This window comes from Mercenaria mercenaria, unplaced genomic scaffold, assembly GCF_021730395.1.
Source record: "Mercenaria mercenaria strain notata unplaced genomic scaffold, MADL_Memer_1 contig_933, whole genome shotgun sequence".
In the NCBI taxonomy this organism is placed as follows: domain Eukaryota; kingdom Metazoa; phylum Mollusca; class Bivalvia; order Venerida; family Veneridae; genus Mercenaria; species Mercenaria mercenaria.
Window position 1 is genome coordinate 1 of NW_026463850.1, and position 58469 is coordinate 58469.

Genomic DNA, 58469 nt, shown 5'->3' on the forward strand with positions numbered 1-58469 from the left:
TGTATAGAAACTGGTGACATTTTAGCTCCATATTGTTTGTTCTATTTTCTGTCATCAAGTGAAGAAATGTCAAAATTCATAAGCAGTTTTGTTATACTACAGACTATTATGAAATTATAAATTAAGATGTGACATGCATAATGGTTTCTGATTTTCATTTCAGTCCAGTTCTGTCACCAACAAGTTTCCATGGTATTTCCACGGATTTCCACAGTTATTTGCCATGGCAAGCCGTCCGAATACTCCACGGATTGCCATGGAATTTCGCTGGTTTCCGTGGTCATCTGTGGTGTACCACGGAAAGCCGTGGATTTCCATGGAAAGCCATGGATTTCCACAGAACCCTGTGGCATTCCATTGAAATCCATGGAACTCCACGGATTTTTTATATTTTTTTTTCATAAAAAGATTATGTAAATTGGCAGTCCGAATACTCCATGGAATATTTTCCATGGATTTCCATAGAATTCCATGGCAAATCTAGAGACGGGCAACTTAATAATCATGCACTTTAAATTTGTTGTAAACTCTCAGGGAAGCATTTTTTTCACCACAATCTTAATCATTTTGTTTTTTTGTTTACAATCGCAGGATGGTTTTCTTATCTTCTCTATATGCACGACAAGGCGCATTTCCATAATGATTATCCAGGTTTGTAAAGGTTAAAATCTGTCACACATCAGCCAGGCGGTGCGAATATACAGCTTGTAAATCACTGTGTTTGACATGAGTGACTCAACTGTATATTTGTTTAAAGATAATTGAATGGGTGAACAAATCAGCTGTTGGATTAATATATGCGATAATTAATTGGTAGCTTGCAAAATAAAGCGCCTCTTTTGGCACGACCTATTCTCAGAAGTGCATGGACGTGTGATCAATTGAAAATGAAATTTTATGTTATTAAGTGTAATAAAGTTCATGTTAATTGCTTAGAACTGTGAAAAACGTCATTCTCCATATTCAAAGTAGCAAGTACTCCTTTCTGCTTAACCAAGGTTGCATGAGCTATCCAATGCAGTGCTTTTTTCTGGTCAATTTGGGGCCGAAATTGGGCCCCAATCCCAATGGTAAATAGTATGATTGTTTTTCCCCAATTTCTAAGCTAAAATTCCCAAAGTTAAATTCTTCTTACTTTTTTCAACTTTTTCAAACAAGACTGTACCTTGAAACCTTGAAGCACAAGACAAAATGCTTAAAATGCATAACGAAAAATTTTATGACCATTTTTTGTTTTAAATATGACATTTAAATAGAAAATATGACTATTATCAATTCCCAATTTAGGCGTTTTATGACACATTTTTCCCCAACTGTAAAGGCCCCGGCCCCATTCCCAAATAAGTGGGGAAAAAACACTGCAATGTGATGTGTTGTGTATATATATAATGTATAGTTTAAAATAGATATTAAATATTAAAAATATGTGCATAATATATACAATATATATATATATATTTCTATCTGCAATGTTGGCTACAATTCTGGGCTAAAGGTAATAAGATTTGGCTAAAACCCCGGCTACAAGAAAATTTATCCCAGTATCCCAGCGCCATCGCTGGTGTAGTGAGTCATAGAAGGAGGTGACATCAACAAAAACCCTCAAAACTGAAAACCTAAACCCATCTTCTACTCTGGTAGGGTTTTTGTTTGTTTGTTTTGGGTTTAACGCTTGTTTTCAACAGTATTTCAGTCATGTACGGCGGGCAGTTAACCTAACCAGTGTTCCTGGATTCTGTACCAGTACAAACCTGTTCTCTGCAAGTAACTGCAAACTTCCCCACATAAATTATCAGAGGTGGAGGACGAATGATTTCGGACACAATGTCTTTTATCAAATTCTGGTCTTGGTTTAGAGTGTACGCGAAATGGTTGCTGACTTATCAGTGTTCCTCAGTCCATCCTAGATTGTAAGGATAGTTCCTCTTCTAGTTTTCTCTAATTTGTTAACAAGAAGTCGCGAAATAGCACTTTTTAAACTTTAAACATGGTCAGTGATGTTAGAAATCAACTTACTGATGTTTTAAAAGCATAACCTCCTTATTTGCATTCTTCTTTGACACAAAAATAATTTCCAAAAAGTCCCACTTAATAAAAACAAGACGGCCATGATGGCCCTATTTATCGCTCACCAGAGTTGATCTGGCCTACTGACCAGACCTAGTTTTTGACCCCACATGACAAAGAGTCGAACTTGACCTAAAGATCATCAAGATTTTGTTACAACTGTGGCCTCTAGAGTGTTCACAAGCTTTTCCTTTGATTTGACCAGGTGACCTAGTTTTTTACCCCACATGACACAGATTCGAACTTGACCTATAGAGTATCAAAAATAAAAACATTCTGACTATTTCTCATGAGGTTCAAACTCAAATTGTGGTCTCTAGAGTGTTGAAAAGATCTTCCTTTGATCTGGCCTAAGGTGACCTAGTTTTTGACCCCACATGACCCAGATTCAAATTTTACCTAGAAAAGTTGAAGACAAACATTCTGACCCAGTTTCATAAAGATTGCGTCACAACTGTGGCCTCTAAAGTGTTCACAAGCTTTTCCTTTGATTTGACCAGGTGACCTAGACTTTGACCCCACATGACCCAGATTCAAGCTTGACGTAGAAATCAAAGACAAACTTTCTGACTAAGTTTCATAAATATTGGGTCACAACTGGAGCCTCTAGAGTGTTCACAAGCTTTTCCTTTGATTTGACCGGGTGACCTAGTTTTTGACCCAACATGACCCAGTTTCAAAATTGACCTTGAGATCATCAAGACAAACATTCTGACCAAGTTTCATAAAAATTGGGTTACAAATGTGTGTGTGTGTGTGTTTGTGTTCGGGTTTAACGTCTTTTTCAACAATTTTTCAGTCATAAAGACGGTGTCTACTTGTAGCAGTGAGCACAATGCCCAACTTTATAGTGCTGCCTCACTGGAATATCACGCCGTAGACACGTGGCATGATACCCCACCCAGTCTTATTATACTGACATCGGGCTGACCAGTCCTAGCACTATCCTCTTAATGCTGAGCACCAAGCGAAGAAGCTACTAGTACCATGATTTACGTCTTTGGTATGACGCGGCCGGGGATCGAACCCACAATCTCCCGCACTCGAAGCGGACCCTCTACCACTAGGCTACCGAGGCGGTTTGGGTTAGAAATGTGGTCTCTAGAGTGTTCACAAGCTTTTCCATTGATCTGACATACTGACCTAGTTTTTGACCCAACATCACCCAGATTCAAACTTGACCTAGAGATCATCAAGACTAACATTCTGATTAAGTTTCACAAAGATAGGGTCACAATTTTTAGTCTCTAGAGTGTTCACAAGCTTTTCCATTGATCTAACCTACTGACCTAGTTTTTGACCCCATCTGACCCAGATTCCAACTTGACCTAGAGATCTTCAAGAATAACATTCTGACCAAGTTTCATAAAGACTGGGTTACAAATGTGGTCTCTAGAGTGTTCACAAGCTTTTCCTTTGACCTGACCTACTGACCCAGGTTTTGACCCCACATGACCCAGTTTCAAACTTGACCTAAAAATCATCAAGACTAACATTCAGACCAAGTTTCATAAAGTTTGGTTCACAAACGTGGTCTCTAGCGTGTTCACAAGCTTTTCCTTTGATCTGTCCTACTGACCTAGTTTTTGACCCCGCATATCCCAGTTTCAAACTTGACCTAGAGATCATCAAGACTAACATTCTGGTCAAGTTTCATAAAGATTGTTTCACAAATGTGGCCTCTAGCATGTTCACAAGGCAAATGTTGACGGACGACGCACGCTGGACAATGACAGGTCACAATAAACTTTGTGCTCTGGTGAGCTAAAAACCGACCTTCCTAACCTAATTGTTTTGAACATGTCACCGGATACAAACAATTATTTTTTTAGGCCTTAGCTTCTCTTAGTTCCCAGAGTAGTTGGTAAGGTACATATATTTGTAAATATTCAGTTAAAAATTTGTAAAATATGCAATTCTTACAATTGTAATGGGTACCAGATAGCATATGTATTAAAATTGTTCTTGCTTGTTCATTTGTTTTGGGTTTTGTGCCATTTTTCAACAGTATTTCAGTGTTCCTGGATTCATTAACAGTACAAATCTGTTCTTCACAAGTAACTGCCAACATTCCCACATGAATCAGAGGTGGAGGCTGAATGGTTTCAGAGATGATAATGTGCTGTCAAATTGCAACAGAGAACATACGCCTTACACTGGGATCAAACTCACGAACCCACGATTTATAGGCCTGCGATCTTCCTATTGAGCTTAAAGTGGGATGGCTTATGATGCAGTTTTTTATTTGATGGTGTGTATTGGCACATAAAACTTCAGAATCGAATAGATAGTGGTCTGCATGCAAGTCGCATATCTATAATATACTGATTATTGTGTTCTGCTAGGTAGTTTTGCTTCTTTCATAATATAGAACATGTCATTTTTTTCAAAATGTTTGAAATACACATTTCAAGAGAAATCTAGTTCATCAGATAATGGTTCATTTCTTATCAAAATACTCAATAATGATTGACAGACATTGAAAAGTAGAGTTTCATTGCTGCTTAGAGCATTTGCTGCTTGTACTACTTACATGTTTTACATCACCTTCTGGCTTATTCTGCCTATTGTTGCCAGATTCTGTCTGAATGTCCTTTGTATTCTGTTCATGGGGATAACTCCCTGGCTGTCTTTGTGTTTCAGTTTTGCTGGAATTGGCATACTGCTCTACCCTCTCTTTAACAGAAGTTCCCTGAAAAAAAAATCATAGCAATAAAATACCTCTAAGTGATACCTTGAACTTTTTGACAAATTCCAAGAATTGGTATACCATGGCGAACAGGATATTAAAAGTTTTACTTTTGATGACACATTCTCTGCCTGCAATAAGCATTTAAATGCAATGGAATTGTAGTCTTTTTGAAAGATACTTAATCCTAAATTAATAATGGAAACCACTTTTCTATGCTACTTAAAATGAGACAAAATAATTGGTCTTGATTGAAAGCTTTCTGTTTACCAAGTTTGGTCTACTTACCTCATTCCTAACTGAAGTACCACTTTTCTTTTTTTAGTAACAATGTTCTAGATTTTGATCTAAGCAACCTAACATCTAAAGCCATGGTCTCCATGCAAGCTTCCTATATTCCAAGTTTGGACACAGTAACCCTATCCCTTAGTGAAGTTTATTGAGCAAAAACATTTTCTTTATTTTCAGTAGCAGCATCCTTGACCATGGCCCCTGTGACCAAAACACATACCATCTATACAACCGTTTCCAAGAAAGTTTGGTCACAATATCATATAGTAAAAATGGATCTTAAATAACATTAAATTTGCAAAGAAACCCCCAATGTGCCCATGACCTTTGAGGTCAAAGCATCGATTCAATTTATCTGAATAACATCTAGTTACACTTATATAATAAGTGAAAGCTATTAGGGAGCATGTGGGGAATAATGTTTTGCTTGCAAAGATGACTCAGGAAACAAGAGGACCATGATGGTCCTGAATCACTCACCTGTCCCCACATGAACTGAGTATGACGTCGTTTTTTCTATTATTTGACATAGTGACCTAGTTTTTGAGCTCAGTTGACCTAGTTCTGAATTTGATCTAGATATAATCAAGATAAAAATTCTGACCAATTTTCATGAAGATCCATTGAAAAATATGGCCTCTAGAGAGGTCACAAGGTTTTGCTATTATTTTACATAATTACCTAGTTTTTAAAGGCATGTGACCCAGTTTTGTACATGACCTAGATATCATCAAGGTGAACATTTTCGCCAATTTTCATGAAGATCTCATGAAAAACATGGCCTCCAGAGAGGTCACAAAGTTTTTCTATTTTTAGACCTACTGACCTATTTTTTGACCGCATGTGACCCAGTTTCGAACTTGATCTAGATATCATCAAGGTGAACATTCTCACCAATTTTCATGAAGATCCATTGAAAAATATGGCCTCTAGAGAGGTCAAAAGGTTTTTCTATGTTTAGACCTAGTGACCTAGTTTTTGACAGCAGTTGACCTGGTTTCAAACTTGACCTAGATATCATCAAGATGAACATTCAGACCAACTTTCATACAGATCCCATGAAAAATATGGCCTATAGAGTGGTCACAAGGTTTTTCTATTATTTGACCTACTGACCTAGTTTTTGATCGCATGTGACCCAGTTTCAAATTTGTTCTAGATATTATCAAGATGAACAATCTGACCAATTTTCATGCAGATCCATTGAAAAAAATGACCTCTAGAGAGGTCACAAGGTTTTTCTATTGTTTGACCTACTGACCTAGTTTTGGACCGGACATGACCCAGTTTCGAACCTGACCTAGATATCATCAAGATGAACATTCTGACCAATTTTCATGCAGATCACATGAAAAATATGACCTCTAGAGAGGTCACAAGGATTTTCTATTATTTGACCTACTGACCTAGTTTTTGACCGCAGTTGACCTAGTTTCGAACTTAACATAGATATCATCAAGATAAACATTCTCATCAATTTTCATGCAGATCCCATGAAAAATACGGCCTCTAGAGAGGTCACAACGTTTTTCTATTATTTGACATACTGACCTAGTTTTGAACCGGACGTGACCCAGTTTCGAACCTGACCTAGATATCATCAAGATGAACATTCTGACCAATTTTCATGCAGATCACATGAAAAATATGACCTCTAGAGAGGTCACAAGGATTTTCTATTATTTGACCGCAGTTGACCAAGTTTCGAACTTGACATAGATATCATCAAGATAAACATTCTCATCAATTTTCATAAAGATCCCATAAAAAATACGGCCTCTACAGAGGTCACAAGGTTTTTCTATTATTTGACATACTGACCTAGTTTAGGACCGAACGTGACCCAGTTTCGAACTTGATCTAGATATCATCAAGATGAACATTCTGACCAATTTTCATGCTGATCCCATGAAAGATATGACCACTAGAGAGGTCACAAGGATTTTCTATTATTTGACCTACTGACCTAGTTTTTGACCGCAGTTGACCCAGTTTCGAACTTGACCTAGATATCTTCAAGGTGAACATTCTCACCAATTTTCATGAAGATCCATTGAAAAATATGGCCTCTAGAGCGGTCACAAGGTTTTTCTATTTTTAGACCTACTGACCTAGTTTTTGACCGCACGTAACCCAGTTTCGAACTTGACCTAGATATCATCAAGGTGACCATTCTGACCAACTTTCATAAAGATCCCATGAAAAATGTGACCTCTAGAGTGGTCACAAGCAAAAGTTTACGCACGGACGGACGCACGCACGGACGACGGACGCTGCGCGATCACAAAAGCTCACCTTGTCACTATGTGACAGGTGAGCTAAAAACTGGACAAATGCAAAATTTCCATGGAAAGTAGGTAAAGTAAATGGAAAGTAAGTATAGAAACGCTACGTATTACATAATTTGTCTAGAGTACTTGCAAACATTTCCATGGATAGCTGTGGAAATCACTCTAGGCATCCTTCAAAATGTTAATTTGGAATGTTCATGCATATAATACAGAAAACATTTTAAACAACTTTCTGGTTGTTTACCACTGGAAAATATATGTATAGGTTATAGATCATTTATTGACTTTCTAATTTGCAATTAAGTTTGCTGAAACGGAGCGCAAATTAGAAGGTCAACCAGTGTATCTGCAACCGACTTATAGTTAAAACGCCCCTTTTCATCAATCAGTGACATTTCCGTCTCCAGTAAACTAAACCACAAAGGATACCCTTCTTTGAAATTACCTTAAATCAGTAGTAAGATATATATTCTTTTAATTTGCAGAGTTGTACATAGTGACTTTTTACAATATCTTATTAAAACTCTGTTTCTTTTTTTATTTTGTAAAGGTGACTTTCAGAAAAAAAGTTTAAAATATGAATTTGAATTTCCCTGGGAGGTGTGGCCGACATTGCTTGTACACAAAATCATTAAAATAGTATAGTAAGTGCACACTGGTTTATTTTTAAACCAGTAGAAGTAATTGAACTCCAGTTTACATTTTGAAGGAAAAATTTTATCAACAATAAGTGCACTTTCTGGTTAATGCTGCATTAAAATCTTGGAGATATTACAAAGAGTGGAATGCCCAGAAAGGTATAACTTGAACTATGAAAGTACAGCTTGCATTAAAAAGAAGAACAAATAAATTTGATGAATTGGTATACCCCGCCGGAAGGGTTTGTGGTGAGGAATGGCAAAACAATATATCCGGTGTAACAGCCCAGTTTTTCCCCCAGTCAGTTCTTTCCCCGGGGAAAAACTGACTAGTCAATTCTTTCCCCCGGGGAAAAAAACTGACTAGTCAGTTTTTCTCCCCCCCCCCCCCCCCCCCCCCCCTTGGAATAAGTTTTCTGATAGGGAAAGAAACTGACTAGTTAGTCAGATTTTTCCCCAGGGAAAAAAACTGACTAGTCAGTTCTTTCCCCCTAGTCAAGTTTTCCCTTCAAGTACTGGATTCTTTCGGTATTGTTATTTGGGATACAAGTGTCTATTCATTTTCCATTTAAATTTCAGATGAAACAGGTATTGGTTTTCATTTGAATAAACCTGTATGTTTCTTTTTTTGTAACTTTAATTTTTTTTTTTTTTTTTGTCAAATCAAATTTTTTAACTTCTGTTTGATTGCCATTACTATTTAATATCTGTCAGGTGTGGGGAAGGACTTGACTGGTCAGTTCTTTCCCCCTTGCAAAAAGTTAAGGATGTTACTAAGAAGCAAATAATTTCATTAGTCAAAATCCTTTTAACAGAAAATGAATGCTTTTTTGGGGGGTGGGGCTGGGGGTGAATGGCAGCGGGGGTGTCTGGGTGAGGGTACAGAACTTCACATGTTGATGGAAAATTAAAAATGAAAAAAAAAATGGGGGGGGGGGGGGGGGGGGGGGGGGGGGGGGGGGAATGCATGATCAGGGTGGTGGGCATGACTGAGTGGAGAGTGAGGTGGGGGAATGGTACAAATTTGCATGTTTATAAATAGATCAAAAAGATTTAAAATGACCAAGACAACACATTCTTGACTAGTTTCGACCTTTATGTCTTCGTCAGAAATAACAACGTACAATACAAACGACGTCACGTCCGTTTGGACGCGAACGTCAACGTGACAAAAAGCGCAAATATAGAATATGTTTGTATTAATGTACATATAGATACGGATCATAATGATACGGCGGGTATTTATCGAAAACATATTTCTTCAATATGAAGTAGAGAAAAAAAAATAAAACCCAACATATCTACATGACAAATTTTGAAGTATACATGTGAAGCATAAGCGAGAATTAACGATAGATCTACTTATAATTATATAAATAGTAAATAAACATTAATTTAAAAGCTAACCACACATATTATAATTACAGAAACAACCAAAAAATTAAAAATGTTGATAAATAGTCATGGAAGGCTTGAAAACAAATAATAAAAAGGAATGATTTTTTTTTGGGGGGGGGGGGGCGGGTAGAGGGGGTGTGACCAGGTGTGGGTACACAACTTCACATGTTTATAATAAATGTTCATGGAAAAGAATGAATAAAGTTTAATAAAATTCTACCAATTGGTTGGTTTATGTACAAATCTGTGGATTTTTAAACAACTAAAGGGCAATATCTCTAAGGGAAATTGACTCTAAAAAAACTTGACGGGCATCATCGCAGTATGCTGGTTCATGTTTATTTCAAGTTTCATGAAATTCTACCTGCTAGTCACTGAGAAATGGCTGCGGACGGACATTTTTAGGCATATTTCATTAAAGCAAGGGCAATAACTCTAAGGGAAACTGACCAATCAAAACAAAAAACCTGACGGGCATCATCGCAGTATGTTGGTTCAGGTTTACTTCAAGTTTCATGAAATTCTACCTGATAGTTACTGAGAAATGGCTGGGGACAGACATTTTTGGGCATTTTTCATTAATGTTGGTTCATGTTTATTTCAAGTTTCATGAAATTCTGCCTACTAGTTACACTACTGGATGCACATACAATTAAACATGGCTTAAAACCCTGTAAAATACCCATTAAAATAGGAAAAACCGTTAATTAACCCCATTAATTCTTGCATCACTTTATTTAATAGGTTTCACAATATTAATGGGTTACATGTTAAAATACCATTAAAACACCCATTTTTGACCATGAATCATGCCATAAAATATTTAGTTTGGTAGCTAAAAAAGTTAATGGCTTTGAAAAAATAGTGAAATTCTGTATATTTTGAATTTAACAGGATTATTAATGGCCCTTAAATTTGATTTAATGCCCATTAAATGTTCAGGTTCTGTACGATTCATTTAAGAGTAAACTTAATGACCCTTAACAGCAATTTGATGCCCATTAAATCCACCATTCTGTAAAATGTGATTCGTATATTTTCATTTTTTGGTTTTTGACTTGCACTCCCATTGAATGCTTATAATTCCAGTCCCATATTGTTCTAAAATAGACTTTAATCACAATAAATACATGCTACGCACACATCGTCTATAATATATCATGATGTTATATTTAGTTGCATTAAAGTTATTTCCCCTTGATGCAGTTACGCCATTTTTTTCAAATGTTTGCCAAATTGTGATCCTACAAAAAAATCGGATTTATTTCAATGAAAGTCGGATGAAAACATATTACTTTATTTGATAACATCAGTCTACATTATTTTGGTAAGAGTAAATACGTATTGATGCATGCCACTTTGTCTGTTTTTTGTTTTTCCTGTCCAAATAATCAGCATTTGTATAAGAAAATGGGTGGGGTAAGGAATTTACATTATAAAATGTGTTCAAACCAATTTAGATTTTCAATTTTTTCAATCCTTGAGTAGAAACAAAGGTTTATAGAGAAGTGAACAGTACACATGATTGTGAAGATTTACAGTCTGAGTTACATTAATTTGGGGCATGGGCAGATCAATCGCTTTTTCGCTTCAATGAATCAAAGAGTGTGGTACGCTTGATTGGGGAGGGGGAAACTACTTGTGATGCAATCCCTCAAACATTTGCTCTTAGCTGTTTAAGTGCATGCAGCTGAGCACAAAGTACTAAAGTAGAGCTAAATTGTGATTGCCCATTGTGTGCTGACATTGTCATCAACAGTGGCTTTTAAAATACACCTGATGCCTAATCTCTGTACCAATTAAAACTAACTACCCACATGGTCACTTGATCTATTAAACCAGTACCTGTAAACCCTTCTCAGTACAACACAATACAATATAATATCCATTTATTTTCTCATTTTATATGAACACATGACAGAATACAATATGACAAATGTTTGTACGAGGCTGTTACATGTGTTTACATTACAAAATAATGAGAGAAAAAAGAAGAAACAAATATTCTTTTAGCATTTTACAAAACAGTACATATGTATAGATACTATCACATGTGTAGTAATACGTAGTTTAAATCAATACGGCAAATATCAATATGAAGTTGATTATCTTAAGATGTTTAATTCTGATGGCAAATTTTCATGGCCCTTAATTTGATATACCATTTAAATATTACGAACCCATTAAAATTGAATATGACATATTTAATGAGACCATTAATCACTTTTTTAATAATTAACAGCCATTAACAGAGTATTAAAAAAATTAATGGCCCCATTAGTTCTTACTAATTAATGTGGAATTAAGGGGTATTTTTTTAATGGCACATTAATTTCATGCCAATTAAAAATTTTCATGGAGTTTTAAGGAGCCTGTTAACTTATTTTAATGGTTTACTTTAAGCAGCTTTTTCATGGCCATCAAAGTCATTTTAACAAGGTATATTTTACCAGGGTTTTAATATACTCATTTCATGGCTTTTTAATGTATGGCATTAAAACTATGGTCATGAAAATCCCATTAAATAGAAAGAACTAATGGGTGAATTTTAATGGTGGCCTGTTAAAACTCTGTTAAAAACGTTTGAAAAAATTAAGGCCAATTTCATGACCCTTTTAATGGCATGTGCATCCAGTAGTGTTACTGAGAAATGGCTGCTGAAGGAGGCATGGACTGACAACGCCATTTCAATACCCCCCTCCCGATTTTATCGGCGGGGGATAAAAAAGACAATTTGATATTTATATACATGATCCGGTCATTATATAGAACACACTAATTTTTGTATGCAGTCCCTGTTTTGGCAACTGCTCTGCCTCCTTGAATGTGGGAAATCTATAGTAGGCGGAACAATGAATACTCATTTTGAACTACTTCATGATTAAGTGCCTGGATCAATTTCTTCATTTATGAAATAATATGGAAATAAGTTGATTACTTTTTTGAAAATCTCTTGCTTGTCATAAAATCGATGTTTGAACCATGAGTACAGCAACAAACCACTTCACTTTTTGATGGATAAGGAAGCAATTATTCCCAAACTGGAAATACCATGTGATAAAATTCACAAGATCAGACCAGCTGATCCTAAAGAGACTAATTTTCAAATGTATTGTGATGTTTATTAGTCTAGTATCTGGGGAAATTTGTGTGCAAAAAAGGACCCTCGTAATTTCACCAAAAATGTTTAGAGGAATGGCTGAAGTGTTAGAATCTACCAGGTGATTGGCTGAAATCATAGTACGTTTTTCAGAATCCAAGATGGCCGCCAAAATTTAGAATTTCGCTTTAGACCCATTATTTGCTGTGGTTGTTAGTATTTTTTATTTTATGTATGTTAATTTTATTTGAATCAATGCAAGAAAGGTGAGATTTATTTTTCATAGTAAAAAAGTAATACAAAAATGCGTTTTTATAAGATGAAATGCTAATTTTATCCTTAAAATGGCCCAAAATGTTAGGGCAGGGGTCCTATTTTAAATTTGTTTTTAGCTCCATTGTACCCAGGTGCTCTTATTTTTGTATTAAAATTATTGTACACATTTGGGAAAGACAATTACACCATTTATGAAATAAAAAATTGAATTATTTTTATTTTACTAGCCAAAGAAGTGGGTGGGGTATCTAACTATGCATTTTAGCCAAAATTTAGAATTTCGCTTTAGACACATTTATATTCACTGCGGTTGTTAGTATTTTTTATTTCATAAAATTTATATACGTTTTTTATATTTGAATCAACACAAGAAATGTAAGTTTCATTTTTTATAATGAAAAATTAATAAAAATGCATTTTTGTAAGATTGCGAATTTAACCCTAAAATGCCCCAAAATGTTGTGAGACCGGTCCTATTTAAAGTTTATTATAATTTAGAACCATGGTACCCAGGTGCTCTTATTTTTGTATTACAATAATTGTACACATTTAGGAAAAACAATTACACCATTTGTACAATGAAAAAAAAAAACTTTCATTTTACGAGCCAAAAAGGTGGGTGGGGTAAAGGTGGGTGGGGTATATAACTATGCATTTTAGAATATCGTATTTTATTATACAGAATACCTATGCAAGTCTCTTTAGTGTGCCCAATCAGATTAAACATTTCATTTTTGAGATACCGGTAGTTCATGCGAGTTTGATTTATCAAAATTAAGTACACTGATAGATTAGAGTGTTTTTAAAGTTACTACCCTTTGTTCAAAATTACGCCATCAGATGAATGCAGACGCTATGACCTCCAAACACTTTTGAGGCCTGTAAGTTATACTTCTCAAATTTATGAAATATTGTGTGTCCAACTGCTCCCACACTATTAGCCTGATTTACTCAAAACGTTCACAGATCAACAAGCTTGATGTGTAGTTGATCATAAAGGAAGGAAATTTTTCTGTGACTAGTTTTACCGCAGTTATGGCCCTTTGATAGTTTTGCTATGTGGAATATAGAGAAAAATCTTGTTTGACTAAATCCTCCCACACTATTTGCTTGATTTGCTTCAAACTTTCACAGATAAACATCCTTGATGTGTAGATGACCATGAGGGAAGGAATATATTCTGTGACTATTTTTACTGCAGTTGTGGCCTTATGATAGTATTTGCTATTTGGAATAATATAGAGAAAAATCGTGTGTGTCAAATTCCCGCTATACTATTAGCTTGATTTGCTCTAAACTTTCACCGATGATCAAGCTTGATGTACAGATGACCATAAAGGGAGTTTTTCTTTCTGTGACTATCTTTACCGCAGTTATGGCCCTTTGATAGTTTTTTTCTATATTGTGGATGACACAGTATGTGGAGGCATCTGTGTCCTATGGACACATTGTGTGACAATTTCTAGTTTACAAATGAAACGTTTGATGGAAGTGTTAGATAAGAGGTGAAGTTATATAATTTCTGTGTAAACCACTATTAAGGTTATTATATTAGTAGCTTTATCTTAGATGCTATATGCTTGAGGAGACTTTGCCAGGTCCGATCACAGGTGGTGAGCGAGCGCCGAGTATAATCCGGCCTGGCAAAATCCATGATAGCCAAATGCAGCATCCCAAATCAAGCTACTGTTATAATGACCGTTTTATTATATACCTTGACCATTTTGTTTGTTCTTTCGAAATATTGAACAAAATCTCCAAGTTTAATTGACGTTAAAATAGATATTCAAAGGAAAATAAATGTTAGAATTAAATGCATATTAAAAATACGCCTAATTACTTCATAGTGTCTAACTACCGTGTTTGTGTTTATAAGCAGTACTGTGTGTTGGTCTTAGTACACACCTAATACAGTTATAGTTAAGTACAATACAAGTGACTTCTTTAGAAATGAAGTCAATGAGAGGTCAGCTGCTTTGCACAATGTGTGAGCCTGAGCTTCTTACAGGCAGATCACTAGCAATCACAAGTAGTCCAAATATAAATGGTGCTAATCTTTCTCCCTTTTCTCGTGCCCTTTCTCAATAGCATCGTGTTTTCTTTTACTCTACCGCGTTTCAGTATGTATCACTTAGCATTCTAACGAAATCAGCATGTTCCTATCGAATGCTAGATACAAATGAGGCGTATCAATTTAATGTCTCGAAAAGAGAAATTAGAGATTTACCCTAAGCCTTCTTTACAAAAGGGAAATAATCCGTTTACATAGTGAAATTTTTGAGTGAAGACCGTTTCTTAATCCTAATCCTGCCCATGTTTTATCAGTGCAAAGGAAAAGTAACCTATCTATAATAATTGCCATGTCTCATTACACAGTTATGCAACTAACAGTCTCGAAATTTATTTCTTCGATTTTCTCATATTTCTAGATATTTTTCCCATACTTTGACGCATATGTATGGGTAGTTGAGACTGTTCTCTTTCCAGCAGTAGCCTTTTCAATATATTTCACCTTGTGAAATTCTGTGGGTTTTGACTTTTTACAAAAAAATCGTCTGTTTGTTGACAAATTTCACCACAAAAATTGTCCTACTTTCCCCAGGGCAATCAATTATTTGATCTTTACATAGTTTTGTATTCAGGTTGCTAATCCATGTGGCAAGTATGCTTGCTTTTTTCGTGATTAGAGGTAAAAAGTGGGTAGTTTGCACAAGGTTCTAGGTCAATAGTCACCTAAGCCTATCATAAAGTCTTTGCGGAGTTGTCTCCTTTTTTCCCAAATATTTCATCCGGGATTATTTTTTTCAGCTCAAATAACTCTTTTTCGGGAAACGGTATTTTAATATTTTTTTCAGTCCTTGTATTTTGATGCTGTTAACTTCATATACAGCTAATATAGATAGCTCCTACTTGAAGTTTGTATTTTTAGTTACAATGCCTAGAGAAATTGAAAGAAGCGAAAACAAGTAAATTCAGCGTGTTGCATTTTTCTTATATAAAAGTAAACACCCCCTTTTCTTTTTGTTTTTCTACAGTAGCTATATACAAATGTAGTTCTTTATGGGAATGTAAGTCTCTGAAAATCTGATATGCTAGAAAATGTTGAAAACCTGTTTATAAAGTAAGTGGATTTTGTATGAAATGAAAAACAGGATTTAGTGGTGTTCAGCCTGGCACAGCTGAATTTTCCGAACTGACCCAACCCCAACCTCCGCGCAGGAATATTGTCAAACAATCTACTGTACCGATAAGGGGGAAGTAACACTGTGTTGGAGTTTGGAACTGACATGTACAAAAGAAGAATTGCCTCTGTTGCTGTGGACGATTTTTTTTTTCAAAGCGCAGTAGCATCAAAAAGTTTTCTTTTGCATTTGTGCATATGGAGAATATGTGTTAATATCATTTTATGTCATTATGTCGTAATTATTTTAGTTCTTTTTAATATGCAAAATTTTAACAATGGTTCATAACTGAATTCTAATTTTGTATGCATCCAGACAATTTTAGACTGTGTTACAGTTACTTATGCTAAACAAGAGGGCCATGAAGGCCCTGTATCGCTCACCTGACCTATTGACCTAAAGATCATTAAGATTAACATTCTGACCAAGTTTCATTAAGATATGGTCATAAATGTGGCCTCTAAAGTGTTAAATAGCTATTCCTATGATTTGACCCCGTGACCTAGTTTTTGACCCGACATGACCCAGATTCGAACGTGTCCTAAAGATCATCAAGTTTAATATTCTGACTAAGTTTCATGAAGATACAGTCATAAATATGGCCTCTATGGTGTTAACCAGCTTTTCCTTTGATTTGACCTAGTGACCTAGTTTTTGACCCCACCTGACCCAGATTTAAACTTGACCTAAAGATCATCAAGATTAACATTCTGACCAAGTTTCATTAAGATATGGTCATAAATGTGGCCTCTAAAGTGTTAAATAGCTTTTCCTTTGATTTGACCTGGTGACCTAGTTTTTGACCCGACATGACCCAGATTCGAACTTGTCCTAAAGATCATCAAGTTTAACATTTTGACTAAGTTTCATGAAGATACAGCCATAAATACGGCCCCTTTAGGGGGTAACAAGCTTTTCCTTTGATTTGACCTAGTGACCTAGTTTTTGACTCCACCTGACCCAGATTTAAACTTGACCTAAAGATCATCAAGGTTAACATTCTGACCAAGTTTCATTAAGATAAGGTCATAAATGTGGCCTCTACAGTGTAAACTAGCATTTCCTTTGATTTGACCTGGTGACCTAGTTTTTCTTCCCAAATGACCCAGATTCAAACTGGACCTTAAGATTATCAATATTAACAATCTGACCAAGTTTCATGAAGATACAGTCAAAAATGCGGCCTCTACAATGTTAACAAGCTTTTCCTTTGATTTGACCTGGTGACCTAGTTTTTGACCCCAGATGACCTAATATCGAACTCGTCCAAGATTTTATTGAGTGTAACATCCTGACCAAGTTTCATTAAGATTGGGCCAAAATTGTGACCTCTAGATTGTTAACAAGCTTTTCCTTTGATTTGACCTGGTGACCTAGTTTTTGATCCCAGATGACCCAATATCAAACTCGTCCAAGATTTTATTAAGGGGGAACATTCTGACCAAGTTTCATTAAGATTGGGCCAAAATTGTGACCTCTAGAGTGTTAACAAGCTTTTCCTTTGATTTGACCTGGTGACCTAGTTTTTGACCCCAGATGACCCAATATCGAACTCGTCCAAGATTTTCTTGAGGGTAACATTCTGACCAAGTTTCATTAAGTTTGGGCCAAAAATTTGACCTCTAGAGTGTTAACAGTCAAATTGTTGACGACGGACGGACGGACGACAGACACAGGGCGATCACTACAGCTCACCTTTTAGCACTTCGTGCTCAGGTGAGCTAAAAAGGTACGGTCATAATATTGCTTTGAAACAGTCTTGTTTTCATCGTAAGCACAGTGGAGAGGTCTGATGACCTCTCCAATGAATGTGTACTACCACTAAAATGGAAGATATATTTAAGGTATTAGACCCATAATAGTGTACCTCCTTTTTAAGAGTATAAACCTACTTTGACTTAAAATTTTCAAGTGGGCATAGGTTCGAGCCCCACTGGGACCAAATTCTTTTTTCCTTATACATGTATTCATTTTTTTCTAGAAAGTTTTTACTTTTTTAAGACTTATTATTTGATCTAGTTTATTCTACAAAAGTGGAAATTTTTCATTTGATAAGCGATATCTTGCTGTTCAAAGTGAATTTACCTCTGAAAAAGAAGAGAGCTGAGTTAGACTTTTTTAAAAATACTGAGTTAAACTGCGGTAAAAGTTCTCTAGTTTGCCTTTACTCTTGACATATTGTGGAAGAAATGTAGGTAGGCTTTACTTCTGCCCAAAGATTATTTTTGAATGAAGTGAGCAAAATTTAAAAGTCCCACAGGACTGGTCTCGACCTTAAATTTTCAGTGTTGGAGTTTGAATTATGTCTCATTAAATCCTTTTACATGAGGAACTCTAGAAGAAAAATGATATTGACAGTTTTATTTTGTGTTTTATAATTGTTTACCAGTATTTTGACGTTGAATTCTTTTATAACAATTAATGGGATATTGAATTATCATATGCAAACGTTTTAGACAGTGGCCATCACTCTGAAATTTGTCTCTACTTGAGTTTGAAGAAATGTCTTAAATTATGCAAAATTTATAAATTTGAAGTTAGTTTCTACAAATAAACTGTTTTAATGAAGGCTGCTCTACGAAGAGGTTCGTCTGTAGAAAAGCTGACATTAGATGCTGTGTTTCTGTAAATGCGAAGAAAACCCACCCCACACCAACTGAACATTTGCGCCAACCCGAATGTGGTTCTTTCAGTTCCAACAGTACTGAAAAGCAATGCAAATGTTTGTAGTGTATGTTGTCAATTCAGAATTTTTTTGCGTGCGGAATATTTTGCAATTTTATGGCATAAACAGTTTTTCCAGAGGTCATTATTCTATGCTGTATAAGAATTATTGACGAGTTGTTCAATACAAATCATATACAAATGTTATTATGGACTGATTCAAACAACATATATAGAGACTGTTTTTCAATAAAAGATATTGTTCTTAATTTTTGTGTATTTCTAATGACTAAATAGACTATATTCATGCAACTATACTAGTAAGTCTAGTATATGTTTCATGGTGATCTCACTAAGTGCATACATCTAAGTTAACAAAACTGTAAATGTCTGCCATTTTGGTAGCCATATTGGAAAATGGCCTCCATTTAAAATCTTACATCACGAATAAAAACATTTCAGTTATACGTCTATCAAAATACGAGCATTTATGTAGCATTTTATTTTTATCATACAAAATTGTGTATTGAGCAAACAATAGCTGTTTAAAATGATATGCAAAATGCATGCTGATATACTCCACCCACTTTTGTCGCTAGCGAATTAAAAAATAAATCAATTTAAATGTACAGTTTGTGTAATTACATAATAGAAATGAGTAAAATTATTATAATTACGAAATGAGAACATTTAGTATTGACAAATCTGAAAAGAAGAAATAGTAGCCCCATCCCTATTTTTTGGACATTTTAAGGCTAAAATTAGCTTGCTTTTGTTTTGTATAAAACCACAATGTTTGGTATTTTCTTGCTTCTAGTAGTAAAACTTGTCTTTCTTGTGGTAATTCTAACTAAAACAAACAATATAAGATAAAAAAAATACCAACAACAAGCGAATATTTGTTCTCAAGGGAAATTCAAAATTTTGACTAAAATACATAATTATATACCCCATCCACTTATTTGGCTAGTAAAATAAAAACAAGAGGACCATGATGGTCCTGAATTGCTCACCTCTTCCCACATGATCCAGTTTTGAGTATGACGTCGTTTTTTCTATTATATGACATAGTGACCTAGTTTTTGAGCTCATGTGACCCAGTTTTGAACTTGACCTAGATATTATCAAGATAAAAATTCTGACCAATTTTCATGAAGATCCATTGAAAAATATGGTCTCTAGAGAGGTCACAAGGTTTTTCTATTATTTTACCTATTGACCAAGTTTTTTAAGGCACGTGACCCAGTTTCAATATTGACCTAGATATCATCAAGGTGAACATTCTGACCAATTTTCATGAAGATCCATTCAAGGGTATGGCCTCTAGAGAGGTCACAAGGTTTTTCTATTTCAAGACCTACTGACCTAGTTTTTGATCGCAGTTGACCCAGTTTCAAACTTGACCTAGATATCATCAAGATAAACATTCAGACCAACTTTCATACAGATTCCATGAAAAATATAGCCTCTAGAGAGGTCACAACGTTTTTTCATTATTTGACCTACTGACCTATTTTTTGAAGGCACGTGACCCACTTTCGAACTTGACCTATATATCATCAAGATGAACATTCTGACCAATTTTTATGGAGATCCATTCACAAGTATGGCCTCTAGAGAGGTCACAAGGTTTTTCTATTTTTAGACCTACTGACCCAGTTTTTGACCGCACATGACCCTGTTTCGAACTTGACCTAGATATCATCAAGATGAACATTCAGACCAACTTTCATGAAGATCCATTGAAAAATATGGCTTTTAGAGAGGTCAAAAGGTTTTTCTATTATTTGACCTACTGACCTAGTTTTTGACCGCATGTGACCCACTTTCAAACTTGGCCTAGATATCATCAAGATGAACATTCAGACCAACTTTCATACAGATCCCATGGAAAATATGGCCTCTAGAGAGGTCACAAGGTTTTTCTATTATCTGACCTACTGACCTAGTTTTTAAAGGCACATGACCCACTTTCAAACTTGACTTAGATATCATCAAGGTGAACATTCTGACCAATTTTCATGAAGATTTCATGAAATATATGGCCTCTAGAGAGGTCACAAGGTTTTTCTATTTTTAGACCTACTGACCTAGTTTTTGACAGCACGTGACCCAGTTTCGAACTTGACCTAGATATCATCAAGATGAACATTCAGACCAACTTTCATACAGATCCCATAAAAAATATGGCCTTTAGAGAGGTCACAAGGTTTTTCTATTATTGTTCTTGCACACTGCACTTCCTCCCAATGTGTTCTATCAGTGTATGACGTTTGAAGAAAATCCCTCCAGTACTTTTGGAGTTATGCTCCGGACAAAATTTTTTAAGAAAATAAGATAAAGGGGAATAACTAAAACAAGAGGACCATGATGGTCCTGAATCGCTCACCTATCCCCACATGACCCAGTTTTGAACTGAGTATGACGTTGTTATTTCTATTATTTGACATAGTGACCTAGTTTTTGAGCACATGTGACCTAGATATCATCAAGATAAAAAATTCTGACCAATTTTCATGAAGGTCCATTGAAAAATATGACTTCTAGAGAGGTCACAAGGTTTTTCTATTATTTGACCTAATGACCTAGTTTTTGAAGGCACGTGACCCACTTTTGAACATGACCTAGATATCATCAAGGTGAACATTCTCACCAATTTTCATGAAGATCTCATGAAAACTATGGCCTCTTGAGAGGTCACAAGGTTTTTCTATTTTTAGACCTACTGACCTACTTTTTGACCGCACATGACCCAGTTTCGAACCTGACCTAGATATCATCAAGGTGAACATTCTCACTAATTTTCATGAAGATCCATTGAAAAATATGGCTTCTAGGGAGGTCACAAGGTTTTTCTATTTTTAGACCTACTGACCTAGTTTTTGATTGCGCCCGACCCAGTTTTGAATTTGACCTAGAAATCATCAAGTTGAACACTCTCACCAATTTTCATGAAGATCCATTGAGAAATATGTCCTCTAGAGAGGTCACAAGGTTTTTCTATTTTTAGACCTGCTGACCTAGTTTTTGACTGCACGTGACCCAGTTTCGAACTTGACCTAGATATTATCCAGGTGAACACTCTGATCAATTTTCATGAAGATTTCTTGAAAAATATGGCCTCTAGAGAGGTCACAAGGTTTTTCTATTTTTAGACCTACTGACCTAGTTATTATCCGCATGTGACCCAGTTTCAAACTTGACCTAGATATCATGAAGGTGAACAAACTGACTAATTTTCATAAAGATCCCATGAAAAATATGGCCTCTAGAGAGGTCACAAGGTTTTTCTATTTTTAGACCTACTGACCTAGTTTTTGATCGCACGTGACCCAGTTTCAAACCTGACCTAGATATCATCAAGGTGAACTTTCTGACCAATTTTCATGAAGATCCATTGAGAAATATGGCCTCTAGAGAGGTCACAAGGTTTTTCTATTTTTAGACCTACTGACCTAGTTTTTGACCCCACTTGACCCAGTTTCGTACTTCAACTAGATATCATCAAGGTGAACATTCTGACCAATTTTCATGAAGCTGTCATGAAAAATATGGCTTCTAGAGAGGTCAAAAGTTTTTCTATTTTTAGACATACTGACCTAGTTTTTGACCACATGTGACCCAGTTTCGAACTTGACCTAGATATCATCAAGGTGAACATTCTGACTAATTTTCATAAAGATCCCATGAAAAATATGACCTCTAGAGAAGTCACAAAGTTTTTCTATTTTTAGACCTACTGACCTAGATTTTGATCGCATGTGACCCAGTTTCAAACTTGACCTAGATATCATCAAGGTGAACATTCTCACCAATTTTCATGACGATCCATTGAGAAATATGTCCTCTAGAGAGGTCACAAGGTTTTTCTATTTTTAGACCTACTGACCTAGTTTTTAAACCCACGTGACCCTGTTTCGAACTTGACCTAGATATCATCAAGATGAACATTCTGACCAACTTTCATAAAGATCCCATGAAAAATGTGACCTCTAGAGTGGTCACAAGCAAAAGTTTACGCACGCACACACGGACGGACGCACGCACGAACAGACGACGGACGACGGACGCCACACGATCACAAAAGCTCACCTGTCACAAAGTGACAGGTGAGCTAAAAATAGGCAAGGTAGAGTTATTGTTCTTGCACACTGCACTTCCTCCCAATGTGTTCTATCAGTGTATGAAGTCTGAAGAAAATCCCTCCAGTACTTTTGGAGTTATGCTCCGGACAAAATTTTTTAAGAAAATAAGATAAAGGGGAATAACTCAAAAAATAGGCAAGGTAGAGTTATTGTTCTTGCACACTGCACTTCCTCCAAATGTGTTATATCAGTGTATGAAGTTTGAAGAAAATCCCTCCAGTACTTTTGGAGTTATGCTCCGGACAAAGATCGTTGAGGACGCACGCACGCACGCACAGACGGAGAGCATTTCTAATATCCCCTTCGCCTTTGGTGGGGGGATAATTATGGCCTCTAGAGAGGTCACAAGGTTTTTCTATTTTTAGACCTACTGACCTAGTTTTTGAAGGCACGTGACCCAGTTTCGAACTTGACCTAGATATCATCAAGGTGAACATTCTGACCAAATTTCATAAAGATCCCATGAAAAATGTGACCTCTAGAGTGATCATAAGCAAAAGTTTACGGACGCACGGACGGACGAACGGACGGACGACGGACACCGCGCGATCACAAAAGCTCACCTTGTCACTTTGTGACAGGTGAACTAATAATGCAATGTTCATTGTATAAATGGTGTAATTGTCTTTTCCAAATGTGTACAGTTATTGTAATACAAAAATAAGAGCACCGGAGTACCATGGATCTGAACAAAAATTTAAAATAGGACACCTACATAAAATGGAACTTAACCTTTTTGTGTTGATTCAAATAAGAACAAGAGCACCGCCTTGCGGGTGCTGACGCTCATCTGATTTTTTTTTGTATAATAGAAATATTGTCCTACCCATGATTTTCTAAGTCTAAAAAGGGCCATCATTCTTGCAAAAAGCAGGACAGAGTTATGTTTCTTGATGTACAGTGTCCACTTATGATGGTGAAAAACTGTTGCAAGTTTTAAAGCAATAGCTTTGATAGTTTATGAGAAAAGTTGACTTAAACATAATATTCAACCAAGAAAATGATTTTTCTAAGTCCAAAAGGGGCAATAAATATTGCAAAAAGCAGGATGGAGTTATGTTGCTTGCTTTACAGGGTCAGCTTATGATGGTGAACAACAGTTGCAAGTTTTAAAGCAATAGTTTTGATGGTTTAAGAGAAAAAGTTGACCTAAACATAAAACTTAACCAAGAAATCTGATATTTTCTAAGTCCAAAAGGGGCCATCATTCTTGCAAAAAGCAGGATGGAGTTATGTTTCTTGCTGTACAGGGTCCACTTATGATGGTGAAAAACTGTTGCAAGTTTTAAACCAATAGCTTTGATAGTTTAGGATAAAAGTTGACCTAAACATAAAATTTAACCAAGAAAACTGATTTTCTAAGTCCAAAAGGGGCAATAATTCTTGCAAAAAGCAAGATGGAGTTATGTTTCTTGATGTACAGGGTCTGCTTATGATGGTGAACAAGTATTCCAAGTTTCAAAGCAATAGCTTTGATAGTTTAGGAGAAAAGTTGACCTAAACATAAAACTTAACCAAGAAATCTGATATTTTCTAAGTACAAAAGGGGCCATAAATCTTGCAAAATGCAAGATGGAGTTATGTTTCTTGCTATACAGGGTCAGCTTATGATGGTGAACAAGTATTCCAAGTTTCAAAGCAATAGCTTTGATAGTTTAGGAGAAAAGCTGACCTAAACATAAAACTTAACCAAGCAACGCCGACGCAGACGCCGACGCCGACGCCGACACCGACGCCGACGCCGACGCCGACAACCGCTCAAGTGATGACAATAACTCATCATTTTTTTTCAAAAAATCAGATGAGCTAAAAACGTATATAAGATAAAAGATACTAACAACCGCAGCGAATAATGGGTCTCAAGCGAAATTCTAAATCACCTGGTAGATTCTAACACTTCACCCATTTCTTTAAACATTTTTGGTGAAATTACGAGGGGACCTTTTTTGCACACAAATTTCCCCAGATACTGTACTATATAGAAATTTGTCTGTTGTTTGTTTGTTTTTCAACAGTATTTCAGTTATGTATCAGTGGGCAGTTAACCTAACCTGTTTTCTGGATTCTGTACCAGTGCAAACCAGTTTTCCGCAACTTCACCACATGAATCAGAGGTGGAGGTCGAATGATTTCAGACACAATTTTTTTTTATCAAATCGTCATGGAGAACATATGCCTCGCCAATGGCTCAAACTCACGACTTACTATTGAGCTACGCAGGCTGGCTTAAATTTGTAAAACATTGCCAAAGTTATCTAAGTTGAATTCAATACAGTCAAACTTGCTTGGAAAAGGGGACAATACATGCTTAATGTTTTCATCAACTTCCATCTAACGGTTTAAAAGGAGATTCATTGTTCAGCAGAGCCCCATTACTGCCTTTACAGTTACCTTCGAACCAGATATTTCCATCCCCATCTTCAAGATTCTTATCATAATGAAATTCATCTTACCTCTGCCTTTTCTGTAACAACTTCATAATGAACATTTATTTTGCGCTCTTTCTTCTGTTCATCTCTAGAGCTTTGCCTGAAAATAAGGACAATCCTAAGTTGGCTTATATCATGTACACGTACAAGAAACTGTAAACAAGAGGACCATGATGGTCCTGAATCGCTCACCTGTCCCAACATGACCCAGTTTTGAACTGAGTATGACGTCCTTTTTTTCTATTATTTGACATAGTGACCTAGTTTTTGAGCTCATGTGACCCAGTTTTGAACCTGACCTAGATATCATCAAGATGAACATTCAGACCAACCTTCATACAGATCCCATGAAAAATATGGCCTCCAGAGAGGTCACAAGGTTTTTTCATTATTTGACCTACTGACCTAGTTATTAATGGCACGTGACCCAGTTTCAAACTTGACCTAGATATCATCAAGGTGAACATTCTGACCAATTTTCATGAAGATCCATTCAAAAGTATGGCCTCTAGACAGGTCACAAGGTTTTTCTATTTTTAGACCTAATGACCTAGTTTTTGACCGCAGCTGACCCAGTTTCAAACTTGACCTAGATATCATCAAGATGAACATTCAGACCAACTTTCATACAGATCCCATGAAAAATCTGGCCTCTAGAGAGGTCACAAGGTTTTTCTATTATTTGACCTACTGACCTAGTTTTTGAAGGCACATGACCCAGTTACGAACTTGACCTAGATATCATCAAGGTGAACATTCAGACCAATTTTCATGAAGATCTTGTGAAAAATATGGCCTCTAGAGAGGTCACAAGGTTTTTCTATTTTTAGACCTACTGACCTAGTTTTTAACCACAGTTGACCCAGTTTCGAACTTGGCCTAGATATCATCAAGATGAACATTCAGACCAACCTTCATACATATCCCATAAAAAATATGGCCTCTAGAGAGGTCACAAAGTTTTTTTATTATTTGACCTACTTACCTAGTTATTGATGGCACGTGACCCAGTTTCGAACTTGACCTAGATATCATCAAGGTGAACATTCTGACCAATTTTCATGAAGATCCATTCAAAAGTATGACCTCTAGAGAGGTCACAAGGTTTTTCTATTTTTAGACCTAATGACTTAGTTTTTGACCGCAGCTGACCCAGTTTCAAACTTGACCTAGATATCATCAAGATGAACATTCAGACCAACTTTCATACAGATCCCATGAAAAATATGGCCTCTAGAGAGGTCACAAGGTTTTTCTATTATTTGACCTACTGACCTAGTTTTTGATGGCACGTGACCCAGTTTCGAATATGACCTAGATATCATCAAGGTAAACATTCTGACCAATTTTCATGAAGATCTTATGAAAAATATGGCCCCTAGAGAGGTCACAAGGTTTTTCTATTTTTAGATCTACTGACCTAGTTTTTGACCGCACATGACCCAGTTTCGAACTTGTCCTAGACATCATCAAGGTGAACATTCTGACCAACTTTCATAAAGATCCCATGAAAAATGTGACCTCTAGAGAGGTCACAAGCAAAAGTTTACGCACGGACGGACGACGGACGCTGCGCGATCACAAAAGCTCACACTGTCACTTTGTGACATGTGAGCTAAAAAATGGTACATTCTTTAGCATTTGGTCTAAGAACTGAAAATGACAAATGTGTTAAAAGTGGTAGTCAAACAAATTTCACCAGCTTCTTCCAATTTTAACTAATTTCATCAGCTTCAAGGCTGTATCTTAAAACAAGAGGACCATGATGGTCCTGAATCGCTCACCTATCCCCATATGACCCAGTGTTGAACTGAGTATGACGTCGTTATTTCTATTATTTGACATAGTGACCTAGTTTTTGAGCACATGTGACCTAGATATCATCAAGATAAAAAATTCTGACCAATTTTCATGAAGATTCATTGAAAAATATGGCCTCTAGAGAGGTCACAAGGTTTTTCTATTATTTGACCTAATGACCTAGTTTTTGAAGGCACGTGACCCACTTATAAACTTGACCTAGATATCATCAAGGTGAACATTCTCACCAATTTTCATGAAGATCCCGTGAAAAATATGGCCTCTAGAGAGGTCACAAGGTTTTTCTATTTTTCGACCTACTGATCTAGTTTTTGACCGCACATGACCCAATTTCGAACCTGACCTAGATATCATCAAGCTGAACATTCTCACCAATTTTCATGAAGATCCATTGAGAAATATGGCCTCTAGAGAGGTCACAAGGTTTTTCTATTTTTAGACCTACTGGCCTTGTTTTTGACCCCAAGTGACCCAGTTTCGAACTTGACCTAGATATCATCAAGGTGAACATTCTGACCAATATTCATGAAGATCTCATGAAAAATATGGCCTCTAGAGAGGTCACAAGGTTTTTCCATTTTTAGATCTACTGACCTAGTTTTTAACCCCACGTGACCCAGTTTCGAACTTGACCTAGATATCATCAAGGTGAACATTCTGACCAATTTTCATGAAGATCCATTGAGAAATATGGCCTCTAAAGAGGTCACAAGGTTTTACTATTTTTAGACCTACTGACCTAGTTTTTGACCCCACATGACCCAGTTTCGAACTGGACCTAGATATCATCAAGGTGAACATTCTGACCAATATTCATGAAGATCTCATGAAAAATATGGCCTCTAGAGAGGTCACAAGGTTTTTCTATTTTTAGATCTACTGACCTAGTTTTTAACCCCACGTGACCCAGTTTCGAACTTGACCTAGATATCATCAAGGTGAACATTCTGATTAATTTTCATGAAGATCCATTGAGAAATATGGCCTCTAGAGAGGTCACAAGGTTTTTCTATTTTTAAACCTAATGACCTAGTTTTTGACCCCACGTGACCCAGTTTCGAAGTTGACCTAGATATCATCCAGGTGAACATTCTGACCAATTTTCGTGAAGATCTTGTGAAACATATGGCCTCTAGAGAGGTCACAAGGTTTTTCTATTTTTAGACCTAATGACCTAGTTTTTGACTGCACGTGACCCAGTTTCGAACTTGACCTAGATATCATCAAGGGGAACATTCTGACCAATTTTCATAAAGATCCCATGGAAAACGTGACCTCTAGAGTGGTCACAAGCAAAAGTTTACGCACGCACGCACGGACGGACGCACGCACGGACGACGGACGACGGACGCTGCGCGATCACAAAAGCTCACCTTGTCACTTTGTGACAGGTGAGCTAAAAACAAGAAAGTAAGTCAGTAGGTGGCATTCATGGTCACTTAAAGTCAGTTTTAGAGGTCAAGACAAACATTCTGATCAATTCCTATGAATTTCAAACTTGAAACTAGTGTTGCTTTTGAGAAAAGCGCATGTCTCCCACAACTGCCTAATCATCTAAATAGCAAGTCAAGTCTTTATATACTGTTTACTCACTACAAATATACCTTTGAAGAGTAAAAAGGCCGATTTTGGGTAATTCAAGGGCCTTAATTCTGAAGTGCCTCGGGCGATTTGGCTAGTTGATGAACCTGGCCGAGGAGTTATGGTCAAAAACATTTGGTTCAAATTTGGTGAAGATCGGATGAGAAATGTTGGACTTAGAGCGCGGACAAGAGTAAAAAGGCCGATTTTCGGTAATTCAAGGTCCATAATTTTAAAGTGCCTGGTCCGATTTGGCTAGTTATCGAACTTGACCGAGGACTTACGGTCAAACACATTTTGTTCAAGTTTGGTGATGATCGGATAGTTTGGTGAAGATCGGATGAGAAATGTTGGACTTAGAGCGCGGACGAGAGTAAAAACCCGGCTGTCAAAATTCCAGAAGTTTCCATGGAATGTCTTTGAATTTCCATGGAAGTCCGGACTCTGGAGTATTCGGACAAACTTTCTGGAGCTTGATATGGAATACTGCGGAAAATTGCGGAAAAATGTCCAGGGATTTCTGGAGAACTTTCCATGGACAATTTTCCGGAGTGATTCCACGGACGTCCGTGAACAATTTTCTGGAGTTATTCCGCAGTCGTCCAGGAAGTTCTGCTGACAGTATTATTCAATAGCAATAAATGTGATTTATAGACTTTTTTGCAGTACGTGTTAGTGAGCAATAACGCTTCAGTACAAGCAATATGATTTTATTGCATGTGATCACTTTTGCAGTTTCAAACACTATATGAACAAGGAAAATGAATCTTTGCCAGTTTAAAGTGACTGATTAGAATATTTTTAAGCATATACATAGTTTCGAACAAAGATTAGTTAACACTTAAATAATGATGAAATCATTCAAAGAAAGTACCTAAAGATATCTGTTTTCATATATGCATATTATTTATAAAATCTTTGTGAAGCCTTTGGTTATACTTTAGCATTCACTGTTTTATGCTATAGAATGACTGATGTAAAATATACATACATGTGTTAATTAGCATAATTACAAACATATGTATTGTTTCACTGGTCAGTTATGTAAACAAACTTACTTGAGCAATTTCTAGAATCCTCAATATTAACTTTGAACTGAATTACCTCACATAATAAAGTTTCACTAATTTTTACACAACTTGTTAACATCAGACTTCCAGTTACACATTTTGAAAATTCCTCTGTAAGATTAGTTCATCTAATTGGCTGAGCTTGATCACATGGTATTCCCAGTCTGATGCTAATTGTTTTCTGATGTGTTTAAAATCCCTTAGAAAATGACAGAGTTGTTTTCCAGAGTTAAATGACCAGAATTTAAGTACTACATTTCCGCAGTGTCGGTGAATATTCCAAGAACATTTTGATAGCTGTCCAGAGTAATTTCCAGAGATGTCCATGGAAAACATTTGCAATCACTCTGGACATGTTATATAAGAGGTGACTTTTCTGGACTATTCCATGGAAAGTACCTACTTTCCATGGAAGTTTTGCATTTGTCCGCAATTTTTCCACAGTTACTCTGGAATATGTACAGCCGGGAAGGCCGATTTTCGGTAATTCAAGGGCCATATAATTTTAAAGTGCCTGGTCCGATTTGGCTAGTTATCGAACTTGACCGAGGACTTATGGTCAAACACATTTTGTTCAAGTTTGGTGATGGTCGGATGAGAAATGTTCGAGTTAGAGCACGGACAAGAGTAAAAAGGCCGATTTTCGGTAATTCAAGAGCCATAACTCCGAAGTGCCTGGACCGATTTGGCTCATTATCGAACTTGCCCTACTAGAGCGCATGCATATTCATCAAGCCGTAAGGACTCCTATACTACTCAGATTGCATGCACATTCCTGAAGCCAAAAGGACTCCTATACTACTCATGTATAGGGGTCCTTTTGGCTCCAGGAATGCGCCTAAAATCTGAGTGTTTTTCGGTAATTCAAGGGCCATAATTCCGAAGTGCCTGGGCCGATTTGGCTAGTTATCAAACTTGGACGAGGACTTATTGGCAAACACATTTTGTTCAAGTTTGGTGAAGATCGGATGAGAAATGTTCGACTTAGAGTGCGGACAAGCTTTGTGACAGACACACAGACAGGAGTAAATCAATATGTCTCCCACACCACTGTGTGGTGGGAGACATAATTAGGTCTCTAGAGTGTTAACAAGCTTTACCTTTGATTTGACCACAACAGGCTGATCCAGATTGAACTTGACCTAAAAAACTTAAACTTGACAAGAAAAACTTCTGACCAAGTTTTTTAGATAGGGTCATAAATGTGGCCTTAGAGGAAAACTTTTTTTTCCTTTATATGCCTAGTGAACTATTTTTTTGACCTACATGCCCAAAAGACTTGAATTTGGATAAATATCATCAAGACTAACTTTTGGGCCCAAGTTTCATAAAGTAAAGTTGTGGCTTCTGGGTTTTTTTTAAAAGTTTCATTGATTTGACGGGTAACCTAGTTTTTGACCCCCCTGCCCCAGTTGGAAATTAAATTAGATCATTAAGTTAAACTTTTGAAAAGTTTCATAAAGATAGGGTCAAAATCGGCTCTAGAGTGTTCATAGTTTTTCCTTTTTGATTTGACTTGGACCTAGTTTTGGAATCACCTGAAAATATGAGTACATGTTTTCAAATGTCAAACTGATGCTAAAAAATTAAAAAAAGTAGGTCAGTGGTCATATTTATGGTCATGAAAGTCGTTTTGTCAAAATGAAAAACTGTAAATGTCATCCAAAATTTCAAGCTTTATCTTAAACAAGGGGGCCCCAATTTGGCCCTTATCTTCCCCGGGTTTTATTTGCTTGCTTAAAAAAAAATTCTTTGCTTAAGTTCACTAAAAAAAAAAGAGGCCCATAAAGGGCCCCTGTATCGCTCACCTGCCCTACTGACCTAAAGACATCAAATTAAATTCTGACAAAGTTTCTTTAAGATATGTCATAAATGTGGCCTCTAAAGTTTTCCAATTTTTCCTTCGTTTGCCCGGGTGACTTTTTTTTTTGACCCTACATGAACCAGATTCGAACTTGATAAAGATCTCAAGTTAAATTCTGACTAAGTTTCATGAAGTACGTCTAAATGTGGCCTCTAGGTGAAACAAGGTTTTTTTCCTTTTTTTTGACCTAGTGACCTAGTTTTTTGACCCCCCTAACCCATATTAACCTGACCTATAGATAACCAAAATTAAATCAGATCAATATGTTCAAATGGGCCTCTACGGAAAACTAGCTTTCCTTTGTTTGACCTGGTGACCTGTTTTTTGATCCAACTGACCCAGATTAAAGGGACCTTAAAATCATTAAGTTTAACATTTGACCAAGTTCATAAAGTACATTATAAAGGGCCCCTCTCAGTGTTAAAAACTTTTCTTTTGATTTATGGTGACCTGTTTTTAACCCCAGACGACCCAATATTAATCTCACCCCAAGATTTTATTAGGGAAACATTCTGCCCAATTTTTCATTAAGTTTTTGGGCCAAAAATTGTGCCCTCTGGTTTCCAAGCTTTTCCTTTGATTTGCCCGGGTGACCTAGTTTTTAACCCCACATGCCAAAACGAAATGCCAAGTTTATTGAGGGAACATTCTGCCCAAAAGTTTCTTTAAAAAATTGGGCCAAAATTGAGCCCTCTAGGTGTTAACGGGTTTCCCTTTGATTTGACCGGGCCTCTTTTTTAGACCCAGATGACCCAATATAACAAAGGACCATGAGGGTCCTAAAGCTCCCTCTTCCCACATACCCTTTTGAGTATGAGTCTTTTTTTCTATTTTTTGACATGGGGACCTAGTTTTTGAGCCATGTGACCAGTTTTGAACTTGACTAGTATTATCAAAAAAAAAATTCTGCCAAAATTTTCCAAGATTCCATTGAAAATTTGGCTCTAGAGGGGTCACAAGTTTTTTTTTTTTAAAATTTGACCTTTGACCTAGTTTTCGAAGGTACGTGACCCGTTTTGAAAATTTAACTAGTATCACCAAAGGGAAACATTCTCACTAATTTTATGAAAATCTCTGAAAAATCGGCCTCTAGAGAGGTCACAAGGTTTTTCTTTTTTATACCTTGGCCTAGTTTTTGACCCCCGGACCCATTTCGAAACGACCCTTTATATATCCCGGTGAACTTCAGATCAATTTTCATGAGATCCATTGAAAAATAGGCCTTAGAGAGGTCAAAAATGTTTTTAAAATTTTGAACCCACTGACCTAGTTTTTGATGGCACTGACCCATTTCAAATAACCTATATCATCAAGATGAACATTTAGACCAACTTTTTAATTCCATGAAAGTTGGGCCCCTAGAGAGGCAAAAGGTTTTTTTTTTATTTTTACCTACTGACCAAAAATTTTTTAAAGGGACGTGACCCATTTTCAAACTTTAACTAATTCATCAAGGTGAACATTTTGTAATTTCTGAAAATCCATTCAAAGGGTATGGCCTCTAAGAGGTCACAAGGGTTTTTCTATTTTAAGACCTACTGGCCAGTTTTTTTATCGCAGTTTAAAACCCCGTTTTAAACTTTACCTAATTTTCTCAATAAACATTTGACAACTTCATACAGATCCCTGAAAAAAAATGGCCTCTAGAAGGTCACAACGTTTTTACATTTTTTGACCCACTGACCTACTTTTTGATGGACGGGGCCCACTTTCGAACTTGACTAGATTCATCAAGATGAACTTCTGACCAATTTTTTTGGAAAATCCATTACAAGTAAGGCCAGAGAGGTACAAGGTTTTTCTATTTTTAGACCTACGACAGTTTTTGACCGCACATGACCGTTTTTAAATTGACCTATATATCTCAGATGAACTTAGACCAACTTTCTACAGATCCATGAAAAATATGGCCTTAGAGGGGCTAAAGGGTTTTTTTATTATTTTATCTACTGACCCATTTTTGATGGCACCTACCACTTTCGAACTTGACCTAGATATCATCAAATTGAACATTAGACCAATTTCTACAGATCCCCTGAAAAATTGGCCTCTAAGAGGGCACAAAAGGGTTTTTTTATTATTTGACCACTGACCTCTTTTTTTAAGGGACATAACCCACTTTCGAACTTGACCCAAACATCAAGGTGAAAATTCTGACCCAAATTTTTTGAAGTCTCGGAAATATATGGCCCAAAGGTCACAAGGTTTTTTTTTTAGCCTACGCCTGTTTTTGACGCAGCTGACCAGTTTCGAACTTGACCCAGATATCTCAAGATGAAAAATTTAGACCAACTTTCATCAATCCCATGAAAAATATGGCCCTTTTAAAAGGTCACAAGGTTTTTTTATTATTTGACCTACTACCAGTTTTTCAGGGCCCTGCCCAGTTTCGAACTTTACTAGATACATCAAGGTAAACGTTCTGACCAATTTTCAGAAGATCTTGTAAATTATGGGTCTAGGAAAGGGCACAAGGTTTTTTTATTTTTATACCTATGATCTTTTATGATGGCACGTACCCAGTTTCGAACTTGCCCAGATTTCTCAAATGAACATTCTGACCCAATCTTCATAAGTCTTTTGAAAAAATTTTTGGGCCCCTAGAGGGGTCACAAGGTTTTTTATTTTTAGACCTACTACCTATTTTTTTATGGGCACCGACCCCGTTTGAACTTGATAGATATATCAGATGAAATTCACCAATTTTCATAAAGATCCCCCAAAAAATGTGCTTAGAGTGGTCATAAGCAAAAATTTACGGGCGGACGGACGACCGGAGGGCGCGGACAATGCGGACACAAAAGCTCACTTTGTCACTTTGTGACAGGTGAGCTAAAAATCATCAAAGATTTTATTGAGGGTAACTTCTGACAACAAGTTTCATTAAGATTGGGGCCAAAATTGTGACTCTAGAGTGTTTAAAAAGCTTTCTTTTTACTTGACCCGTGACCAAATTTTGACCCCCGATGATCCAATATCAAATCATCCAAGATTTTTTTGAGGTAAAAATTCTGACCCAAATTTTATTTAAGAATGAGCCAAAATTATGACCTTACTGGTCGGGGGCCACCAACCGGACATTTTTGGGTTTTTCGCCATTTTCTCTTCATTTCCTTCTTACAACTGTGAAATTTCACATGAACATAGTTAGGTGCACCCCCAAAAAGAAACTTAATTTGTTTCCCTATCGAATGATTTAATGCCCTTTCTAGGGCCGAAAAAAAAAAAAAAAAAAAAAAAAATAGGGTCAACAAACACTTACTTTCACTCTTGGGATACCAAAATCTGGCAGTTTTTTAAAATTTTGGGGAACCCTTTTTCTGATGACTTTTGCTAGTGTTGAAAAACGAGGCAAAAAATTCATTATTGGCCAAAAAAATTAAATTTTTTTCAGATTTTTTTGTTCGGAAAACGCTAATGTAGTAAGAAAGCAGTGCGGATTTCAATCCCCCAGGAGTTTCATGCTTTGTATGAATGACGAAATGAAAAAATGAAATTTCCCTCCCCAATAAATTATTTTTGTCAGATATAATTAACATCGTTTTTTTAAAAAACAGAGTGTGTTTTACTTTAAAAAAATTGCTAAAAAACACGCAAAATTTAACAGCTCAAACGTTCGTTTGGTGGTTGTCCGGTTTGGGGGTCCTAACCCGTAGGTGTTAACAGGCAAATCCCAAACAAGACCTAGTAGCACCTTTAAAAATCCATGAAGTTTTAATTTCTTTAAGATTAAAAAAATTTAAAATCATTTCAACTTTATGGTCCCTTGATGCATATATTTTTGATAAGTCAAAGTCCTCACTCTGGGGGTGTGAAAACCCAAAAAAAACTTTGGTGTTTAAATTCACATTTTAAGTCCTATGATATTTGCTGACTTAATCAAACCTTTATTTGGTATGCATAACAAATTAGAAAAGATGGAAGAAAAAATACTTGATGCAATGTCAGCACTGTTTTCAAGGTAATTAGTCTTAAGGTAATTGCGCCCCCTAATAAATTTCAATGACCCTTTAAAATTTTGTGCTGAAAAACTTTAAACGACCACACCCCATTTTTTCGCAGAGCGCAAAAAGCGTACTTTACCGTTTTTATATACAACTAAAAATACGGCAAAAATTTTTTATTTTCAAGTTTATAAATTTAAAAATTTTCTCCCAAAAATATTAATTTTCTGTTTATTTCGACGTCACATCAGTGGCAAACGATTTATGAACGCAACTGACGTCGAGCTTCACCCGAAATTTTTCGTGAAACGCCTATATTTCAGAAACTGCCAGATAGTTTTTTGAATAAATTTTAGCAAGCATGCAAAATTTCAATCGTTATCAATTCCATAAAAGGAAAATGGGGGTCACCGTTTTTGACTTCGCTCTTTTTACAGTGGCACTTCCCCTACCCCCAGTAAAAGAGAACGACGTTTTTGTACTTATTTCGTAAATTTTTATTAATTTTAATTCAGTTTCTGTTTCTGTTGGTGGATATAATGCTATTAAATTCCAGTAATGATAAAACGAAGATATAATTTAATGAAATTATTGAAATAAATGAATGATTTCAGGAATTTACCCTCCTACACATGACAAAGAAATACAAAGAGTCCTTTTTATTGAAACAGGAAACACGTATCGGTAAAGTGCATTTTAGCCGAAAGTTATATTCACCTAGAATACGCTGATTTTTTTATTTGTAGTTGCAGCTTCAATTCTTAAGCAAACTTTGTTTAAATTTGATAAAATTAACAATATTTGTCGAAATGCTAAAACATTAGCAGAAAAGTGAATATAATGTTACAAACGAGCACATCAAATGTTAAAGGTCTAAGCAAAATGTTTGTAGTCAATCTTATCATGCTTATAGAGATTCTATTACCAGATATTTTGGTTTTCATCTAAGACTTCATTTTAAATTCATGTTCATGCAGGTATGATCATGCCAGTACCGGATATTCCCATGTCAGTGTATTTTTTATCTTCCTTTGGTATTCTGTCGAACGCATGATAGGGACAAAAGGAACCGTTCTAGAAAATAACACCGCACGAGACTTGTGTGCACAAACTGGAGAGGAAACAGGTAAAAGTTCGAACTTCCTCGCCGGAAGTGCAGTTGTCCAGTTCGTGTGACGTAGACAAGATGAAATGATTTATAAGAAAACGCAGAAGATGATGTTTGTTTGTTTGTTTGTTTTGGGTTTAACGCCATTTTTCAACAGTATTTCAGTCATATAACGGCGGGCAGTTAACCTAATCAGTGCCCGTCCCTAGATTTGCCACCTAATGTCACTCTTTGCCACTTATTTCCATGAAAAAAGGGTGGCAGTTGGTGGAAATAGGTGGCATTAGTTGGCGTTTGGTGTAATTCAGCTCTTTTTTCACCTAAGTGGTAAATTTGCCACCAAAAGCCACTTTATTTTGGTGGCATTTAGGTGGCATTAGGTGTAAATTTGAACATAGTTTTTCTTTATGGTGGTAGAAAGGTGTAAATTGGTGGAAAGTAGAACATAGTTTTTTTTCATGGTGGAAATCGAGTGGCGTTTAGTGGTAAATAGGGACTTAGCAAATTTTCTTGGTGGCGAATAGGTGGAAAAAAAACTTAGAAATTTTTGTGATGTTTGATTTAAAAAGAGAACTATAAGACATTGGATTACCCTGTACAAAACTCTTCACATGGACTCAGGTTGGAATCAAGGTATAATGGACACTAAACTTCAAACTTCAGGCCGAATTGACACGGAACCTGACTTTGCTAAAACTGCACATTGACAACAGCTCATAGAACACAAAATGCTCCCCATCCCCAGTTGATGTATTCAGTAACTGTACAAGAAACAGAAATCATTTGGTCACTGTGCACTGGACGTTTGATGTACTACCTTTAAATCAATAATTGGGCCATTTACCAGTCATAAGTGACTTCTGTATCAAATGTGATCTTAGACCAAAGCATTCTCTAGTTATTGGGCAAAAAACGTTCTAGTGTTCTGGGTCAATGTGACCTAGACCTTTGACCATTGACTGACCTCAAAATCAGTAGGCAGTAGGGGTCCTCTGCCGGTCATGATCAACCTCCCTATGTAGTTTCATGAACCAAGGTCAAAGAGTTCTCAAATTAACATCCAGAAACAGCTTAACTGTTCCAGTTCACTGTGACCTTGACCTTTGACCTACTGAACTAAAAATCTATAGGAGTTATCTGCTAGCTATGTTCAACCATCCCATTCACTTTCATGATCCTAGGCTCAAGAGTATTAGAGTTATCATCTGGAACATGTTTAACTGTTCCAGGTCGCTGTGATTTTGACCTTTGACCTACTGGCCTCCAGTCAATATGGTCACTGCTGGTCATGACCAACCTACATATAAAGTTTCATGATCTTAGGCCCAAGCATTCTTGAGTTATCATCCGGAAACCAATTGGTCAACATACAAATGACCGACAGACTGACCAACTTCTGCAAAACAGCCTATACCCAGGCTCCTTCTTCAAATGGTTTCATTAAAATGAGAATAAGTCTATGCTGACTCTAGCTGGACAAAAATAATATTCAGAATGGTATACAGAAAAATTGAATTTTCGTTCTTTTGTGAGACAGAATATTTATTGCTTATTATAGCTTTGCATTATATTCAATGAAAGACAGAAAAGGTGGAAAATAGGTGGCAACTAGTGGAAATTGGCTGTACTAGCTGAATCTGAAAAGATCATTTTTAAATGTGTCTGCAGTGTTACAGTATTACTTCTGCATGAGTGAAAGTTGGTTAAAGATAAGATTAATGATAGATCAAGTTACAAGCTCCCACACAAATGTATAGAAACAACCCCAGGTGGAATTTGGGTCAGTTAAGATTTATATATGCAGGCAAACATCAGGTCAGATGCAAAGAAATAGTTCTTGCCTATTCTCTTCATTAATTGAGAAAAAAAAAGTGTTTATAAAAAGGATGTTTTTACAATAGCTTTTCAACTTAAGGATTTGACACCTTCTTTAGCTGACCAAGAAAGTGTATGTGTGGAATCAATTTATCTGTGTAGTAATACCAAATTTTGAAATCTGGCATTTGATGAGTCAGCCTGGGAGAAACTGGAAACACATTGTGAGAGGTAACAATATAATACTGTTTATTTTTTTTTAATTATTACTGTCTTTAATATTGTCTTAATTACTTACTCTTAACAAATACTTGAATTTGAAACAACATTTACCAAACTGCTTTGAATTAAAGTCAACAAATCTCCTTTTATGTCTTAGGAAGTTTGGCAGATGGATAAATCCCAGATATATTTTCTGGAATATAGCTCAATCATGTTTATAACACTGTTTGTAAATTTGTATCATTTTGTAATTATTTACATTATTTATTAGCACTTAGGATACAATATGTACTTTAAACTGTTCATACCAGGTACCTACTGTGAAAAAAGTGCGACTTTGTGACATGATATGCCTGCCTGACTGTATATACCTGAGCAGCATACAGCTTATTACTGCATAAAAGAAACATTATCAAGATAATTTTGAATCAGGTAAATATTATATGTTTTTATAAAAGCTTATGTTTAAATAACCCTTAATTTTTAAAGAAATACACCAATTAATAGAAATTCCTGGCATATTATATGATAAATATTAATTATAAATGTGATGAAAAACCCGTGTCAAAGGCAGAGGGATATTATTTTTGGCGTTGTCTTTTCTTTTTTATCTGTCCGTCGGATTAACTGAAAATGCTTGTAATTGGAAAAATATTTTTATAGCTTTGTCTATAGAATCACTAAACCTCCTGTAATTATTATAAGCTCATTAACACTGCTTAACACTGCTCAATTATTTACCTAGTAAAAGAAGTATTTCCCCTTGATTTGGTAAAAAATAGGGATTTTTCCTGCATCTATTGATGGACTTTACAAAAATGTAGATCACTACAGGACAGCATTGCTTGTGCAATTTCCATCAGGATCACTTCAGTAACCAAAGTTATTGCCCTTTAATTGTTTTTCAATCCATAAACTCCTACATAACAAGTAATCCATTGATAAATATTCATGAAATTTGACACAAGTGTAAATCACCTTAGAGCAATGGTGCTTCCACATCTTTCATCAATTCTCAAGTTCTTGTTATTGATTCAAGATGCATATATTTCCACAAAACAATGTAACCGTTTGAGTGAATAGAATTTTTTCTACAGTGTAGATTTTGATGAAACTTCTCACAGTTATAATAAAGATGTTGCATATTACTGTGAAATCATTTTTACTTCGTGTAGGATGAATTTTCACGTATTTCGCTCTAGAACCGATGCGTGAATTTAAGACCGCGCTGTTATTTTTTAATTTATTTTTTCATTTATAAATTGAAAATGTGCAAATTAAAGCCCGCGCGAAACAGTCCTTTTTATATGTTTGCTTGAAATTTGATGCCAGCGAATTTAAATGATTTCACAGTATTTGACATAGATTAAGTTTGTAGAGTTCTTTGTTATGTCAGTGAGTTACAGTTTAGTCTTTCGATTTCGTATGTTTTCTAGAGGAAATTTACAATTTTCTGCAAAATTATTCAGAATGTTAGAAAAATATATCTATTAATAGATGACATTGTATGGTTTGCTGTTACAGATTGTGTGCTGGAAAAATGGCCTTACATCCAAAGGAGTGAAATCTGGAGAGTCATTCGCCATCTACTTAAGCCATCCTGGAATATGAAAAAATAAGACTGCATTGACAACAGCCTGATCCTTGTGTTCAGATCTTTTGTGATTTCTTGTGAAGAGTCTTTGATTTTTCATAAAAATAAAAAATATATTAATATAATTTGATTTTTGCTTACTACTGAGTTTTTTCAGATTCAGCAGGTGCAGCCAATTTCCACTAGTTGCCACGTATTTTCCTACTATTGCCAGCTATTTGGTGGCATTTAGTGGAAAATAGGACTGCCACCATAGTGGCGTTTTGGTGAAATTTTGTCTGCTTACTGCCACCTGTTAGGTGGCGATTGGTGGAAATAAGTGGCGTTTAGTGGAAAATATTTTTACACCATAATGGTGGCATTTTAGTGGTAATTTGTCTAAATACTCCACTTACTGCCACCATGAAGGTGGCTATTGGTGGAATTAAGTGGCAAACAAATTTTCCACCATAATGGTGGCATATTGGTGTTAAACTGTCTAAATACTCCACTTATTGCCACCTAAAGGTGTACACAAGTGGAAAGAGGTGGAATTTAGTGGAAAACAGGTTTGCCCCTGTCCTGTTCATTTTTGCAAAATTTTGGTGGCATTTTAGGTGGCATTTTGGTGGAAAATTGTCTAAATACTCCACCATTGAAAAGGGTGGCATTATAGTGGCAAATCTAGGGACGGGAGTTCCTGGATTCTGTACCAGTACAAACCTGTTCTCTGCAAGTAACTGCCAACTTCCCCACATGAATCAGAGGTGGAGGACTAATGATTTCAGACACAATGTCGTTTATCAAATAGTCACAGAGAACATACGCCCCGCCCGAGGATTGAACTTGCGACCCGGCGATCCGTAGACCGACGCTCTACCTACTGAGCTAAGCGGACGGGTAGAAGATGATGTGGTCTTAATAAAAATGCAGTTATTTCGATAAATGCGAGTGCAGTTTTTCATAGGTTCTATTAAAACAATAGATTATCGGGGCTAAAAAGAGCAGTTTGGAAATATAAAGAATTAACCTTTGTTCTTACACATTCTTTTTATATTTTATTTGCTTATGTCATTCATGCTCAGAGCTCCAGATAAGCTGCGTATTTGCATATTTACGCAATTAAAATTGCAGAAAACCCAATTGAATTCATACAGCATGCGTACTGAAACGCAAGTAAAATTCCTAATACCCAATTCGTAAAAAATCGCTTGCGTATCGCATTTTCCTTATTACTAGAATGGGTACGAGACTTTAACGCTAGATTTGACCGACTGGTTATACGTTACCGCAGAACAGGTTGAAATTTATCAGAAAAATCACATGACCATTCAGTCCACTGATCAGTGTTATTTGGACGCTTTGTAAACAATTTTACGCCGATAAAATGTAAAAGAGGTTGCAGAAAAAACATTGTTGCAGCACAAACAAACAAATTAGTGGGATATTTTGCTGTTCAACAATGACAGTAATGTTATCAGTTTGTACGATGTAGTGTCACCAATACTGGATGATATCTTTTGGGAGAATGCATATTGCGGTGACCAAATCGTTCGGGATATTGTGGATGGACTGATCGACTGCATTAAAAGTGAAAAAGAAAACAACAGTATGGAACATTCATTACAATTTTAAATACATTTTTGTATTAAACATTGAAGGGTGCCATTAAAGTACTTACGCCTCAGTCACAATCAAATGCATTTTTTTGTTTCACTTGGGGTCAAAAATAAAAGTTTGTAAAACTCTTTTATTTTGAAATGTTAATTTACCATATACCTTGGTTCTACAATAACAATGGTAGTTGTCGCTGTCTGATAGTTTGACAATATTTTTTTTCGATATAAAGATGAATCTTCAGGGAAAAAATAAAACAGACATGACCATTTTTGAAGGACTGTTTTATTCAAATAACTCTTTGAGACCCAACAAAATTGTTACCACATGATAAGGTACATAAAAGTTATATAGAAAACCCAAAAAACTAATAAATTACACAAAGATTTGTAGTTATTATCTTCTTTTGAAGTTCAAAATTCTAGAATTTTTTGTTTTCTACTTGCTTTCAGTTTTTGCATACTTTTTGAAATGCATTTATTCAACTCAAATATGTTATTTTCTAAAAATTCAGTCATTTCTCTTTAAATAATGGTCTCATTTTTGTGATTACGACTATGTTTGGCAGAGATATCGCAATTTTAAAATGAAAGCCGAAATTTACCCAAAAAGTCACGGACAAGACATCATCGCCAAGTGCTTTCTACATAGGTTTTAGAAGACAGTCTTTTAGTTCTGTTAAACTTTTTATGTTTAAAATGATCATGAACAAGTAAATAACAAACAAATTTAAGAAAAGAAGTATAATTGACGGTCTTCGGAATGTGTCTTCCAATAATTGAAGGATTTGAACAACTGTGACTAAATCAAAATGTCATTATGTGACAAGTTCTGTGCTATTGCTTACATAAATTAGGACTAATTGTTTTCATATTTCACTATTATAGTAAAAATAATGATACTTGGAAGGATCCTCACTGAAATAGGCTGTTAAAAATCTCCTTCAGCTTGGTGTCTACGGACAAGACATTTGACCATAATTTCTGTCTAAAAGACAGATAGAGTAATAATGTTTCTGATCAATGCTCATGCATTTAATGGGCTTAAGAACTGACCTTGCAGCCTGTTATGTACACCATTTAGACTATGTTTATTTATCTGTAATAACTTTTAACCTCAACTAAACAAAATAAACCACAATCTTTCTGAAATTGGATGATGGAAGAAACCACCAGACTAGACTTTGCTGAGGCAAATTATTTACATGCTATAATCAACCATATCAATCAAGAAATGGTAAAAAGTATAAACACAAAGTTTAACATGAAGAACTCTATGAGTTCATCTAAACATGTTCATTAAAGTAGAAACATTAAAAAAGTAGGAAGAACTTGTTAAACTTATAGCTGAGAACAACATCTTAGAAAGATTACAACTGTGTCTTAAATGGAAAACTAATGAAACAAACTCCCTTGCTGACTGCTTAAATAGCTGTATGTTGTAAAATACTCGTATGACATTTATTCTGTGAGATCCATAACTCATACTAATTAATTAATATTTTAAGTAGTCCTGCAAAATAAAATCCCTGTGAATTTCAACCTGTTTACAGAATAATTAAATGTTCACTGTGATAAGTTTTTATCACTTAGTTTTGAGTCAGCTAATGACTTACATGTTATGCTTTTTTCTTAAAATTCCCAAGATACATTCTCTTTTTCTAGCCAGTAATATTTTTGATTAATATTGACCTTTTTCCATTATATAAGATAGTATGACTGGAGACAAAGTTTTTTAATTATCTTTTTATCACATTTACTTCTTTTTTTCATGCTATCACCTATATTAATATTATTTTCTTGGAAAAATACTGGAACAAATGTTAGCAATTCCAATCGTAAATCAAACTATGATTTCAAAATTCTAGACCTCTGCCTCTGATGCATGTGGGGAAGTTGGCAGTTACTTGCAGAGAACATGTTTGTACAGTACAGAATCAATTAACAATTGTTAAGTTACATAACTGAAATTCTGTTGAAAAAGGGATTTAACCCCCCCCCCCCCAAAAAAAAAAACAAAAATAAAAAACAAACAAACAAATCTAAATAGCTCTCATTTTTGAAAGGGAGATAGCTGCAAGGAGACTACGGTAATCACGTAGTAAATTGCTTGTAATTTCTTTTTTAAGATGATTTAAACAGCTTCAATTTTATGTGATTTCAGTCAGTTACAGAATAAAAAAAGTTGATAGGCAAATGAATAGAATGAAATCTTGAAACCCAATCACCATTATATCTTGGCCCTGAAGAGCACAGAAATTATGCCATCTTGAGTGATTATAACAAAATGTTTAAGTTGAAAGTGGACAGCCCACACCATGTCTAACAATAGATCCATACTCCACTAGAATATGACCAAATGTCAAATGATTTTGCTTCTATCTTCTCATTCTTTCTGTTTTACTACTAACTTGTAAAAGATTGGGTTTTTTTTGCATTTCAAGCGTCTCTTGATTATTTCAAGAACTCTTGATATATTTCTAAGGTCTAGTGCTGGTTTTTATTGAAAACAGAAAATATATTGAATAGTATTTGCATAATGTCTTGTCCGTAGACACCCTCATTGCATGCCTTGTTTTAGCCATAACAAAGGGAGGGTTTAGAAAGAAATGTATTATTCCATTTTTGATAGCTTTTAACATTTATATAAGTCATGTATAAGATTAAAACATATTCTATATCCATTGTACTTCTCAGATTCAGATTGTACACACAAGAATAAATTGGTAACATTTTGCATTTGGAAAAAGTAAGTTTCATTAGAAATATATTTATTCTATATTTTGTATAAACATTAAGTGTGGTGTTGTATCATTGAAACTTGATAAATAGCTCCAGTATGATTTTATAAATGATATTTGTCAAAAAACCTTCGTTTCTTTAGTGTCTACGGACAAGACATGTGTCTACGGACAAGACATTTTGCAGTTCAACAACTATTTATATCTATATAACCCAGTTTAATTCCGTCTAATGTTTATCAACTTAGACACTATCCTAGCAGCTTTCATACCAACAGTGATTAAACTCTAATATTGTATCCTTCACAAAGAAAATAGGTGTCTACGGACAGGACAAAAAAATTGGCGCATTTATCATTGTCTGTTCAGAGTCAAATTTGAGGAGATAAGAAACTTCCACCTGAAAGAATGCTATTATTTTCAGAAGAAGGTAGACTGAAGTTCACACAGAGACAAATAAAACAGTAAAAAAAGAATTATTTCATAATTAAATCACATATCTGATATGAGGAAGAGCAAAAAGGCAAAAAATATAACAAAATGGCCATGTCAGTCTTCAGTACATATCTTCTGTTGTGGGTGACATAGACAGTTGAAATAACTTGCAGCTGAAAGAAGACGAATTTTCCTGTAAACCAAACAGCACAAAAAGGTCTTGCTGGTTCAGGTTTTAATTAAAATGAAAAAACAAAAAGCACATTTTTTAAGGTGAAACAATATAACGCTGAATTTTGGCCTTTTTTCTGTTATTGGACAGCATGGCGTTCGTTTTATATGTACATCAGCTACCTGATAGTAGTTTTACCTGCAACTGGGTAGTGATATGTAACTCCTGAAGTGCTGAAGACAGAATATATAAACATGCACTTTTAAATTTTGGTGTATAACATGGAGCACCTAAAAAGTATGCATTTGATTGTGTATGAGGCGAAAGGTATTTAGTCAATCCTGTTTAATGATATATACCATGTATACTGTAAGCAAAAAATACTCAGTTGTTATTGCGAGATTGGTAAAATACCCAATTGGTTTTAGCAAATACCCAATTACTTCTGAAAAGGCTGGGTAATGATATTATTTTTACCCAATTTAAATTTCCAATACCCAATTCAGACAAAAAGTGATGGGTAAATACCCAATTGCACCAAAAGCTTCCCCATCTGGAGCTCTGCATGCTACTACAGTTACTGTTCAATATCTGTCACTTAAACGTCAAAACATAAAAGTTAAGATCGTCTTCTAAATTGACTACACCGATGAAAATAGCGTCTGATATCAAGAGACGTAGGTTCAGACCATGTATTGAAAGCATGCGCACGTTAGATAGTTTAATTAAGCAAATGTGGTCAGAAAATAAAATGAGCAGCGCCATGAGAAAACCAACATAATGGGTTTGCGGCCAGCATGCAGGGGTTTTTTTTACTAAGAAAGTGACACCGATAGTCGGCGTCTTCCCCTCGGAAAATTTTTCCCCAAAAGATCAATTTTCCCCCAAAAAATGAATTTTCCCCAATCTATCTCCAAATCTTATGTTTCAGGGATCGAATTTAGCGGTCACTAACTCGCGAAATTCAAGTGAGAATAAAAAAATCTGAGTAGGAAATCATGGCGCTCGAATATTTCGCGATCACGTCTGATTATTGACGAATTTGCTCAAACTGTCCTTTGCTCTTTGAAAGCTCCTTTGGGGTAGTTATTTTACCGATAAACACGTGACCACTTGTAGACACTTGTCACTATTATAAATGAAATTACTGGATATCTAAGTAAGCATCTAGACGAAATTTACTTTCGTTTTGGTTGGTGATTCGAAAATTTGAAAATGGAGAGGAAAATCACAAGTTTCTTTAAGCGAAAAAGGAAAGGGATACTTAAAATTCTAGCGACACCTTGGGCAGTGACCTGAAAGAACTTAAAACTTCCGCGTCCATCCAGAAGTCCAAAGAATCATCAAGTACTTTGGTTTGTTCTTCCGAAACTAGAAAGTCCCGGCCTGTCCGAACCGTGAAAATGTTGGAAACGGAGCTAAACATTTATTATAAAACCAAATAACCAAGTGGAATCAACCATGTTGCTAGTGGAAAAAATGGCACTGCATTGTTAGTGGAATTGCTGTAAAAAATTTCTAATGACTAATGTTATACACTGTAAAAGCAGTATCACATGATGGATATAATATTGTGAATTTTCCCCAAATTGGCCTCTTTCGCGTGATTTTTTCCCATTTGACCAGCGCCCAGCGTCTTCCCCAACTCCTAAAAAAAAAGCCCTGGCATGGATCCAGACCAGCCTTCGCATCAGCTGGTCCATGCTGTTTGCTGACTGTTTCTCTAATTGCAAAAGACTTTGAAAGCGAACAGCATGGATTCTGACCAGACTGCGCGGATGCGCAGGCTGGTCTGGATCCATGCTGGTCGCAAACCCACTATGTTGGTTTTCTCATGGCACGGCTCAAATGGAGACTTTGTAAAACATGACCATAGTATCAAATTAAATTGTAAAATACCTTAATATACAAAGCCGTGCTCACGTTTTGAGTTTTTTTTATTTATGCATAATTCCAGCAGACTTTAAAATTTTTTGTCGGGATACATAACACATGTACGAACCTGCGTCTTCGAAATCAGGCGCAAACTTCCTGGTGTTTTTTGGTAACATTTGTTTATCGGGATATATAAACAAAACAAGAATTTTGTTAAAGTATTCAACATTAATCAAAGTTTAATATCGTTTTATTATCATTCTCTTCAAACAAAAGATAACATGTATGCATTTTCATCATGGATCAATGTATCTGCGCTTCAAGTACCAAGTGAAAATTTGCAGTGTGAACGTCTTGGAGGTACATGTGATTCTTAACACCCTAAATAAACTTATCGGACAAATCCCTTTCTCTCCTCATTTGGGTACTGAATGCGTAATCTAAATTACTGTAAAGTTTTTCTATGTAAAGGTGGAATCACTAACTGCGCACTCTTCAAAATACTATACAGCCCACTCAGTTCGAACTTTTTATTTTATTATTGTAGTGCTGGTGTTCCACTGAATTTTATATACATGCATTTCAAAAATTAACAAGGCGAATAAACTAAATAGTTAAAACGGGTGATAAGTACTTCAAACAAGAGGACAACCGTAAGCTGATATAGCTTTCTGTCCAATTCCTTAATTAATTTTTCTGTAAATGTTTCAGTATTAAATGAAATAAAATATTTTAAACTAAACAAGAGGACCATGAGGTCCTGAATCGCTCACCTCTTCCCACATGACCCCGTTTTGAGTATGACGTCGTTTTTTCTATTATTTGACATAGTGGCCTAGTTTTTGAGCTCATGTGACCCAGTTTTGAACTTTACCTAGATATTATCAAGATAAAAATTCTGACTAAATTTTCATGAAGATCCATTCAAAAATATGGGCTCTAGAGAGGTCACAAGGTTTTTCTATTATTTTTACCTATTGACCTAATTTTCGAAGGTATGTGACCCTCTTTTTGAACTTTTCCTAATTATCAACAAGGTGAAACATTCTCACTATTTTTCATGAAGATCTCATGAAAATATGGCCTCTAGAGAGGTCACAAGGTTTTTCTATTTTTATACTACTGGGCCTAGTTTTTGACCGCACGTGACCCAGTTTCGAAACTGACCTAGATATCATCAAGGGGAACATTCAGATCAATTTTCATGAAGAGCCATTGAAAAATATGGCCTCTAGAGAGGTCAAAAGGGTTAATAATTTTAGACCTACTGACCAGTTTTTGACCGCAGTTGACCCAGTTTCAAATTAACCCAGAAAATCAAGATGAACATTCAACCAACTTTCATACAGACCCCCTGAAAAGTATGGCCCCTAAGAGGTCCCCAAGGTTTTTTTATTATTTGACCTACTGACCCATTTTTATGGCACAAAACCCCGTTTCAAAACTGACCTAGATATCACAAGGTGAACATTCTGAAACCAACTTTTTGGAGATCCATTCATAAATATGGCCTCTAGAGAGGTACAAGGTTTTTCTATTTTTAACCTACTGACCTAGTTTTTGACCGCACATGACCTGTTTCGAACTTGACCTAGATATCATCAAGATGAACTTCAGACCAAATTTCATACAGGGTCCCATGAAAAATATGGCCTCTAGAGAGGCACAGGTTTTTCTATTATTTGACCTACTGACCAGTTTTTGTCGGCACGGACCCACTTTCGAACTTGACCAGATATCATCAAGGTGAACATTCTGACCAATTTTCATGAGATTCATGAAATATATGGCCCTAGAGAGGTCCCCAGGGTTTTTTCTTTTTTAGACCTACTGACCTAGTTTTGACCGCAACGTGACCCAGTTCGAAACCCGACCTAGATATTTATCAAGATGAACATTCAGACCGACTTTCATTTCAGATCCCATGAAAAATATGGCCCTTTAGAGGGTCATAAGGTTTTTCTATTTTTGGACCTACTGACCAGTTTTTGAACGGCACGTGACCGTTTAAACTTGACCTAGATATCATCAAGGTGAACGTTCTGACCAATTTTCATGAAGCATTTGTGAAATATATGGCCCTAGAGGGTCACAGGTTTTTTATTTTTAGACCTACTACCCAGTTTTTTACGGCACGTGACCCAGTTTCGAACTTGACCCAGTATCATCAAGGTGAACATTCTGACCAATTTTCATGAAGATCTTGTGAAATATATGGCCTCTAGAGAGGTCACAGGTTTTTCTAGTTTTAGACCTACTGACCTAGTTTTTTAAGGCACGTGACCCCGTTTCGAACTTATCCTAGATATCATCAAGGTGAACGTTCTGACCAATTTTCATAAAGATCCCATGAAAAATGTGACCTCTAGAGTGGTCACAAGCAAAAGTTTACGGACGGACGGACGGACGCACGCATGGTCGGACGACGGACGACGGACACCGCGCGATCACAAAAGCTCACCTTGTCACTTTGTGACAGGTGAGCTAAAAACAACGTAAAATCCTTTCCAATCAGAGAGAACTATTAATACACTAATTTTGCACAGACATTTAGGCAATTTGTCTGTAATAAAACATGTCTGTTTGTCATGAATAGAACTTTTTCTAGAAAACATTCATCTGTTTAAAGAATAGAATGAAATAACGTCTTCATTTTATCATTATTGTGATATCATTTCGTTAATCCACCAGCAGAAAATGATATTTTTTCATAATATCAACCAACAGAAACAGAAACTGAATTTGAAATAATGGGGAAATTTACGAAATAAGTAAAACGTCGTTTTTTTTACTGGGGGTAGGGGAAGCGCAACGATAAATAGAGCGAAATCTAATCGGTGACCCCATTTTCTTTTAAGGAATCGATAGCAATTGAATTTTTTTTTCTGTTGAAATTTTATTCAAAAAAATTCTCACAGTTTTTTTAGATATAGACAGGTTTTTACGCGAAATTTCGGGTGAACTCAAAAGTCAGTTTACGTGTTTTGCGTTCATAAATCGCTTGCCTCTGATGTGACATCGAAATTTAAACATGATAATTTTTATATCAAATTGGAGATATAAAATTTTAATATGAACTTTAAATAACGAATTGCTGCCGTATTTTGGTTGTATAAAAACGATACTCGAAAAACCAGTCAAGTATGTCATTTTGCGCTCTGCTGAAAAAATGACGTTAGTGGTCATGTTTGAAGATTTACAGCAGCAAAATGGAGAATAACAGAAAAATGTAAAAAATACCAGTCAATCGGATATATCGTCAATTTTGATTTAGCAAACTTTCAAAAGGGTCCGTTGAAATTCGTTAGGTGGCGCATATTACCTTAATTCACGTTGAACCAAGTTTCATAAACTTTTAAGATCGGGTCACAAATGTTGCCTGTAGAGTGTTAACAAGCTTTTCCTCTGATTTTACCGGAGGGTGACCTAGTTTTTGACCCCACATCACCCAGTTTCGAACTTGACCTAGAAATCATCAAGACAAACATTCTGACCAAATTTCATAAAGATTGGGTCACAAATGTGCCCTCTAGAGTGTAAATAAGCTTTTCCTTTGATTTGACCGGGTGACATAGTTTTAGATCCCACATGACCCAGATTCGGATTTTACCTAGAAGTTATCAAGACAAACATTCTGACCAATTCTCATCAGTTTCAAACTTAAATTGTGGACTCTAGAGTGTTAACAAGATTTTCTTTTGACCTGGCCTAGAGACCTAGTTTTTGACCCCACATGACCCAGTTTCAAACCTGACCTAGTGATCATCAAGACAAACATTCTGACCAATCTTCATAAAGATTGAGTCACAAATGTGGCCTCTACAATGTTAACAAGCTTTGCCTTTGATTTGACTGGGTGACCTAGTTTTTGACCACACATGACCAAGATTCATATTTTACCTAGTGATCATGAAGGCAAACATTCTGACCAAGTTTCATAAAGATTGGGTCACAATGGGTCACAAATGTTGCCTCTAGAGTGCTTACAAGCTTTTCCTTTGATTTTACTGGGTGACCTAGTTTTTGACCCCACATGACCCAGTTTCGAACTTGACCTAGTGATTATCAAGACAAACATTCTGACCAAGTTTTATAAAGATTGGGTCACAAAATGTGGCCTCTAGAGTGTTCACACGCTTTTCCTTTGATCTGACCAGGTGACCTAGTTTTTGAACCCACATGACCCAGATTAGAACCTGACCTCGAGGTCATCAAGACAAACATTCTGTCCAATTCTCATCAGTTTTAAACTTAAATTGTGGACTCTAGAGTGTTAACAAAATTTTCCTTTGATCTAGCCTAGTGATCTAATTTTTGATGCCACATAACCCAGTTTCGAACCTGACCTAGAATTCATCAAGACAAACATTCTGACCCAAGTTTCGTAAAGATTGGGTCACAAATGTGGCTTCTAGAGTGTTAACAAGGCAAATGTTGACACACGGCGCACACCGCACGCCAACGGAGGCCGGACAATGACCGGTCACAATAGCCCATCTTGAGCACTTTGTGCTCTGGTGATCTAATAATGAATCATTAGAAATTTTTTGTGAATCCAGGGAAAATTTCCAGGGTAACCAAGGGTAATTTCCAGGTGTACCAGGGAATATTTCAAGGGATACTAGTCAATATATACTAGGGAGTATTTCCAGGTGTACCATTGCATATTTCCAGGGTTACTAGGGAATATTTCCAGAATATTAACTGAAAAAAACTTTCAAATTTTCAATGGAACACCGGATTTATTCCATGGAAATCTGTTCCAATACTCCATGGAATAGTTCCATGTACTTTTACATGGAAATACCTGAACATTCTACAGATGGGAAGTCTTGCACTAATATTGTAATGTGCTGTGTGACCATCAAGGTAAGCAAGTGTTCAAAGTTTCAAAGACATGATAACAAACAGTTTAGACATATTAATATGGAATGGTATGCGAAACCTTCTATGTCAAACACGAGGGTCATGAAGGCCCTATATCGCTCACCTGACCTACTGACATAAAGATCATCAAGATTAACACTCTGACTAAGTTTCATGAAGATACAGTCGTAAATATGGCCTCTAGACTGTTAACAAGCTTTTCCTTCAATTTGACCCAGTGACCTAGATTTTGACCCAGCATGACCCAGATTCAAACTTGACCAAAAGATCATCAAGATTAACATTCTGACCAAGTTGCATGAAGATACAGTCATAAATGTGGCCTCTAGAGTGTTAACAAGCTTTTCCTTTGATTTGAGCTAGTGACCTAGTATTTTACCCCACCTGACCTAGATTTAAACATGAACTATAGATCATAAAGTGAGTGAGTGAGTTGGGTTTTACGGCGAACCGACACAAAAAGGTCATATATCGCCGAGTAGATCATAAAGATTAACATTCTGACTTAGTTTTATTAAGATAAGGTCATACATGTGACCTCTACAGTGTTAAATAGCTTTTCTTTTGATCTTACCTGGTGACCTAGTTTTTGACCCTACATGACCCAGATTCAAACTAGAACTTGAGATCATCAAGAATAACATTCTGACCAGGTTTCATGAAGATACAGTCATAAATGTGGCCTCTACAGTGTTAACAAGCTTTTCCTTTGATTTGACCTGGTGACCTAGATTTTTACCCCAGATGACCCAATATCAAACTTGTCCAAGATTTTATTCAGGGTAACATTCTGACCAAGTTTAATTAAAATTGGGTCAAAACTGTGACCTCTAGAGTGTTAACAAGCTTTTCCTTTGATTTGACCTGGTGACCTAGTTTTTGACCCTAGATGACCCAATATCAAACTCGTCCAAGATTTTATTAAGAGTAACATTCTGATGAAGTTTCATTAAGATTGGGCCAAAATTGTGACCTCTAGAGTGTTAACAGGCTTTCCCTTTCATTTGACCTGGTGACCTAGTTTTTGACCCCAGATAACCCAATATCAAACTCATCCAAGATTTAATTGAGAGTAACATTCTGACAAAGTTTCATTAAGATTGGGCCAAAATTGTGACCTCTAGAGTGTTAACAGTGAAATTGTTGACGCTGACAGATGGACGGACGACGACGGACACAGGGCGATCACAAAAGCTAACCTTTGAGCACTTTGTGCTCAGGTGAGCTAAAAAGGGCCATAACGGAGCTAAAATCCTTGTCTAGCTATGTACTCTTGCCTACATATGACGACTATGGTGGTTAACAAGTGGTGAAAGTTTCAAAGCCATATTTCAAACAGGTTTGGCAAAATATGGATAAGCATTAAAAATTTCATGATTTCAAAGTTCAACAAGAGTGCCAGAATGTCACAATATACGCCCGTCACAGCAAATTTCTTTACACTAGCACCTGTATTTGCAAATGGAATTTTAATTTTCTAGTTGTTTACAAAGTTTTGTTTTTTATAGAAATTATTTTAATTCTTTTATTTTTCCCCAAATCCACAAAAAAAATCCTTACCAGGTAGAGATACTTAAAATACACCCAAAATTTGAAAGTAACATCAATGTTGTACCACAGAAAAGTGGTCTTGGTTTATCCCTACGGTCAATTATAAAAAAGTTACAATGTAAGTTATTTATAGTAACAACTAAGGGGAAAAAAAAAAAAAAAAAAAAAAAAATTTAAAAAAAAAATTACAAGTCCACACAAAATCCTTACCAGGTAGAGATAGCTCAAAATACACCTCAGAAATTGGATGTAACATGCATGTTGTACTACAGAAAAGTGGTCTCGATTTTTTTTCCCTATGACTTGTAAATGAAAAGTTACAATATAAGCTATTTATAGTAACAGCAAGGGAAGTAATTCAAAAGAGGGACCAGTGCATGACACTCCGTCTCATGAGGTGTACATTGTGCCAAGTTACATCAAAACCCTCCATGCTGAAGTAGAAATGCTCGGGACAAAGTCATTCTTGTATCTGACCTTTGGCCTCTAAGTGTGACCTTGACCTTAGACCTAGGGACCTGGTTCTTGCGCATGACACTCCGTCTTATGCTTGTGAACATTTGTGCCAAGTTGTATCAAAATCCCTCAATGCATGAAGAAGAATGCTCCGGACAAAGTTTTCATTCTGTATCCTTGACCTCTAGTTGACCGTGACTTGACCTTACCCCTAGGGACCTGGTTCTTGCGCATGACACTCGTCTCATGATGGTGAACAATTGTGCAAGCTACATCAAGTCTTTCATGCATGAAGAAGATATGCTTCGGACAAAGTTTTCATTCTTGTATCCTTTGACCTCTAAGTGTGACCTTGACCTTAGACCTAGGGACCTGGTTCTTGCGCATGACACTCCCTCTCAATATGGTGAACAACTGTGCCAAGCTACATCAAAATCCTTCCATGCATGAAGAAGATAGGCTCCGGACAAAGTCATTCTTGAATTTTTCATTCTTGTATCCTTTGGCCTCTAAGTGTGACCTTGACCTTTGACCCAGGGACCTGGTTTTTGCGCATGACACTCCGTCTCATGATGATGAACAATTGTGCTAACTTTCATCAAAATCCCTCCATGCATGAAAAAGATATGCTCCGGACAAAGTCATTCTTGAATTTGACCTTTGACCTCTAAGTGTGACCTTGATCTTAGACCTAGGGACCTGGTTCTTGCGCATGACACTCCGTCTCATGATGGTGAACAACTGTGCCAAGTTTCATCAAAATCCCTCCATGCATGTAGAAGATATGCTCCGGACAAGGTATGTTGATGCCGCACGCCCGCCCGCCCACCAGGGGCGTTCCCATAATACGTCCCGTTTTTCAAACGGGCGTATAAAAAGAGCCAAAATTCAGCTAGAATAGTTATGTACCCTTGCCTAAAAATGAAAATTGTGATGATAAGCAAGTGTTCAAAGTTTCAAAGCCACAAAGTCATGTGAAATAGTTTTGACAAAACATGGAATTGTACAAAAACTGAACCGATTTCCAAGTCCAACAAGAATGCCAGACTGTCACAAAATAAGCCATTCATCGAACTTGGCCTATTTCAATGGGCATAATCCAAGAATGCCTAGGACAATTTGGGTGGTTATAGAACTTGGCTAAGACATTATGCCTACAAACATTGTCAGCAAGTTTGGTGAAGATCAGATGAAAACTGTTCGACTTAAAAGAGAGCATGCAGACAAGGCTAAATTTGCAGTTTTTCAAGTAAATCAAGGGCCATAATCCAAGACTGCCTGAGGCAATTTTGGTGGTTATTGAACTTGGCTGAGATATTATGCCCACAAACACTGTCAGCAAGTTTGGTGAAGATCTATACTGATGGAAATCATAATGATAAACAAGTGTTCAAAGTTTCAAAGCAGCACAGGTCAAATAGTTTTTACAAAACAAGAACTTGTATGAAATCTGGACCAATTTTGTATTCACAAAGAGCCATAATTCAGTTGTCAAAATACTTAACAGTGTTATGTACTCAAATTGTTAACAGGTAGAGACTAATATAATAAACAAGCGTTCAAAGTTTCAAAGCCACAGGTTAAATAGTTTTTTACAAAACATGAACTTGTACAAAATCTGAAGCAATTGCAAAGTCCAATTTTAAAAAGGGCCACAATTCAGCCAAAATACTTAACAGAGTTATGTACTCTTCACTTCATGTAGAGGCTGTTATGAAAAACTTGTGTTCCAAGCTTGAATTAAATATCTTTGATTGTATACAAGATATTACCATTTCATAAAAACTTTAACAAACACCGATGCTGACGTGAGTACATGTAGTATATAGTTCTCCATATTCTTTGAAATGTGAGGTTTGATTATTCTAGAGCCAAAATACTCTTTGAAAAATAAGGGTTTTCAATTTACCCACAATCACACAGATAACACTAAATATAATAATAAGTAACTTACTTTGGGAAATTTTCTGGACATATGTCATACTGGGCCTTCAAGTATTCTGGTTTTGTCATCTGCACCTTGCATTTTACCTCTGAACCAAAAGTCAAGCCAGCTATCCATTCAAGACTTTGCTCATCGAAAAATGCTGAGATGCATCGTGATAATTCATTGCCTTCAATCTTGGTACAGGCATAGAAGTCATCCAAAGAGTCATCACTGTTAAATTCAAATATCAAGTATATAGAGCCTGTTTCGAATGTCGCATCTTTCACCTTCACATGTGACAAGTCCTTCCAAAGATTAATGTGTTTCTGGAACAGATCTAAATGTCGTTTCAAGTCTTTTGCAACTTCCTTAAGTCCATCATGCTTTATCTTTTCTGTAGCTTCCAAGATCAAAGGTAGGCGAACAGCTGGAAAACATGATGTCTTGTTATTACTATCAGTTTAACCCAATTTCATGCAAACAGACTTCAGATTTATAACACAACTTTTCCATGTTTTATGTTAACACTGGAGTCATGTCAAAACGTCCCTTAGTCAAAAAGCCCCCCATTTTGTTCAAAACATGGCCCAATAGGTTTAGAATTTGATCAAAACACCCTTCTATGAAACATCCCCTATTCTGTTTTTAAATAAAAATGTTTCAATTCATGAACAATCATTATAACTGAAACTGTAATTTACTATGATCAGCTGCAATCAGTGGGGATGCTTTAACACCTTCCTGACAAATGACTGAGCATTTTGTAGTCAATCCCTACAATTTGCATACTTTTTCAGTTATTATCCAGACAAATATTATGGACAGACAAATAGACTTTAAATAAGGGATGGTGAAAATCATACCTGGATATACATTTGTAGAGGTGTTATCGTCACCTTAACCCTTGAAATACTGTAAGCCAAGCATGCCTAATTTTAACTATTGAGTGGGAGAGGAAATCATTTTCAGTTTAAAGGTCACTGTAACCCTGACCTTAGACCTACTGACACCCAAAACAAAAGGGGTCATGTATTGACTTAAGGCAATCATAGTATGAAGTTTGACGGTAACTTTTAGCATAGTGGAACATCTTTTCAGTCTCATAGATAAGGCATCATCTACTGCAGGCAAAAACATTCTTTGGTTTAATTAAGCAGGAAAAATTGGTTTTAACAAGGATATAAATGGTGAACATGTATGATTCACAGTATGCATTCCAGATTTTAACAGTATATTTTTTACACTGTCTTAATAAGTAATTATCTTGTTGTTTTCTCTGAATAAATTTTAACAGAATTGGAAAAACATTACACAGTAAACCTCACTTATAAGGAACTCGGATATAAGGAACACTCGGTTATAAGGAACAGTTTTCAATTCCCCGATCTAATTCCTTCTTTATTCATTGTAAAAATCCTCGGTTATAGGGAACTCGGTTAGAAGGAACACTCGATTATAAGGAACACTTTTTCCAGTCCCAAAGTACGAAATTCAATGGAAAACCCCTTGGGTTATAGCGAACAGACATACTGGTACTGATGATAAACCCGGACAGATGATAAAGTCGACCACCTTGGAATTATTTGATTGCAATCGGTTATTTATATAACTGAACACACCATCTAATAGCAACCACTTACAACACCAACTGGTGTAAACAAAAACAAAATTGGTAATATTCTGTATAAATAAATGACTTGCATTTATCTGTATAACAAAATATTTATCCAAAATTACTGGGGTAGAGTGTGTTTTTTTACGCATGCTGACTGTCAACACATAAAGGCCTGACATTGGGTCACTTTTCATTATTTGATCCAGAATGGATGTTGCAGCATTTTTGGGAAAGTTTCAATATAATACTCATTATACTGCGAGGAAAATTTTGTAAATGACAAAGTGGTCAAATTTATCATCAGTCAACGTTCGTACAGTCCCCATTTTACATACCCCTTTCAGGGCCTCACTTCATGTGAGTTTGCTTACTAAATATAAATTTGAATTATGTAAAGTTTTCTGCAAATGTTAAGCTTTATTTTGATACCAACATTTGATAACAATTTGCAGAAATAAAAAAGTAACAGGTAAAAAACCTCATTTTCTGTCCGGGTTCATCATCAGTACCAGTAAAGAATGAAAATTATTGAAAACCGGAAATAAACAGAAGAATCGCTGATGACGTCAGAGTAACGTTGGCACTTTCACGTGCTTTCATGTACATGCATAAATACAATTATTTCATTTCTATGATCTTTAGTTTGTTAATTCACGGATACGATAAAAAGAAAACATTAACATTTACCAAGTACTAGGAGCTACATATATGGGGTATTGCATGTTTTCAATAGTAAACGAAAATAAGTCACGGTTAAGGTCACATTCACCAAACCTTGGATTTCAATATTGGTCATTATTAGTCTATTTTCGTCACGATGGAAATATCCAAAATAAATGTGCTAATTACGCGTGATTAACAATGGCAAACAGTCTAGTTTACCAAATTTCTGATTGTAAAAACAAATATAGCAGGTGCTATAAAATGGACAATAGCAATACTATAGGTATAATTTACACTTTAATGTATGCTGTCCAGTGTGTGCAAAATAAAAATTTGAACATTTATTTTATATTAGTATTGATC

The 58469-nt window shown here is 35.9% G+C and overlaps 1 protein-coding gene and 1 long non-coding RNA gene across 2 annotated transcripts; one reads left to right on the top strand and one right to left on the bottom strand.

Annotated features, from left to right (window-relative positions):
- Positions 1 to 4561: 4561 nt before the first annotated feature.
- LOC128555002 (uncharacterized) lies at positions 4562 to 56602 on the bottom strand (the record flags this gene model as incomplete). Its single annotated transcript, XM_053536346.1, has 4 exons — positions 4562 to 4759; positions 25195 to 25270; positions 55856 to 56255; positions 56530 to 56602. Coding segments are annotated over 4 exons (747 nt in total), but the record flags the coding sequence as incomplete, so codon positions are not given.
- On the top strand, positions 38257 to 40846 carry LOC128555003 (uncharacterized). The gene is made up of 3 exons (XR_008369755.1): positions 38257 to 38604; positions 38907 to 39027; positions 40120 to 40846. It is a non-coding gene; the product is annotated as an uncharacterized LOC128555003 (long non-coding RNA).
- Positions 56603 to 58469: the final 1867 nt, after the last annotated feature.